This window comes from Polypterus senegalus, chromosome 6, assembly GCF_016835505.1.
Source record: "Polypterus senegalus isolate Bchr_013 chromosome 6, ASM1683550v1, whole genome shotgun sequence".
In the NCBI taxonomy this organism is placed as follows: Eukaryota; Metazoa; Chordata; class Cladistia; order Polypteriformes; family Polypteridae; genus Polypterus; species Polypterus senegalus.
Window position 1 is genome coordinate 175,790,986 of NC_053159.1, and position 64,494 is coordinate 175,855,479.

General features: G+C 41.1%; 1 protein-coding gene across 1 annotated transcript; it reads left to right on the plus strand.

The window, feature by feature from the left end:
- The first annotated feature begins 7,076 nt into the window (after positions 1-7,076).
- On the plus strand, positions 7,077-31,454 carry LOC120530674 (mitogen-activated protein kinase kinase kinase 14-like). The gene is made up of 8 exons (XM_039755095.1): positions 7,077-7,239; positions 7,718-7,849; positions 8,070-8,168; positions 14,029-14,198; positions 21,352-21,502; positions 21,579-21,709; positions 22,540-22,633; positions 31,345-31,454. The coding sequence occupies exons 1-8, from the start codon at positions 7,077-7,079 to the stop codon at positions 31,452-31,454; spliced, it is 1,050 nt and encodes a 349-aa protein (XP_039611029.1).
- The last annotated feature ends 33,040 nt before the right edge of the window (positions 31,455-64,494 follow it).

Here is a 64,494-nt window from a genome sequence, read left to right on the forward strand (position 1 = left end):
CGACAACCGCCAATGCCTCTTAAACATCTTAGACTCACAGGTGACAATTTCAGTAGTGGACACTTTGATGTTTATGAATGTTTAAACTCTCAAAAGCTGGATGTGAAGTTATCGATGAAACCGGTTGTATGCTTACAACGCTTGACAGATGCCGAATGTCACTTCAACACAAGTCCTACAAATACTGTTGTAATTAAAACAAACCATAAAACTCAAACCGATTATGACAGCAGCAATCCAAGCCGTGAGATTTGAGACAAGATTACTGTTCACATGGCCAACTAACTGTACGTTGCATGCTCAAGAGTAAGCTCAGCGCACAGCTTGGTCATATTACAACTGGAGGGCCGAACTCGCAATGTGGTATACAAAGAGATCCTTAACAAATAATTATTGGTATATTTTCCCTCAGTTTAAAAAGGTTTCATTTCCTTCTTAATAAAAATTTGAAGGCAGTACTTCGCCGCTGCGAAGCGCGGGTATTTTGCTATATATATATATATATATATATATATATATATATATATATATATATATATATATATATATATATATATAATGGAACACATGCTATATTGCACAAATTATAATTGAATACTTATTACAACATAAAACTAAAAAAACGACTATTTTAGAATTACACTGAATGCGAATTATAATTGTTTTATTTGCAGACTTCCAGCGTCCTGCTCACCTCAGCCGCTCAGTGTGTACGGTGTCCTGCCTGCGGCTTCTCCATCCGCCTGCTCTCAACGCCTTACGCGCTGCACTTCTACCTAAACGACAACGCCGGGATCTCCGACGAAGAGGTGCCTGTGTTGGATGCCAATTCGAATTCTCTTTGTTGCCAAGACAACTTGGGAGTGACTTATGGTAATGAACAAGAACTGTGTCGCTTCATCCAGTTTTGCAGCGATCTAAAATATGATGAATATAATAAAACGAAAAATGTTCATACAGGCGTGTTACTTAGAAATGTAAGTGTGAATTGCTCATATCATGTTTTTTAGGACAATAAACAGTTTGTTCATTTCTTTTTGGAAAGCGTGCGTATTGCGTTAAATGTGTCAGAGGTTGTATCCAGGTTGTATCAAGTTGCTTGAATGACTCATTTATTAGAAAATTATCATTTTATGATGTGCGTGTATATGTTTTGGCAGATCTACTTTTCGTTCGGCTATTTTTAGCCTTGAAGGGAGTGTGTACGGCGGTGATTCGCATTAAATTGCATAGCCGTATAATTTTATTTTGCAAAAGAGAGGAGGAATTGGAGTTCGCCCAAACTACAATGAATGAAAAGCACGTCACTTTTGGGAAAGAACTCATTTAATCAACTGACGTATCAGATTTACTCATAAGCAGTGCGTTTCGAGTTTTCAGTTAATGAGGTCCGTGCGACGTGAAAATAGGTAAACACCGATGGAAGTAAAACACTACAGTAAAGCACTTCTGTCGAAACTGACATACAATATATTAGCCAAATAACAATCTTTGAGCAGGTAACAATGTACAGAGAAACAACTATAAACCAAATTGAAGATGACCTTCAATTCAGTTTTTCCCAAATCACGTTTTCTATGGTAGGTACCGTAGTATATTTATTTAGGTAACATCATATCGGGAATACACCATGGATAGGACGCTACACCATCCAAGAACACAGCACCAAATAACTTACGCACTCCTATGACATTAGGGTTGCTGTAGGCGACTGTAAGAGCGGAGTTTGAAACAAACGCCAACACAGGCAGAAGTAGAAAGGAGAATCTCCTGGCTCCAGTGCCACCATAACACTTTTTTAAAACTGTTCTTTTCTTTATTATAATATTATTGCCAGCGCAGTAAACGGTCCAAGTAAGAACACAAAATCACTTGAATATAATTCAACATTTTACTGAATTCATTTTATCAGGATTGGGCCGAAGCCTAACCATGTATCATTAGATTGTGAGAAGAAAAGTACATAAGAAGTCAACGTTCATATAAGAAAACAATAAGAATATGCGATATATTTTACTAATGGAAACGCTCAGTTGTTGTGCCTTTAATTGCAATAAAGTTCTGCTTTCTCAGGTAAGTCGTTAAAAACGAACCGACCTTTCAAAACATTTATCCCAATCTTTATCAACGCACATTCCAATAGTCTGACTGAACTCTCTGACATTTACAATACTGCAGTAAGTGAATGGCATGTTAACAGGGTGTGGAACTTCATTTGTTTTTAACAAATCATTGGTAGAAGATTTCTTTTTTAAACTTTACTGTAATAATAATTAGTTTAATGGTTGAACAGCAATGATACTGTTCTTAGTAAAGTTAAGTTTGTGCTGCCCTGTTCATAACTTCTGCAAAACTGAAACCAAATAATTATATATTCATTTATCATACTACATGTGACTTTTGCAAAAGAGCTTCTTCTTCTTTTTTTTTCTACTTCTTCTTCTTCTTGTTCTTCTTCTAGGATCTGATGCAAAAGAACAGTCTATATAGAAAAGGGCAGCAGTGGACCATGGGAGGCAAATTGGGGGCCGGAAAATTTGGGTCTGTCTTTGAAGTGTTTGATTTAAACAGTAATTTCCTATGTGCTGCAAAGCAGGTATGTCCAAATCATAACTGAAAATGTGATAGATAGATAGATAGATAGATAGATAGATAGATAGATAGATAGATAGATAGATGTGAAAGGCACTATATGATAGATAGATAGATAGATAGATAGATAGATAGATAGATAGATAGATAGATAGATAGATAGATAGATAGATATGAATGTGCTATTTAATAGATAGATAGATAGATAGATAGATAGATAGATAGATAGATAGATAGATAGATAGATAGATATGAAAGGCACTATATGATAGATAGATAGATAGATAGATAGATAGATAGATAGATAGATAGATACTTTATTAATATGCAATATACTGTTTACAGCAGTGATCTTCAATAACATCAAAGATATAAGGTTGGCTGACAGCAAAGTGAACAGACTAGGGTTCCAGATTTTAAAACCTTGTAAATGATTTTAGATATTATTATTATTAATAACAATATATTTTATTTAGGGTTAAGGGTTAGGGTGTCAAGCTCAAGGCGCTTATTTAATATAACATAAGATAGTGAAAAGTTATGGTAAATGATCAGCTATAATAAAACTTATGTGTATTCCTTCCCACTAAATTCAGAGTACACAAACTTGCTGAAAACCTGCACTCCCGAAATATTTCCCAAGTAGAACCAATTATGTTACAAAGAGACAGCTATTATAGCCCATTATCAGCGTGACATTGATTGCTGACACATACTGTACTTTAAATTATGCATGATAAAGTGAAGTGTATATGAATTGCATGCACTAAATGAACTATTGTAATTGCTCTGTCTGAACTTAACTTCTGTATTTTACTTTTGTTTATAATCTGTGTTTTATCTGTTGTTTGGTGTCCTTGAGTGTTTAGAAAGGTGCCAACAAATAAATAAAATGTATTTTATTATTATTATTATTATTATTATTATTATTATTAATCTAAACTTAGTGTAGACTTTGGGTGTCAAAGCACAGAATATATGCAGTATATTATATTTTGAGTGTGGATATGAAATATAGGTGTATACAAGTGTATATATTTTTTCAAACATGAGTACAGGTCTAATTAAATATGTACATGCATGAAACAATAATTTATATTATATAAGCCAACTTTAATCAATTAAACAAAATGTGGGATGTAAGGAAGTGGAACATTAATAATATTCCCACAAAGTAATGTTTTCTGTAGCACAGGGAGGATTTCCATTAAATTAATCGCTATGATTGAATTTCCGAGTGATTTGTATTGAATGAATAATGCCTGCTGTATTATGAATTAAAGCCTAAAACTGTGTCTGTAAATGTACTTCTTGTCTGTGTAATAATTTTATTAGGTAAGTATAAAGTGTTTTATTATTCTGTATTTTACATCATAATTTAGAAAAAGAGGAAGGATTAATTTACATTAACTCTTTTAAATATTCATTTTAGCACTAGTCAGGAGCTCATGTAAATATCAAAAAGATAAAATAGACTTCTTATTTTGGAAGGTGAAGTTGAAGAACTTCATGCCTCAGGAGCTGGAAATTTGGCCAAACCTGAGCAGACATTATGTCGTGGAGCTGTTTGGAGCAGTTCTGGAAGATGATCATGTCATATACTTCATGCATCTTGCTAATGGTATAACAAGACATCATTTTACTATATTCAAACAGAATTTTCCATTTTTTTAAAGTCTACGACACCTAAGGTGCACTTTATCTGTTGACACTAGCTTACAAATGTGTACATACTCCGTTTTATTCAGAGATATTCTACTCATTCCAGTTTTACATTAGACTAGTATGTTCAAATATTAAGAAGGTAATTTTTTGAGTTTATGGGAAGTCACAGTCAACAGGTGATATTAGAGAGTGTTTACGACCGAAGTTCTGATAATGAACTTACAAACATTAGTATGTATTTTTCATTTAGAATTTGTCATTCATGTCATCCTCACAGGTGGCGCAGTGGTAGTGCTGCTGCAAGGAGATTGTGGGTTCGCTTCCTGGGTCCTCCCTGTGTGGCGAGCACTTTGAGTAGTGAGAAAAGCGCTATATAAATGTAAAGAATTATTATTATTTTTATATAGGATCCCTTCAGATTTATCAATCATTAACATTTATATACAGTGTCATGAAAAAAGTATTGGACCTATTCTGATGCTTGTTTTTGCTGTGAATGTTATTAAATCATCAACCATAACTCACTATTAGATAAGATACCATTAATATGCACATAACACACAGTTTTCATATTAATCTAAGAAAGTGATTCAATACCAAATACTAGTCTGAAAACAATCTGACTAAATACTAGCCTGAAAAAATCTATCCCCTATCAACTGTAGGTAAATATTTCACATAGTTATTGATCAGTCCCTAATACAGAATCCACTGTACGGAACTACTTCAGATATTTGTGTGTTTTTGAGGCAAGAACTGCTTGTTTCAGGACCCTTTTCACAATCTAAGGATTGTAATCAGGAAATGGAAGGCCACAGGCACAGTTGCTGTTAAACCCAACAGGTCTGACAGGCCAAGAAAAATACAGGAGCAGCATATAGGCAGGATTTTGAGAATGGTTACAGACAACACACAGATCACCTCCAAAGACCTGCAAGAACATCTCACTGCAGATGGTATATCTGTCCATCAGTCTACAATTCAGCACAATTTGCACAAAGAACATCTGTATGGCAGGGTGATGAGAAAGAAGCCCTTTCTGCACTCACGCCACAAACAGAGTCACTTGTTGTATGCCAGTGCTCATTTAGACAAGCCAGATTCATTTTAGAACAAAGTGCTTTGGACTGAAGAGACAGAAATTGAGTTATTTGGTCATAACAAAAAGCATTTTGCATGGAGGGTGGAGGTTCCATCATGCTGTGGGGCTGTGTAGCTAGTTCAAGGACTGGGGCCCTTGTTAAAGTCGAGGGTCAGATAAATTCAACCCAGTATCAACAAACTCTTCAAGATAATGTTCAAGCATCAGTAACAAAGTTGAAGTTATGCAGGAGTTGGATATTCCAACAAGACAATGACCCAAAAAACAGTTCAAAATTTACAAAGACATTCATGCAGAGGGAGAAGTACAATGTTCTGGAATGGCCGTCACAGTCCCCTGACTTGAATATCATCGAAAATCTATGGGATGATTTGAAGCAGGCTGTCCATGCTCAGCAGCCATCAAATTGAACTGAACCGGAGAGATTTTGTATGGAAGAATAGTCAGAAATACCTCCATCCAGAATCCAGACACTCATCAGAGGCTATAGGAGGCGTCTAGAGTTAGATTTAAAAAAGGAGGCTCAACTAAGTATTGATGTCATATCTCTGTTGAGGTGCCTAAATTTATGCACCTGTCTAATTTTGTCATGATGCATATTGCATATTTTCTGTTAACCCATTAAACTTAATGTCACTGCTGAAATCCTACTGTTTCCATAAGGCATGTCAGATAGTACAAGGAAGTTGCTACTTTGAAAGCTCAGCCAACGATAAAAAAAATCCAAAGAATTAAGAGGGGTTCCCAAACTTTTTCATATGACTGTACATGATCAATTTTGCATAGATTTTCCATCTGTCTATTTTAGTTGTTAACAGTTGTTACATTTAGGTAACGTAATGCAAAACTATCTACATCTTTAGCGGCTCAAGGAAATGTTTTTTAAAATTGCTTTAAAAAATTAATATGAAAGGAGGAGAACATGTAGAATTTTATTATGGCATTTTCAAATACTGTAATTAGTGAATTTGTGTCAACCTAATATTTTGATCAGAAGGATATGTTTTTAAATAAAGTAATGCAATTCACTTTAAGAGAGTATTTCTACACCACAGACAATGTTGTGCAGCAGGCAGGTGACGTACCGTGAACCTTTACAGACATGTTAAGTGGACGGGAACCTAAACATCTCATTTACAATACAATACAATACAGTTTATTTTTGTATAGCCCAAAATCACAAAGGAAGTGCCACAATGGGCTTTAACAGGCCCTGCCTTTTGACAGCCCCCCAGCCTTGACTCTCTGAGAAGACAAGGAAAAACTCCCAATAAAAACCTAGTAGGGAAAAATGGAAGGTTCATTTCAAAATAAAGGTGGAGAGAAAATCACATCTCTCAGCCAACCTGATTAAGTTGACACAATGTCAAATGTTGTTATCAATGAATTTATTAAAAAGTTTAAATTACTTTCAATTGTATCTTGAAGTAATTATTATGATTGTGTCAGCTAAACATATTAAGTAATGTTTGTAATTCAGACAGTTTAACAGAAATTGAACTGTTAACATTGCAACCAGACATTTATCTAAGTATTAGCTAAAGGTCCTCTGAATTATTTTTTATACTGTAGAAAATGAACCAATTAGATACTTAGAATTGTATTTGTCCCCAGAGGCATATTTGGTTTTTTTTACAAAAGCTCTTTAAATAAATAAATGCATAAATAGATAAATAAATATTATAGAAGGCATGGAATGGTTGGCCTCCCAGCTAGGATGAATGGTGTCTTTCCTGGCCAGGAGCCCTTGATAATGGAAGGGTGGAATAACTTTGTCTCCAAGGCCATGTGTTTCATCAGCACAATAGGTGGCAACAACTGCTTGGTGGATCTTCCATGTTCACACCGACAGGGCTGCATGGGAGTTGTAGTTCCCATGGGTAGTCCTGCTGGGTTTCATGGAAGATGCCAGAGAGAGCGAGTAAGAGATGCTGTCCACAGTTCATTGAGGATGCAACTGACCTGGATGTGCTTCCTGGATGCACCGTGGTGGCACTGGAAGTACTCCCTGGTCCGGTATAAAGGGGACTGCTCTGTTTTTACACGGGTGAGCTGGTGTTGGGTGTGAAGGAAGGATAAAACTTGCTGGGAGGGCTGGAGGGGAAAAGGTTTAGGAGAAGTTTATTTTAACATGAAGTAATGAAGAAAGAAACCTTGTAAAGGTTCTGTACTGGAAATCATGTCTGTGCAATTGTGCCTGAGGTTTGGGGTACTGCCACCCCCCAATATTGGTCACAATACATACAGTACACACAAACACACAATCATCTTTCTAATTTGTCATTTTTAGTGTTTTTGAGCAAGTCAATATATGATCAAATGATCACTCCTGCCCTGTTTTTCTGAAATTCTCTACAGGTGGCTCTCTGAGTGACCTAATAACAATTGAAGGATTTCTTCCAGAAAAAAAGGCACTCGAATATTTTAAAATGATTTTGGATGCCTTGGAGTATTTACATAAGCAACGCATAATTCATAATGATATCAAAGGTAAGTTTTGATATTAATTTACCATAACCTGAATTAAAGTGTTTACATTTGCATTTGCTTTGCAAGAGCAAAATCATCCCATGTCATTGTAATGTGTTTTAATGGTGTGTCCGGCAAAAGGCACAGAAAACTTGATCTCCTAGTCAATATATGATTTAACTGCACTCATTGGTTCAGTCCAAAGAAATGCTCATTATTCCATTTTATTGTGTTTCTCTAGCCGACAACATCCTTCTTTCTGAGACGACAGAAAGACTTTTCCTTTGTGATTTTTCTTTTGCTGAAAAGGTTCAAATTGGACATGATATAATTTCAAAAGGTAAGCCTGACTTCCACAACACTTCAGAAGAGTAGATTGCATGCACATTCTGACGGCAATTCTAAACAAATAACTAAAGGAAGTTAATATTGCTGATTAATTGGAAACACAGACCTGCCAAGCTAGATTATAGCAGCAGAGTTTTAATACATAGAATGTCCATAGACCCTAAGGCTAATCTAAACTTGACTTGCTGTCATTATAACATATGACAGAAAGACATCACAGCAGACAGAAGCACTACTCAAATCAGCTGAAGTGATCCTTGTGTCTGTGTATTCTGTTGCAGTGGTGGCTACAATTATAAAAATTGTATCGTTAAAGTTACTCTGTGTTACTTAAGAGCAATTTCAGCTTTTATTTTCTCTCAGCGTCAAGTCTTTTGTTCAGTATCTTTTGCTCTCTTACTGAAACCCCGGTGGTTTTAAGTGCACGGACTGGAGGAACTTGGATCTGTGTTTTAGGAAGAAGCTCTGTGGTCATAGTTAATGAGTTGTCCCCTGGTCTGTATTCTCTTTTGATAATCATGGCTGTCCCCGTGAGACTAGGTGTCAGAGGATTGATGGCATTAGACCTTTTTTAAAATGAAATTGCTAGTGCTGGCTAAACAAAAACATGTTGTACAATTTGGAAAAATCAGGTATGTGAACATGATTCAGCACATGATTGGAGCCCAGAATCAATTTTTATTTTAATACAGTGAAGTGCTGGTCAGTTGTTTTACTAAAAGATTTCAGGAAAAGTTTCTGGTTTAGTCCTAAGACTTTACCATATGAAGGAATTTTATATATATATATGACATTGATTAAATATATGTATTAAATAAATCTATTAAATATTATTCATTTGGTCAATATTTATATTTAAAATATCTTATATACATACACACACACTAGGTATAATAATAATAATAATAATAATACATTTTATTTATAGGCGCCTTTCAAACACTCAAGGACACCGTACACTTTACACAACACCCAACACACAATACAGTACAGTGTTTACATAGAGAAGGCAAGTTTAAAAAGATGAGTTTTAACTGAAGACTTAAACAGAGAAAATGAATTAATGTTTCTAATCTCAGGAGGCAGTGCATTCCAAAGTCGGGGGGCAGAACGACTGAAAGCTCTGTTCCCCATTGTGGAAAGACGAGCGGAAGGAACAGTCAATTTAATTGAGGAGGATGATCTAAGAGTACGGGAAGGGGTGACGATGTGGAGAAGGTTAGACAGGTATGGGGGGGCTAAATCATGAATAGCTTTAAAGGTTAGCAGAAGGATTTTAAAATCGATGCGGAACTTGACAGGGAGCCAGTGAAGTTGATGCAGAACAGGAGTGATGTGGTGAGTAGAAGGAGATCTCGTGATAATACGGGCGGCTGAGTTCTGGACTAATTGAAGTTTGTGAAGAGTTTTTTGAGGGAGACCATAAAGAAGAGAGTTACAATAGTCAAGGCGAGAGGTGACAAGGCTATGAACAAGAACTGCAGCAGAGTGAGGGGTGAGAGAGGGCGGAGCGGTTGATATTACGTAGGTGGAAGTAGGCAGATCGTGTAATAGTATTGAGTGTATATATATATATACACTCACCTAAAGGATTATTAGGAACACCATACTAATACGGTGTTTGACCCCCTTTCACCTTCAGAACTGCCTTAATTCTACGTGGCATTGATTCAACAAGGTGCTGAAAGCATTCTTTAGAAATGTTGGCCCATATTGATAGGATAGCATCTTGCAGTTGATGGAGATTTGTGGGATGCACATCCAGGGCACGGCTCCGTTCCACCACATCCCAAAGATGCTCTATTGGGTTGAGATCTGGTGACTGTGTGGGCCATTTTAGCACAGTGAACTCATTGTCATGTTCAAGAAACCAATTTGAAATGATTCGAGCTTTGTGACATGGTGCCTTATCCTGCTGGAAGTAGCCATCAGAGGATGGGTACATGGTGGTCATGAAGGGATGGACATGGTCAGAAACAATGCTCAGGTAGCCTGTGGCATTTAAACAATGCCCAATTGGCACTAAGGGGCCTAAAGTGTGCCAAGAAAACATCCCCCACACCATTACACCATCACCACCAGCCTGCACAGTGGTAACAAGGCATGATGGATCCATGTTCTCATTCTGTTTACACCAAATTCTGACTCCACCATTTGAATGTCTCAACAGAAATCGAGACTCATCAGACCAGGCAACATTTTTCCAGTCTTCAACTGTCCAATTTTGGTGAGCTAGTGCAAATTGTAGCCTCTTTTTCCTATTTGTAGTGGAGATGAGTGGTACCCGGTGGGGTCTTCTGCTGTTGTAGCCCATCCGCCTCAAGGTTGTGCGTGTTGTGGCTTCACAAAAGCTTTGCTGCATACCTCGGTTGTAACAGTGGTTATTTCAGTCAAAGTTGCTCTTCTATCAGCTTGAATTAGTCGGCCCATTCTCCTCTGACCTCTAGCATCAACAAGGCATTTTTCGCCCACAGGACTGCCGCATACTGGATGTTTTTCCTTTTCACACCATTCTTTGTAAACCCTAGAAATGGTTGTGCGTGAAAATCCCAGTAACTGAGCAGATTGTGAAATACTCAGACCGGCCCGTCTGGCACCAACAACCATGCCACGCTCAAAATTGCTTAAATCCCCTTTCTTTCCCATTCTGACATTCAGTTTGGAGTTCAGGAGATTGTCTTGACCAGGACCACACCCCTAAATGCATTGAAGCAACTGCCATGTGATTGGTTGATTAGATAATTGCATTAATGAGAAATTGAACAGGTGTTCCTAATAATCCTTTAGGTGAGTGTATATATATATATATATATATATTGTGACAATTTAGGGCTTTGTCGTCCCCTTGAACCCTCAGACTATACGTCAGACACCAGGTAAAAGTCCAATAATAATATTTATTATTATAAATAAGTGCACAAAGCACGCTCCTCTCCACAATTCTCATAAATAATAAACAAAATAACAATAATCAATAATCCTCCTCTCTCCCAGATGCGTTGCCACCCTACCACCCATCTCAGCTCGTTTGTCTTGGATTTCCCAGAGTCATTTATAGTCCGTGACCCGTAAGTGCTTCTGAACCCTCAGTCCATGTGACTTCTTAGCACCTCCGAGTCAGATCAAAAACTCTTCTTTTTCATCCCAGAAGCACGTCATTCCTTCTGTCCATGTGACTGGGATGTAGTTCTGGGGTGTAGGGAAAATAGATGTCCTTGTGCCTCACTGCAGCAACTCCTGGTGGTCCCCATAGTAGCCAGCAGGGCTGTGCATAAAAACTTTGTTGTCCATAATTCCCTGCTGGCATTTGGGGCACCTCCATGCTGCAAGGAGGGCTTCATCTAGCGGCCTGGGGGTATTGGCCGGGTATATATATATATATATATACAGTGAACCCTCGTTTATCACGGTTAATGCGTTCCAGACTCTATCGTGATAAATGAATTTTCGCAAAGTAGGATTCTTTATTTATAAATCAAATATTTTCGCAGTTATAGAGTATAGAAAACCTGTTTATGACCTTCTAAATACGTTTTTTTAACATTATTAGAGCCCTATAGATATGAAATAACACCCTTTAGTCACCATTACACTCGTATTACCCAATATATTAGACAAAATAAGACATATTAGACGTTACAAATATCATATTATTACTAGGCTCACCTGCCTTTTAAGGCGACCGACATTTATCCTCAATTTGTGTGCGCTCCATGTGTACATCAGGCATGTACAGTAAGTGTAGGGAATGAGAACATCAAAGTGCCCATTCATAACATCTCCCGAAAACGTACGTTTTTATCCCCTCGAGTGCCTGTCCAAAGTTGTACAATGTCAGCCCGAATCTGTACCGCTAAAGATGGAGTTTCTTACACTAAATAAGCTATAGATGAGAATAAGCAAGCACCATCTCCCCTGATATTTACTACGCGGTGAGCTACTTGTACTCCATCAACATTAATTATTTCCAGAGATATAATTTTGTCTATTTTTCCAGCGCATCGCGCACAAAAGCAAGGGGACGATGACAGCACCAGAACTCTGCTAACATCGCGTCACTTCATACTGCAAGCTGCAAGTAGTAAGTCTGTGATAAGCGGAATACCGCTACGCTTTGCACTCACGGGACGGTAGGACAATCCCAACCACTTTTATATAGTAGATTATTGTACTGTACATTTAATTTCACACACACACACACACACTCAGTTCTTACACACAACCACTAACCTATGAAGGCACGACCTCAGTAGGAGAGTCTTCAGGTGGTGCAGTATCTTCAGCAGGTGCGTCGTTGTCTTCTTCCGCTGAAGGAGTACTAAGAGTAGGCAGTAGGTGTCTGGGTGCGCGGCTGAAGAACATCTTGATAGGCAGTTGCTGGCGCTGTCTTTTCATATGCGTGAGGAGGCTTTTGTAGGGTATTGCCATCTTTGATCATATCCAAGAGTTTCATCTTCTCCTGGATAGTAAGCATCTTCCTCTGGCGCTTAGTTTTATTGTCAGAAGGCTTAGAAAAAGCAGCACGTTTAGGAGCCATCGTAGGGGTTAGATAAAAGTTCTCAAAAAGCGCATGCGTAGTGATGTAAGCGTGTATGAGAAAAAAATCGCGATAGAGTGAAGCCGCGAAAGTCGAAGCGTGATATAGCGAGGGATCACTATATATATATATATATATATATATATATATATATATATATATATATATATATATATATATATATATATATATATATATAGGTTGAAATCTAACTAATCAATGTAGACCTCACCATTAATGTTTGCAGTGTAACTTCTGTTGAAACATATTAGGTAATGTATGTAGGAATAACGTGCATTGCTGTTGTCATTCCAACAGATGGCATATTTCAAAAATGTGCAGAATAAAATGCTTTACTACTGTTCTTCTGTTGGAATGACAGAGACATAACAACCAGATGGACACACAGATACACATATACACAGACACTCATCCTTTTACTAAGGTGGATATATATAAATTTATATAATATACATTTCTTTCTTATTTCATGTTTATAAAGTTAATTTTATTTTTAATGGTTAATATATTCACTGAATCATGGTTTGTATGTCTTTTACAAATTCCTATGCTGACTTTTTAAAAGTATTGAAATTTGTTTTTTATACTGGCCGCCTCTTATCTTCAGACATTCTGTTTCAGTTTTTTGCTCAGTCATCAATGGTGTGATGTCTGTTTTCAGCGAGCCTTCTTCAAAATAAATGCCAATGTTTTTATCCCAAAGTCAAGCTTATTAGGTTTAACTGATCACAGTAATTTGGCCCAGTGCGACTCGGTATGCTGTGTAATAAATGGAGATCACTCTGTAGATGAAGCTAGCAAAATGGGCTCTGGTTGCCCCAAATGGACTAAGTTGGTTAAGAAAATGAATAAATAGTTGGGCAATAATGGTTACAAATTCTGATATTTCAACAACCTCCTCTCTTTAATTTTTCGTAATATGCGCTCATTTTGAAAGTTTCAGTGTAACAAAATAACATTCTTAAGTCCACACAATCCATTTTGGAGAAGCTGTAAAACTGAGGTCAAGACAAGTCTCAATGGAGTGCCAGCACATTGCAATGTTCACTCATACAGACACACATGCAAACTCATACAAGAGAAAATCAACTTAAACAGGTGTGTTTGATGGGGGACAAAAACCAGAACCCATGGAGAAAAATTCACACCGGCAAGAAAAGGATATATAAACTTCTCAAAGACAACCGGATTTATTAAGCAGCAGCACTAACAGCTACCATGCATTTTTCGATATTTAGATCATTAAAATATCTTGGTGCTGTTCTTACATGTTGAATATTGTTTTCACTATAAGGAAAGACACAAGGAAGAACACAGACACATATGGCTCCAGAGGTTGCAAGGTGCGCAGGACACAACGAAAAGGCGGACGTGTGGAGTGCGACTTGTACACTGCTACACATGCTCAATGGCAGACATCCATGGAAAAATAAATATTCCAGATGCCCTGTCTTGGATATTGTGGTAAGTAATTTGGATCAACAATCACATCTTGTTTTTGTGTTTCCTAACAAACTTTAAGGGTAAGGTCCTTGCTAGAGTCCTCCCCTGTTGGATCCGTGATTACTTGCTCACCTACCAGCAACTGCAGCAGTCTGGTTTTATGCCTAAGAAGTCTACTGTCGACTGTATCCTGGCACTGAGGGTTCTCATGGAGTGCAAACGTGAATATCGGCAGAGTTTCTTTGCAGCCTTTGTTGATTTTCATAAAGCGTTCAACTCAATTAATCGAGCTTCCCTATGGGAAATTCTGAGACTTCGCAGGATCACTTCAAAGTTGCTGGATATCATGGACGGCTTGTACTCTGGTACTGTGAGTGCTGTGCAGCGTGGAAGCTTAACCACTGCATTTTTTACAGTTGATTCTGGGGTTCCTCAGGAGTATGGTTTTGCTCCTATTCTATTCAATGTTTGCATGGACTGGGTGTTGGGCGAGGTTGTGGGGTCCAGCAGCTGTGGGACATCTGTTGGCGAAGAAAGATTCACTGATCTTGACTTTGCTGACGTGGCTGTGATCTTCATGGAGGCTCTGATCAGGGCTCTTGAGAGACTAAATGAGGAGTCTGAGTGTCTGGGCTTGCGAGTGTCCTGATAAAAATCAAAGATCAGGACTTTAATGACTTCTTGGGCACAGCCATCAGCAGTGTGTGGAGAGAATGTCGACCTCGTCATTGAGAGGTTTACTTACCTCAGCAGTGACATTAACGGAAACCTGGCTAAATAACAAAGATGGGGATGAGTGTAACATAGAGGGATACACATTTTTTAGGAAGGATAGACAGAACAGAAAAGGAGGTGGGGTTGCTGTTTATGCCAAACAGGAATTAAATGTAAGTCATCTTCAGTTGGATGATGAGCCCCATCTTAGTGAGGACATGTGGCTTCGCCTGGAAAATATTAGGGAAAAAGGTCTCATTTTAGGAGTGTGTTATAGACCACCCAATTCAGACAGTAATTTCAACACACATCTTTTTAGTAATATCAAAAGGCAAGTTTACAGGGGGATATTATAGTCATGGGGGACTTTAATTATCCAAATATTAACTGGGATAACCTTACAGATGGAGGAGCACAAGAGCAGGAGTTTTTAGAAGTAATCGGCGACTGTTTTTTAACACAGCATGTTAAAGCACCAACAAGGGGTGAAGCCTGTCTGGATTTAGTATTCTGTAATAATCAGGATAGAATTGAGGGTGTAGAGGTGATTGAACCACTAGGGTCAAGTGACCATAATGTAATACAATTCTCAGTATTTTGTAAGAGTACAGATGCAAAGACTAAAATTGTTAAGTTGAACTTTAGTAGGGCTAATTTTGAGCAGATGCGACAAAGTCTAAGTAGGATAGACTGGGATAAGCTTTTAAATGTGGAGACAGTCGAGGAGCAGTGGAACAGGTTTAAAATGTTTTACATGTAATGCAGGACAGATACATACCTAAATTTGGAAGTAATAGGAAACTAAAAAATCTCCACGATGGATTAATAAAGATTTAAAAAGAAGTTGCAAAGGAAAAACTGCTGTATAAGGCATATAAGACTAATGACTGCAAAGAGAACCGTAGCGTATGAGAACATGAGGGCAACCATTAAGAAGGAGATCAGAGAGGCTAAAAGACAGTTGGAGAGGAATATAGCAGATAAGGGAAAGACCCCAAGAGATTCTTTCAGTATTTTAGTAGTAAAAGAACAGTTAAGGAGGAGGTCAAGTTCATCAGGAATAGTAAAGGGAATTAAAAGATACAGACAATGAAATAGCAGATGCCCTAAACTTACATTTTTCTGAGGTGTTTACAAGTGAGCAAGTGGATAACCTGCCAGAGGTAAACACAACTACTAAGGAGGTACTGAGGGATTTGGAAATTGTAGAGGGAGAAGTGCTGCTCAGATTAAATAAGATGAAATCAAACAAATCACCAGGCCCAGATAATATTTATCCTCGTGTTCTTAAGGAGGCTAGTGAGTACATATATAAACCCTTGACACATATTTTTAGGAAGTCACTGTGCACTGGAGAGATTCCAAAGGACTGGAAAATGGCAAATATCATCCCATTATATAAAAAGGGTGACAGGGCAGATCCAAGCAACTATAGGCCAGTAAGCAACAAGCATCACAGGAAAATTAATGGAAGGAATTATTAAGGATAAGATTGAGCAACACATGACAAGGACAGGAGTTATTCTGAACAGTCAGCATGGGTTCAGAAGGGGAGGTCGTGTTTTACTAACATGTTGGAATTCTATGAGGAGGCAACAAAAGGATACGATCAAAGTGGAGCTTATGATATTATTTATCTGGACTTTCAGAAAGCATTTGATAAGGTGCCACATGAGAGGTTGGGCATCAAGTTAAAAGAAGTGGGAATTCAGGGTGATGTTTTTAGATGGGTGCAGAATTGGCTCAGACACAGGAAGCAGAGGGTGATGGTGCGAGGAACCTCATCAGAACTGGCTGATGTTAAGAGTGGTGTTCCACAGGGGTCAGTGCTAGGGCGCTGCTATTTTTAATATATATAAATGATTTAGATAGGAATATAAGTAACAAGCTGGTTAAGTTTGCAGATGATACCAAGATAGGTGGATTAGCAGATAATTTGGAATCCGTTATATCATTACAGAAGGACTTGGATAGCATACAGGCTTGGGCAGATTTGTGGCAGATGAAATTTAATGTCAGTAAATGTAAAGTATTACACATAGGAAGTAAAAATATTAGGTTTGAATACACAATGGGCGGTCGAAAAATCGAGAGTACACCTTATGAGAAGGATTTAGGAGTCATAGTGGACTCCAAGCTATCAACTTCCAAACAGTGTTCAGAAGCCATTAAGAAGGCTAACAGAATGTTAGGTTATATAGCACGATCTGTGGAGTACAAGTCCAAGGAGGTTATGCTCAACCTTTATAATGCACTGGTGAGGCCTCATCTTGAGTACTGTGTGCAGTTTTGGTCTCCAGGCTACAAAAAGGACATAGCAGCACTAGAAAAGGTCCAGAGAAGAGCGACTAGGCTGATTCCAGGTCTACAGGGGTTGAATTATGAGGAAAGATTAAAAGAGCTGGGCCTTTACAGTTTAAGCAAAAGAAGATTAAGAGGTGACATGATTGAAGTGTTTAAAATTATGAAGGGAATTAGTACAGTGGATCGAGACTTGTATTTTAAAATGAGCTCATCAAGAACACGGGGACACAGTTGGAAACTTGTTAAGGGTAAATTTCGCACAAACATTAGGAAGTTTTTCTTTACACAAAGAACGATAGACACTTGGAATAAGTTACCAAGTAGTGTGGTAGACAGTAAGACGTTAGGGACTTTCAAAACTCGACTTGATGTTTTCTTGGAGGAAACAAGTGGATAGGACTGGCGAGCTTTGTTGGGCTGAATGGCCTGTTCTCGTCTAGATTGTTCTAATTGTTCTAAATTGTTCTAAATTGTTCTAATGTCTCTGGTGACTCTTCCTATGAAGTCAGTAGATGGGTTGGGAGAGCATGGGGGCTCATGAGGCCGCCGGAAAGGGGTGTGTGGCGCTCCCGATATCTATGCAAAAGGAAGAAGGTTCAATTTAGAGACCTGGTGCTTCTTGTTTAGCTATATGGTTGCGAGACATGGAAGCTATCCAGTGACCTGAGACGAAGATTGGACTCCTTCTGTGTCTCTTCAGAGAATCTTTGGGTAGCACTGGATTGAGTTTGTGTCAAATGAACGGTTGCTCATGGAGCCCCGAATGAGGCACATTACCTGCATTGTGAGGGAGCGTCAGTTTATGCACTATGGCCATGTGGCACAATCCCTCGCAAAATCCTCATTATTGAGGACCCGAGTAGCTGAACTAGGCTAAGAGGACGCCAAAATAACACCTGGATGTGGCGGGTATAAAAGGGTAATTTCCGGAGGGTGGGACTGGACCACGTGTCTGCCTTGGGGCTTGCCAAACAGGATCCCGAGCTGTTTTGCCATGTGGTGGGTGAGGCAACATGCTGTAGCAGTCTATGCTCCCTGACCTGATTTTGAATGGTGCTAACCTTGAATGATGAAAGTCAAATTTTTAACTCTAGCAAAAAGATGAAAAGGACCATACAGTGGTGCAGTGGTAAGCACTGCTACCTCATGTCTCGAGGAGTTTGAGCTTCAATCTGAAATTATCTTAATGTGAATGACTGCAGGTATGCGTGTATGAGTCCTCTGTTATGAACTTGCCCCTTGTGTGAGATGTTGCCAACGATGGCTTCATCTCCTTCCCTCCTTACATAGGAATGAGTTGGCTTAAGAAAATGGATGAATTGTAGATGAAAATGCAATATTAGTGCCACAAGTAAAGCATGTTGACAAAAACATGCTTGACAAGTGCATGCAGAAAAAATGCAGATAAATGAAAATGAATCTTGGACCGTCACTGTCAAGAATTGCATAGTTATTAAATTTAGCAGACACTTACAAAAATAACCAAAAGGTTCTTTTGAATGATAAAATGTTATTAGGTTTAAATTTTGTGCCTTGTAATGAATCTGTCCAAATCAAGATAGGATAAGCTTAATCGACACCTGAAACAGTTAAATATAAGTAAAATTGCAAGCTGCTTGGATATCTGTTTTGTTTTGTTTGTCTGTTGTCCAATCATACAAAAAAATGGTTAATTCAATTTTCACAAAATTTTACATGTGCATTGATTTTGGTCCAACTTAAAATATACGAGGTGTGGCAGAAAAGTAATGAGACTGGCAACCCTGCAAGTGATCTGGCAACGCTGCGCTGTTGTCCTTGATAGAGCCCGTGTACCAGTACCCTCCCATAGCTCAGTGCGAGTTTCAACTCCTTCCGTTAACTACGTGATTTTTGTGACTGCTATTGGCGAAGTTGTGTTTTTGGTTGTGCGTCACGCAAAATGGAACAGCGGAATTTGGAGCAACGTTGTGCCATTAAACGGCAAGTGTGACGTTTGAAAAGTTAAAACAGGCCTATGGGGAACATTCTTTATCCCGAGCTCAAGTTTTTCGCTGGCACAAATCATTTTTGGAAGACAGAAAACACGTTGAAGATGAACACCGTTCAGGGAGGCCTTCAACTTCGAAAACCAATGAAAACATCGAACGTGTGAACACTCTTGTGAGATCAGACCGTCGTCTAACATTAAGAATGTTGAGTGGACAATTAAATTCGAACAGATTTACTGTTCATCAGATTTTGACTGAACATTTGCACATGCGAAAGGTCTGTGCCAAAATGGTGCTGAAAAACTGCCCTCTCCATAACAGAATTTTTGACCTCAAAAGGCATTCCTGTGGTTCCCCAGCCCCCTTGTTCACCTGACCTCAGTCCGTGTGAATTTTTCCTTTTTCCTAAACTGAAAAATGTCCTCAAAGGACGTCATTTCGGGACTTTAGAAAACATCCAAAAGAGTGTAACGGACATGCTGAAGACCATACTGGTTGAAGACTTCCAGCGCTGCTACCAACAGTGGGAACAACGTCTCCATCGGTGTGTAGCTGCCCAAGGGAACTACTTTGAAGGGGATAACATTGATGTTTGAAAAATATTAAAAACTTTGGTAAATAAAAAATCAGTCTCATTACTTTTCTGCCACCCCTCGTATGCTATATGGATTGTAAGGCAGAAGTGTTGTAATTTGAGAAGGGCCACCCAGAACCAGAGCAGACTTGCAGTGGAGGCCACAATTCCCATCAAGCAGCAGGAGTGTGCTGGGGCTGATAGGAGGACACCTTCACTGCACATAAAGTTTTGTAGAGACCAAACACAGTATCACCTATGACCATAGGCACAGTTTTGACATCTCAACTAATTTGGATAAAAGTTTCACTCTTGCAGCTTTGGTCTAAGATTTTTTGTTAGGGAATGCACATATTGTGGCACCATAAATTGTACATTGCAGTTCCTCTTTTAATGTAGTGGTGTTTTCTCTCCATTTGTGTATAGTATCTTTCCTCTATTTGTATGTTTTGTTTTAACACATCATCTTTTTTCATTTTTGTAACTATTATAAAAAAAAAATCTTTCCAGCAAATGAAACTTAAACAAGAATACAACCTTTACAGGCGCACCTCAGTGACTATGAAGATTCTTTTTGACTGAATAATTTCTTTTGTTTTATATTATGTAACATTGCTATGAATTGTACTTGTATATTTCATAAAAACCTCTCACTAGGGCACTCTGTGAAAGTTACTATATACAGTGGAACCTCGGTTTGCAAGCATAATTCGTTCCGGAAACGTGCTCGCAATCCAAAACACTCGTATATCAAAGCGAATTTCCCCATAAGAAATAATGGAAATTCAGATGATTCGTTCCACAACCCAAAACTATTCATATAAAAAGGGTTAATACAAAATATAAAGTAAAATACATAATACAAATTAACCTGCAATATACCTTTAAAAAAAATCATGGCTGGTGTGAGTTTCTAAACTCATGTGGAATTCCACCCAACGGGACGACACGCTGAAGAGTGTCCCAAAGCAATCGCAGTCTCCCAGCGCTGTAGCAGTTCGCCGTATAAGCGCATCCAAAAAGATCAAGGAACATTATAAAGATCCCGCTGCAATAAATAACAGCGCTGTTGCTGTTTCATACTGAATAAACTGGTGTTTATTCAGCTGGTGTTAAAGTATGTACTGAGACTCAGCTTCGTGTTTTGGGGAGCAAGATGAGGACTCGCACTTCACAGCGCACACACACAGTCACAATGCTGTAGTAAACAGAGAGAGGCTGGGCGAGCGAGATAAGAAGAGAGAGAGAAGCGCTGTAAATAGAGAGAAACGCTGGGCGAGCAAGATAAGGAGAGAGAGAGAAAAAGACGCACTGGGCGCGGCGAGATAAGGAGAGAGAGAAAAAGACGCGATGAGCGAGCGAGCGAGATAAGGAGAGAGAGAGAGAGAGAGAGAGAGAGAACCACCATCAGCTCAGTTGTGATCACATGACGCTCAGCAGACAAAGTGTATCCATACTACTCGTATTGCAAGACATCGCTCGTTTATCAAGTCAAAATTTATTAAAAATTTTTGCTCGTCTTGCAAAACACTCGTAAACCAAGTTACTCGTAAACCGAGGTTCCACTGTACTTTAAATCAAGAACTGACTGATTGATTGTCTTAATTTCTAGGTTGCTAACTGCAGCCCACCACTCTTTGAAATCCCTGAAGACTGCCACAAGGATACAAAAAGAATTATTAAATTGGGCTTAATAGTCGATCCTTCCCAACGACCAACAGCCGGACTTTTACGGGATGAAGTTGATGAAATGTTATCTAAATGTAAGGAATTCTTCCAACCATAATTGCTGAAGGTTGCTTTATGGTATAAATTATGAATATATCCTTTTTGTTGCAGCTGGGCACATGCTTTCTGTATTTACAGAAACTAACCAAGTATCTAATTCACCACCGAGGGCTCAAGAACATCTGTTAGAGTCGGTTGATGACCAATTGCCTCTGCTACTGGAAAACATTGACAATATGGAGGTAAATCTTAAATGTTTCAGAAATGTCTTATCTCCTTTGTAAGAACTGCCTAATTCTCTTTCATTTTCAGGGTGCTAGTATTTTCAAGTATGAACAAACAACCTTTATTATGTATAGTTTCTTTCTGTGCCAAGCACCTTCTCAAGGCCCTTCACATATGCAGATAAAGAGAAAGGCTATTTAGATACTGTATATACTTGTTATATATTTGTTTTCTTTCATAGTTGCAGTACAGACTGGTTAAGTGACTTGCTCAGTGTCCCATATGGGCTTAGAGATACAGTAAGAACTGAACCAGTAACCTTATGGTTTAAGGTCTCTCATTAGGCCGCACACTACACTGTAGCAGAATGTTGAGGGTCAATGGAGTGTGACGGACATTCACTGTTGAGTTTGAAAACACAAATGGTAGGGCCATTTTGTATAAACTAAATGAACAAGGGTCAGAATTAACAAAACTACTGTAAATTAAGCCAGAGCTTTATTTAATGTCACGAATTAGCCTATGATGAGAAGCCAACTTGCAACTGTTGCTATGAAATCCTTTTGCACTGACAACATCAAACAAGTGCAGATATTACACTCACAACATGAAAAACATCTAAATCAGGGCTTCTTATACATGCCATGATCCTGGCTTGCCCTTTTTAGTGTCTTCAAGACCCATTCCTTGTTGAATGCCTGGACGATCTTCAGTTCCAGGAGGAGGAGTAAGGTCTGTAAGACTTTGTTTTAAAACAATTATTAACTTGGTAATGCTGAATTTTTTTACAAACTGGTAGCAATGCATGTCATTAAAATGACATTTTTTTTCTTACTGTTTCCGATAGGCAAAAGAAGATTTTACACAGAAAGACAGGTCTGATGTGACAATTCAGGAAAGAACCAAGGAAAATGAAGATGACCGATGGAATGTTATCAAAAGTAAATATATCTACTATTCTTCATTTTAAATAACATATTCCAGTGTGGATAGTGCGGCAGTTAGTGCGGCTGCTTCACAACTCTAGAATCCCTTCCCAGTCACTCTCTTTATGGACCTAGTGTATTCTCAGTATGCTTATGTGGAATTCCTGTCAAGACACTCTGGTTTTCCCACCAGGTCCTAACAAAATGCATGTTAGGTTAACTGACAAGTCAAAAGTAATATTTATGAATAAGCATGGCCTAAGGTTAGGTCTTAACCTCAATGCTCTCGGGATAGACTAAAGATCTTAACATCTTTAGCTGGATATAGCAGGTTTGAAAACTGATGTAGTGTACAGAGGCACTTTTGATTATTAGTAAAATCAGAAAAACATTCATTTTATCTGGCGATAGATAGATAGATAGATAGATAGATAGATAGATAGATAGATAGATAGATAGATAGATAGATAGATAGATAGATAGATAGATAGATAGAACTGAAAGGCACTATATGATAGATAGATAGATAGATAGATAGAGAGTGTGGCAGATGGCCGGGACTCATGCCCGGTCGGGATGCCCCTTTGATACTGGATCCGGGGGAGTAGCCATGGGATGCACACTACATCCCACAGGAACACTTGGTGGCAGCCCCCCTGGATTGCATCAGGGCCAATATTTTGGAACACCGGAGTTCATTCCTGTTGGGCTCCGTGGCCACCGCCAGGGGGAGCTGCACGGCCTAACAAACCCGTCTAGGCAGGAACGCAGCCACACCGGGAGGTGCAGCCAGAAGTAGGCTAGGATCTTTAGGTGAATTCAAGATGTCGTTTTCTCGTCTTTCCTGTCGCAACAAAGAGAGAGTGGTTAGTACACTGCCGTTGTCCCATGACATGTGGTTTTGAGCTGCTCGATAGATAGATAGATAGATAGATAGATACAGGGCCCTGAACCTTAGCCTTGGTCTTAATCGAGACCTTATGGTGTGAAACACGTAACTCAGCCGAAGAAATGGAGGTGCAGAATACCTTGCAAAGATAATTGGGATTTAGGTCCTTTTCACAACAAGTGGAATGGCTGACATGAAAGGAACAGTGGCACTAACAGTGAAGCACATTGCAAAGGTCAGCTGATCACTTTTGCTGCAATTGCAAATCATACACTCAGAGCGCAAAAAAAAAAGTTATACACAACCATACAATTGGAGGTGTAGGCTACTTCCATCATGTAATTGGGCTTCAGGTCCTTCACCCGGCAGGGAGTAATCTGGGGTACTGTTTTTCTTAAGGAGTGCATGAACCACTTTTCACTAAGGTCTAAGTGTCTCCCAAGTATATATTCACTTTACTTAAAAAGGTCTTCATAAAGACATGCTAATACAGCCATTTGTCAATTCTAAACTGGATCATTATGAAGGTACAGAATGTTGTGTATGACAATGCCATACAATAAACTGATACTCACTCCAGAGGTGTTTTTTCCCCTGAAAGTACAGGAAAAGACAAATGGACAAGCAAAACTGAGCAATTATCACAACTATATTTTATACATACTGTATCTGTTTTCAAAAATAATAATATAAACTAGATGATTTTGAAAGTAAGCTCATACATTCATTTGCATAAGTATTCTGATACAGTGCTTCTTTAACTGTGGATTGGGTCGCAAGACATCTCTAATTGGTCAGACTGAGTCGTGATTTACAACTGTAAGAATGAGAAAGGGTCGCAAATTGTTTGCGGAAGGCCTTGCGGTGGGTTGTCAGTTGCATAGCTGAAGCAAACCTCTTCAAGGAGAAAGGAGGAAATTTGGTGATGATTCTCTAAGGGGGGAATTATGGGATGACATTGGGGGAACGGCAAGATGATTGTTCGCTCTTCCACAGTAACTACAGGTTGCGGATACATGCAAAGGGCAAAATTGGGTCACAAGGAAAACAAGGCTTAGAACATCTGTTTTAATTTTTTTTTTTTTTTTTTACAACAAATGTTATGTATTCACAGGTTAAATAGTCTCATACCTGTTATTTTACCAGGGTTTGAACTTTGTGATAGAAGGGAGCCATCCACTCCCAGAATAACCTGAATAATTCAAAGAGAGGAACATTTATTGACAAAATTAAACCAAATATATGCCATTTCTGTTTATTGATATATCCTGTCAATTAGTCTTTATTTAATAAAAAAAGTTAATCACAAAGGAAAAAAATTAAACCAAACATAGTGTTTTAGTACACAAAACAGTGTACTATTGTGCTAATTTAAATACATTTCAAATCCGGTCCTGTCTCAACGGTGTTCTGGTGATGAGGATCACTTTGAAACTCAACTTAGTGTCAGTTCTGGCCAACCACATGTATCATCTCCAGAGTTGTGACAGCCGTATGTAAATCAATATACATTAGACGTGAACTCCCAGTAGCAACTCCTGCTATCCTTGCATGCCCAATCTCTATAAGGAGTAATACTATGCTGCCTCTTAGCATTTGGGAAGGGGAATTCTTGCTGCTGTGCCAGTCACTCTCAGTCTTCCCCTGCAATAGACAAACTAGCCTCAGCTACCTCAGCTAGGTAATTAACAGCAATTATCCTGGTACTAAAGAATGTAAAAGTGACCTGTCTTACTGATTATTAACCAGTGGCACTGCTTTGACACGCTAGTCCATGAAAAATAATTATTAAAATAATATTTCAGATAGTCTGACTCACATATAGTTTGCTTATACCCAAAACATAGGATGCAGTATTCCTCAAAGTTCATGCCCTCTTCACACAGCAGGACAGGTCAGGTAAGGCCTGGTCAGGTCAGGTTGGGGAGCATGCACTGGTACAGAGTGCTGCCACACACACCACATGACAAAACAGCTCAGAATCCTGGTTGGCAACCCCCAAGGGAAATATGCAGTCTAGTCACACCCTCCAGAAATGACCATCTATCTGCCACATCCAGGTATTATGTGGGTATCCCCTTGGCCTGGTCCAGCCACTCAAGTCCTCAACAATGAGGATCCTGCGAGCCGAACACATGGCCGTAGTGCCATAACTGATGCTCTCTCACAATGCAGGTAATGTGTCTCAATTGGGACTCCTTGAGCAATTGCTCATTTGATACAAAGTCAAACCAGCGGTACCCAAGGATTCTCCGACGAGACAGTACCAAAGAAGTCAAGCCTTCATCTCAGGTCACTGCATAGCATCCATGTCTCACAAAACAAAAAACACCAGGACTCTAAAGACTTGGACATTCATCCTTTTGCATAGATATCAGGAATGCCACACACCCCTTTCCAGCGACCTCATAAACAAAAATGCTCCCCCCCCTCACAATGCTCTCCCAATCTGTCTGCTGACGTCTTAGGAAGAGTCACCAGAGACAGAAATGACAGAATACTTTTAGACTGCATGTCAGTATTTATCAATATTTCTCCATGAGGACTAACAACCAAGTTTTCTGGGACCAAAGCCTGGACCATCAAATTGGCAAACCCCACAATGTTGATCCTCAAGATACACATCCCGAAGGGTATTTTGTTGAGCCCATTGCTGTATTTCTTGCTCATATATGACTGACACAGCTTTAGTTTCACCTATAACTTTAATGTTGACCACACCTCAAAGGCCCAATGTCCAACAATAATGAGATCGCTCACAGAGATGAGACATGCTTTCTGAGAAAATGGTAGCACATCAATAATCTCTCTTAATATCAGCAAAACTAAAGAGCTGGTCATAGAATTCAGGAAGCAGGAGGCACGCTGTATACTCTTCAGCACTGGTGGGGATGCTGCGGAGACAACTAGCAGCTTTAAATTTCCTGAAGTCCCTATAAATGATAGCTTTAAGTAAACATAAAATGTATCGGCCATCATTAAGAAGGCTCACTAAAAGCTTTACTTACTCAGAAACTGAAAGAACGTCTGTATGTTTATATCTATGCTTACCAACTTCAAAGTGAACAGAAGAATCAGTTTTCACTGACTGCATAACATTCTGGCATGGCATGTGTCGCTTCAGGACCAGAAATGAGGGTGGTGAATTCCAGAATATTAATGTCACACAGCACTATTTTGTTCAGGACATATATAACAAAACTTACTTTAACAAGTGTAACAAGGTGCTATATAGGTGCCTGACCCGATACAGATGGGCACAGAGACGCATATAAAACTAATAAAGACTTTTATTTTCTTCACCCGTGGGCGCACGTCTTCCCCGTGACCCACAGGCAATACACAGTCCATAAAGCACTACAAACCCCAACAAAACACTCTTCTCGCTATTACCACTACTCCTCCTCAAGCTTAGTCCTCCTCCTCCCGACTCTGGCTTCTTGAGTGGTGGCGGCTGGCCCTTTTTATAGCCCACCCGGAAGCGTTCCAGGTGCTTGACCACCTGGTCCTAATTGCACTTCCGGGTGGGGCTGAAGATTCGTCCAGCCGGGCTGCTGACTCCATGCAGCTCCCCCTAGCGGCCATCCGAGCCCCCAACCAGGCTGTGGAGGACTCCATCTCCCATGGAGCCATGCGACAGGCTGAGGAATCACCGTCCGCCAGGGAGGCTGCCACCAAGCGTCCCGGGGGAGGTATTGAGCTGCCCATGGTTGCTCCCCCGGAACAGATGCAGCAGGGGCGTTCCTGCTGGGCATGGGACCCGGCTGTCCACCACACAAAGTAAGCTATATTATTCAGAACCACTTGTATAGTCACTTTTATCCCACCTCCATTCTGGCAATCGGTTTAAGACCATTAGCCCTCATACTTATATGTTCAGAAATAGTTTTTACCCACTGGTGATAAAGCTACACAACAGCTGCTTGCACTGATAATGTATTTTATATTACTTGACTAAACAAACTATACAGATTAATTGTCCAATGGAGAATTTAATTCATAATGTTGTACTCATTGTCTGTTTTCTCTAATCTGTGGGAGACATACAAGTAAGAATCTCATAGTACTGTGTACACATGACAATAAACTTGAACTTGAAAGGGAGCATTGTATTGTATAAACAAAACAAATGCAAATAACTAATTCTCACATATCTAAATAGCACACAGGCTGGTAATCTTTTGAGTACTGGCTTGATATCTTCATGTCAGGAAGTATGGTGGAAAGGCACAAGCCTTTAAATCCCAAATGTGATGTAACTGTGAAAGAACAGAGGTAAGCAGAAGGTTAGTCACGCAAGTAATAATTTCAAAGGATTCTGTACACGTTGTCAGGGATGCCAGGGGCCATGACCCGGCCGGGACATCATGAGGGACCGGATGTGGGTCTGTGCCCACCCTGGATCACGTGGGGGTCGCCTTCCTGGTTGTTTTGGGGCCCACGGGTACGGGGCATGGAAGCTCCACCCTGTAGGGGCCCGTGGTCACTGCGAGGAAGTGCTGGGGGGAAGAATTAGGACGGCGCCCAGAGAGCTGCCGGGAGGACAACCGGCACTTCCGCCACGCTGGGACGTGGCCAGAAGAGGAATGCCGGGAACACCTGGGGCTCATCCGGGGACTCTATAAAAGGGGCCGTCTCCCATCATTCGAGGCTGGAGTCGGGAGGTGGAAGGACGAAGCTCAGGAGAGCTGTGGAGGCGGCCCGAAGAAAAGGCATTGTGGCCAGGACTGTGTGTAATTGGAGTAATTGTGCACGTGACTGGGGTCTGAGTGACCAATGGACTGGGGTCTTTGTGACCATATCATTATTGTATATATTGAAAATAAACGTGTGGTGGTTTGATAACAACATGTCCGCCTGTCTGTGTCCGGGCCGGGTTCACAACGTGTAAATATGAATACATTCAGTGGCCCCAAAATGAGGCAAGTGCAAAATCAGAGGTGTGGCAGCATTGTTGGGTGATGCTCATAAAATAAGAATGATGGCAGTGTTAACAGGTGGCACACGCAAAATCAAAGATGGGACAGTAGTAATAGACACATACAATGTATTGTATTGTTACATCATCAATTTCACTCGGAAGAGATTGACATTTCTTTCCATCAACCAGTATTCTATTTTTGTTTTAAACTTGTACCTACCTTTTCGATATGCTCAACTCCATTTTTGTGTGTGCTGCCTGTCAATACTGCCACTGATGTGGTTTTTGTGTGTATCGATTCTAATTGTGCGCTCGCTGCTTGTTTTAATTTTCTGCCACTTGCACCATAAATACAACTACAACAACCTCTACTACTAAAACTATAGAAAGGCAGAGTATAAAAACAAATGTTGCTTATTTGATGCAGGCAGAAATAATTTGGCACCGTGGCCTTGATGATGTGTTGACAGGTCTACATACACAACAGGATTCTACACAGAGTTGGTTCCACAATAAGACATGTCATGGAATCAAAGCTGATTCAGTTTCCTAACTTGGTGCTAGTGGACATGTGATAAAAAACAATTTGGAATAATCAGGATTAACTCAAGAATGCAGAATGAACTAATTCTACTCTGTACTATAGTTGAAGGGTGTGTATAAAGTAATTGTACTGTGAAAGAATTTGGCTTCCCGGGCACAGCCACTTTACACTTTTTAAGCCCAGAATGGACAAATTACTTTACACATAGCTACAGCAACAACAAGCTTCAGCCAATTATTATTATATATTATTATATCCTCATGAGACAAAACTTACATTGAATGCCCAGACAACAGTGGGCAATTTTTCCTCTAAGATGTTCTACCATAAAATTTTTAATGCTTCAGTCCATAATGTTTTCAAGCAGTACCCAAAGAAACAAGTCAAGAATTCTGTCCCACCAACTACCTGCCAAAACTTTATAAAGGAATGATAGCACAATGTCCCCTCTTACAAACTGTTAGACACAGACAACTCTGGCTTTCCATTCTGATATCAATGCAGAGTTGTGATTTGTAGAAATTCTAAATCATCTTTTCAATGATTTCTTAATAATTTAGCTGTATGTAATACACTAAAAAGGTGCTGGGTCAAGTTGCCCACGCAATTTTTTGAAACATCCAGTCGTGAGCAACATACATCATATCTGTTCACCTTCACGAATGAATAAAATAATTCGGTGCATGTACTTGAAGAGTTTAAATAAAAATTCCATCAATAATAAATAATCTCCCTGTCTAAATTATGGTTTGTTAGTAATTTCGATTGAACTTCGATCAGAATTTTGTTAGTTGAACAAGGTATGGATTGATATGTTCATAATGAGTGAACAAATTATAATCTAAATTATAATTGCCCCTGATCCTCTTCTGAGGCGTATATTCTTCAATAAAGGGTGTGAACTTGGCCCGGACACAGACAGGCGGACATGTTGTTCTTTAACCACCACACGTTTATTTACACTATATACAATTATAATTATGGTCACAAAGACCCCAGTTCATAGGTCACACAGACCCAGTCACGTGCACAAACCCCCAAACACAGTCCTGGCCACAATGCCTTGTCTTCGGGCCGCCTCCACAGCTCCTCTTGCCTCGTCCTCCTTCCACCCGACTCTAGCCTCGAATGAATGGAGACGGCCCCTTTTATAGAGGACCCGGATGAGCCCCAGGTGTTCCCGGCATTCCTCCGTTGGCCACGCCCCAGCGTGGCGGAAGTGCTAGCTGTCCTTCTGGCTGCTCTCCGGGCACCGTCATAAATCTTCCCCCCAGCACTTCCTGGTGTGGTGGAAGTGCTGGGGCAACAAGTCTCCAAGAAATCGGGGCGCCTCCTGGCGGTGACCACGGGCGCCTACAGGGAAAGGCTTCCATGCCCTTGACCCGTGGCCCCCAAAGCAACCCGGAAGGCAAACCCCACGTGATCCAGGCAGGGCTCTCACCCTCTTCCGGTACCTCCTGGCGTCCCGGCCGGGTCATGGCCCCTGGCATCCCTGACAAGGGATATTGGCTAGTTGAATTCCTAGAGAGGACTAGCCGACTTAAGGGAGGACAGAAAAGTTTCTCATTAGCCCCTTATTTTTATGCAGTGATGTTGGGAGGGGTTCTGGCACTCCAAGATCTTGATGCAGGCTAAGGCAGGTTCAGAAAATGTATGAATGTTTTACATGGAATAAATGTAAAGTGAAGACATACAGGATATGAATCCAGGGCTTTGCAACTGTGATATAGAAGCATTAACCACAATGCCGTCATGCCATATTGTAACAAAAATATTTTATTTTAAGCTAATGCTTTATTTACTATACTGTACATAGTGTTATTCTCTCAGGTGGCACGGTGGCGCAGTGGGTAGCGCTGCTGCCTCGCAGTTAGGAGACCCGGGTTCGCTTCCCGGGTCCTCCCTGCGTGGAGTTTGCATGTTCTCCCCGTGTCTGTGTGGGTTTCCTCCCACTGTCCAAAGACATGCAGGTTAGGTACATTGGCGATTCTAAATTGTCCCGTGTGTGTGTGCATGCCCTGCGGTGGGCTGGCGCTCTGCCTGGAGTTTGTTTCCTGCCTTGCGCCCTGTGTTGGCTGGGATTGGCTCCAGCAGACCCCCGTGACCCTGTAAGTTAGGATATAGCGGGTTGGATAATGGATGGATGTTATTCTCTCTATTAACAGATTAAGAAAAAGTAATACAAGTGAAAACATTTCTTTTGGACATGACATTTTCTCCATATTTTCTGGCAGCTAGTGAAATCTTTTTACAACTTTATAAAGGATTTCTGGATAATATTATAGTTTACTAAGACCTCTGCTACTTTTTACCATTTACTGTACAGTATGTCAGGAATATTTTGTCTTTCAAATGTGCTTTCTTTTGAACAGCTTTTCGCATGGACAGGTTATCAACATGTAATTCTACAGAAGACATAGAGGAATGGTTAACTCTGACTTCTGACACCTGGATAGCTGATGATATTTTTTGGTCAGTGTAAGACAATTATCATTTTAAATTGTCAGAAGGTGATAAGAAATTTTTTTTTTTAAATGTATACTCATTAGAAATACTTATTTATTTTGATATTAATAACTACAATGATTCAGTGGTGTTCGTACTAATATTCTGAGTATGTTGTTCAAGTTACAATTATATTTGTTAAATACTATATATAAGTTTTATTTGTTATGTTTATATGAGGGTTATTGAAATTGGCAGTATAAATATATGCTCCCAGATACTAAGCATTCAACAATATTAATTAAATCATATACACTAGGATAAATAATATGTTACAGCTTCAGGGGGACTGGTTACAGGTAGAAATATTGCAACTCTCATGCACCCTGCTTTAAGTACTGTACTATTCCCACAAAAGCCAGAAACATGTTGGAAAAATGGTCATATATTCATATTTTCGTATTTCAGCCACCTGCATACTGATTTAAAAGAAATACAGTAATCCCTCGCTATATTGCGCTTCGACTTTTGCGGCTTCACTCTATCGCGGATTTTAAATGTAAGCACATCTAAATATATATCACGGATTTTTCGCTGGTTCGCGGATTTCTGCGGACAATGGGTCTTTTAATTTAAAGTACACGCTTCCTCAGTTTGTTTGCCCAGTTGATTTCATACAAGGGACGCTATTGGCGGATGGCTGAGAAGCTACCCAATCAGAGCATGTATTACATATTAACTAAAACTCCTCAATGATATACGATGTGCTTCCCCGAGCGGATTGTTTGCTTTTCTCGGTCTTTCTCTGACATTCTCTGTGCCTGACGGAGGGGGTGTGAGCAGAGGGGCTGTTTGCACAGAGGATATGGACGCTCCTCTAAGAAATGAAAGCACGTATTGATTTTTTGATTGTTTGCTTTAATCTCGCGCGCTCTCTCTCTCTGACGTTCTCTGACGGAGGGGGTGTGAGCAGAGGGGCTGTTTATTTAGAAGATACGGAGGCTACTCTAAAAAATGCTGAAAGACTTACCTTCACATTGCTCCCTTCTTTGCGGCTGCTTTATCGCGGTGCTCATACTTAAAAGCCCAACAGCACGTATTGATTTTTTGATTGTTTGTTTTTCTGTCACTCTCTCTCTATCTCTCTGACATTATCTGCTCTTCACGGTGCTCCTTTGAAGATAAGATATGTTTCCATTCTTTTAATTGTGAGAAAGAACTGTCATCTCATTCTTGTCATGGACCACAGTTTAAACTTTTGACTAAAGGGTGCTATTTCATGTCTAGAGGGCTCTAATAATGTTAACAGTGTGGGTGAGTTTATAAGGGCTTAAAATATATACAAATAACTATATAAACATGTGGTTTCTACTTCGCAGATTTTCATCTATCGCGGGGTTTCTGGAACGCAACCCCCGCAATCGAGGAGGGATTACTGTAGTATTTATTGGATGCTAGCTCCCATTTGCATTGTTACTGTATATTTAATGATAAATGATAATAAATGATGGACCTCTACTCTAGTTTAAAATAGCTGGTGATGTACAAAACTGCACCTTTACGTTTTGGACATATAGATGAAGCTGAAGGAATACTGAAACTATTATGAGAAAATTGGCAACCACTGAGAACAGGTTTGCAAGTTTCCTGAAAAAATGTATAACCCCAATGACCGCCTAAAAATAGTGAATTTGCCCAAAAAAATAGCCTGATGCCAGAGGTAGACAAAATGAAACACTGGAGATTTATGGGGGGTGAGCAGTGTCAGAGTGAGTGGATTAGGTGCATACCATCAAAGCCAGAGTAGGTGGCAGGGAGATCTTGGAAATTCTTCCAAGATATGCTGGTGATGTGCTGGAAGTACTCCTGGGTCCTTCTCAGCCAGGTGAGACAGAGTTAGGAGTAGAGTAGGACAAAGCAATGGGTCCTCATTTATACAATTGCATGAATTCGGTGTGAAAATATGCATATTCCAAAAACAGGAACATCTGTTACCATCTGGCATACACACATTTCAGTGCAGCTTACCCTTTATAAATCGCAATCACTTTGTAAATATGCATACAGGAATGCATGTCAAATGCTGCCCTGAAACATCCATATATGCAGTGGATGCAAATCAACTTCATACATATGCAGTCACATAGCCCCAGAACTTCATTGGCTGGTAGAGCTGCCTTGCTTTTGACGTGTTGAGACTCTGCCACCTGCATTTAAGAGCATCAAGCTGTGCTTCACAACTGAGAGCACAAGATCATATGCGGCATTATATTGCTTCTGTTCTGTGGTCAGTGGGTAAGATTAAAGCATAAGGCACCAGCACTCTGAGTGAGTAGTGTGGACGACAAATGTTTTCTTTGTTCCCTTGTACTAATTCATTGTCTGAAAAGTCAGTTTCACAACACCTTGTAAAAGCATGCTTTGTTTTAGCTAACAGAAAAATATTTGTGCAAAGGACTCAAGGTCTGAGCATTCCACACATGAGTCTGCCTTATCACGTTTTCTCTTAGCTTACATCTGAACGCCATAACAAAAGGGGCCAAGAAATCAAGTTGCATAAGGGGCGTTGAAGGGCTCAAGGATTGTGTATAATAAAGTGTTGACTGTTACATTTTATAATGATATTAAATTACGCATTCTAGGGGTATAAAACTGGACCCCACCCAACAGACGGTGTTCAGAAGAGCCCTGACGCTGTCATGTATATTTGATTGTCTGCTTTTCTGAAACTCTTCTCACTGTGCACCTAACTAATAAATAATAAAGTGCTTTATTGTTTCACCTGCTGTCTGGTCTGAAAACTTCGTCCACAGTTTTGGCGCCCAAATGTGGGGCAGGAGACGGCAGACGGCTCCTCGTGCAGGATCGTCCAGAGGACCGTGGTGGAGCCGATTCCGGCCGGATCGGGTCCAGCTTCGGTAAATATAGGATTGGCCTGCCTTGGGCGTTTCCTGCGTGGGGAGTCCCTGACCTCCTCCTAGCTGAGACGAGGCACGACTTGACGGGCATTTCCAGGCAGGTGGACGGCGTCGCGGTGAGTATATCTGGGGATTCCTTTTAGTTGAGTGTGACTGGTGTGCTGGAAATAATACGAAAGGAATAAAAAAGCATATGCAAAATAAAAAAAAAGAAAGCATACTGTATGGAAAATACATAGGAGGGTTCTAGGGGCTCACGGAAAGTGGCTTTGGGACCCTACGGAAAACGGCACAGTGTGAATGTTAGCTAGTCACCCCTGTGGAAAGGATTAGAAAAGGGCGAGTGGCACGCTCCTATAATAATTTGAGGAACGGGGGTGAAAGGGCGTATTTAGAGAATGTGTGTCTAAATAAACAGGAGGTCGAGTTTTTCATCTGCTGTCTGGTCATACTCTTGTTTCAATGGGTTGTTAAGGTGACGGAGACAATACCCTGGCAGATTGACGCATACAAACCGTCTGATGAAGGGATCGGGGTAAAAACCTCCATATCCCGGACTCCACGGGGCGTATTGATGTAGGATTCTGCTGATGTGAAATAACGGACACGAAGTCACCTGAAGCTGTAATCCGGGAATAGGAGCGGACGGCGGGTGGAACGGGGTTTATCGAGGGCTGAGTCACTTTCTGCTGAGATCCTGCCACTCACTATGGGAAAAACAATCAGCAAGCCAGTCAAACAGTCCCCCCATGGTCCTAAAACCCTAACAATAGAAGGATTATTTTCGGAGGAACGCCGGGTTCCTAGTGCGCTGTCGGGATCGAAAGGCGGGTCCCCTAGAAGGCTCATTGAAAAGAAGACAGGATTAGATTTTAAAAAGGCATGTAGGAAGTGGAATAAAGACAGTGGAGGCAGATGGCCAGTGGAAGGAACTGGAGATATGAGTGAGATACAATAAATTAGAAAAATTCTGTGCAGAAATACACAGGGTTGTTGTAATGGAGGTCCTTATCGGATGGATATTTATGACAGATGGGAATTGGTTATTAAAGACCGTACGTTGGAAGCGGCACAGAAACGGAATGAGCTTTTAGTTGCTGAACTTAAGAATAGAAAGGAAAAAGAAGAGCTGCTTGTAGCCTTACAAAAAGTGCAGGCTGATTTGGGACCCCAGTCTGATGGAAGGAAGAAGAGGAGTGATAAAAAAGACCCTTCATATCCCATGCTCTCTTCCCCAACACTTTACCCACAACCCCTTCCACTGTCTCATTCACTCATTGCCCCAACGGCTCCTGTGATTACCGATGCCCCAGCTACTGATGATTTCTTTGATGAACAAAATCAGTGCAACCCCTCCTCGCTTACAGATCCTGATGATGAGACTGACGACCACTTGTTAGGGGCTATGGGAGGCTCTTCTAACTCACACAAAAAGCCTTCCATTTCACAACGTACTAGAAGCAAGACCTTCCGAGATAAGTCCCCTGAAAACCTTACCCCATTTAGGTCCCCTAAACCTTTAGCACCCACATTTTCATGCCCTTTAATTGAGGTCCCTAACCCCCGACACGATCCCACACAACCCCCAGGAAATGATAACCCCACTACTGTAATGATACATCGTAACTGGGATATTCAAGAGCTGAAAGACGTAGTGTCCGAATTGCCTGATCCTAAGGTAATCGGTGGGTCAAAGTTTGTGGAGCAGGTGCAGGAGCTAGATAATATGTACAAACCCAGTGCAGCCGAGTGGACCCAAGTGCTACGCAGAAAGTTGGGCACTACTTGGGCTACTGTCAATCATGGGCAGCATAATGGAGTACAGTGGCAGTGGAATGAGGCATTGCCTCGTGGACAGAATAATGAGGGTCCTTTCCTTGCCCAATGGGAACACGTGAAAACTGCAATAGCTGCAAAATATAAAAAGGGCACCGACTGGTCCCTTATTTCAGCTGCAAAACAAAAGAAAGATGAGACAGTAGATGAATGGGCACACCGCATTCAGGATTTGATGACAAACCATTCTGGTTTAGAAAGCCCAGATGACCGTGTCAAGGCAGCAGTTCCTCCTTTTGTGTCAGGACTCAGAAGTGATATTCAAAATAAGGTACGCATCTCCTGTATTGGATGGGAAAATGCCACCTTTGATGAAGTTAAAAGACACGCTGAACATGCTGAACGACAAACTAAGCAAAAAGAGTCAGATGCTCAGACTAAGTTAATGGCACAAATGAATTATTATGCAGGTGGAGCCGCCTCAGGCAGGGGCCGAGGACGTGGAGGACGTGGACTTTTCCGAGGACAGGGGCGAGGCCAGGGGAGAGGTCGTGGATTTTTCCTTCCTAATCCGAATTCTTCGTCGGCTCAGCCGCCTTTCCCCTTAGATCAAGCACCGACACCTTATGCTTGTTACAGGTGCGGTGAGACAGGACACATCCGCAATTGCCCACATCAGCTTCCTCCCCCGCCTCCTTTACCTGCACCTGAGGATATTTCTTGGTCCTAAGAATTCGCAGGGACCCCCAGCCACTCTCTTCAGTTGCCTTTGCTCACTCGCCATGCGGACACAGATCCTTTATTGACTTTGTTGGTTAATGGCACTGAAACTGCTTTCCTCGTTGATACTGGAGCTACACGTTCCACTCTTTCGCTGAGGGGGGTCCCTGCCTCGAACGATACATTGACTGTTCTTACTGCTTCAGGACAACCACATGTTTTGCTGGTGTCTAAAACTCTTCGGGTTCAGCTCCATTCCAGTGGGTCCACTTTGATGCACCGGTTTTTGTTAAATCAGCTCTGCCCTGTTAATCTGTTAGGAAGGGATCTGATGACTAAGCTCTCCCTCTCTATTTCTCTAACTGAACAAGGGTTTTACTGTTCTATTCCTAAACTCCTGTGCCACACCTTCCCCCACACTAAGCCCTCTTTTGCAGCCTGGACCCTGAACATCTCCTCACACGCCATTCTCCTTAAAGCCCTACACTCTTTTCTTTCCTGTCTTTCTCCCCACTTGCAAGTCCCCAACACCTTTCACTGCACTGCCCAGTATTTCCCTGCTGAATTGGACACACCCTGGTTAGAATCTTTTCTCTCTTCAAGCACTAGCTCAGAGACTCTTCATATCCCTTGCATGTTTTTCACATCCACCCAAGCCGCTTCTCCGGTGCACCTCACATATTCACAAAGCATTTTCTATTTAGGAGGTTCGGTTCCCCATGTTTCTTTAGCCAAATGTAGCACCATTCGCTGGGTCGAGGTTGGAGAATGGGTGGGACAATGTCTCAATAGGACGGACTGGCTGCCTGTTGGTCCGGGTATTTTTGATACTTCGGATCATTTGATAACTAAGGTTTTACTCCAAGATGACCTGCCGGTTGTCCGTTCGTTATGCCGTCCCAACCTTTCCGCATTTTCATTACAGACTTCATACCCCTTTTGGCTTTCCTCACTTCCCGATGCACTGTGGTCCCAGGGGAAAAATGATTATGAAAGGATAGCGCACTGTGAGCCACTGGTGATTTACCCAAAATCCTCCTTCTGCCCGCATCGCTCCCAGTATCTTCTGTCTCCAGCAGCAGAGGCTGGCATCTCCGCCGTACATTCCGAAATGAAATGTGGAGCAGTCATTCAAATTAAACACTCTCCAGTCAACTCCCCCGTTTTACCTGTTTAAAAGGCTGACGGTTCATGGGGTTTTTGTTCAAGAACTTCGACACGTTAATTCTGCAGTTTTTCCTACGGCACCTATTGTTACTAATCCTTCCACTATTTTTTCTACGATACCCTCGTCCGCCTGTTATTTCTCTGTTATTGACTTTGCTTACGCTTATAGTTGTATTCCTTTGCACCCCGACTCTCAATTCTGGTTTGCCTTTACTTTCCAAAACCGCCGTTGGACATGGACCGTTATGCCTCAGGAATATATTGTAGCCCTTGTGTATTTGGACAAGCTCTTGCTCAAAATTTAAAAGGCTTTTGGCCGGAAAAAGACAGTGTATTGATACAGTATGTGGAATGTTGTGTTCTATCTATCTATCTATCTATCTATCTATCTATCTATCTATCTAGTACTAAGAAAGCAGATTGTGCACGGGATACTCAGCAATTGTTATTATTTAGCTGAAAATGGCCACAAAGTTTCTAAAACAAAACTGCAGTTAATTCAAACAACTGTGAAATATTCAGGTCATGACATTTCTTGTGAAACAAGAGCTCTCTCTCTCTCTAGCGACCGTATAAACACCATTCAAAATCTTCCTAGACCAAGACCTGTTACAAAGCAACAGGTTGTGTCTGTATTAGGCATTATAGCAGTGGTGGCGAACCTATGGCACGCGTGCCAAAGGGGGCACTCAGAGCCCTCTCAGTGGGCACGCTGGCGCGCGTCGCCGAGCACAGAGTTCGTTACTATAAAGCCAGAGGAATGCGGGGCCGGGCTGCTCCCCTCACCGCTCCCCCTCTTCACGCCCGAGGACGCGTTCACATCACCCGCCTCTGCCCAGCAGCCCAATGGGAGCGCTTCCTTCCTCTCCTGTCTTGGGTAAGGCGGGCGGCACACATACTGCTTGAGGGTGCGTCACGGACTGCAGCCTTTTGAGTCTGTGATTCTCGTGGTGGGGTTGGAGGGATGTGGTATAGCGGGTCCACAGCTCAAAATTGAAAAGGCCAGTTTTAACAGATAATTGCCGCACTCACGGCTTAAAGGGGGTTATGGTAGAGTGGCCGGAGCGGTTTCGGGAGCTTTGTGATGCGGGCAGTCCTCGCTAAGCGCACAGGTGAGGAGTCGTCCGCATCTGTAATTATTGCCGGAGTTGCTAATCGCCACACCTGATCCACGCACCCGTAATATATAATGGAAGCTTTGGGGGCGGAGCTTAATAGGGGAAGACCTCGTGAAACACTTGAGAGGATCAAGGGATGACAAAGGACAGCACAGTTAGTTATGAAAATGAAATCCTTAAAGTGTGGAATTCTCTGCCAAATAATCTTAAGTTAATGAAGGCACTTGAGATTGCTTTCCTTACTTTGTTTGGAACATCTTATGCTTGTAAGCAGCTGTTTTCAGCTTTGAATTAAATCAAATCTGACACCAGAAACAGACTAACAGATGACCTGAGTGCTGCATGTGTTGCTCTCAAACTTACAAAGTATGAGCCAAGGTTAGACAAATTATCAGCATGCATACAACAGCAAAAAGCACATTAATTGTTCAAAAGCATACCAATGCAAACTTTACCTTTCAAAAAAAGTTGTTTGTATCATTGAAAGCTCTGCTATTATGTTTTTCTTTAAGACAAAAAGATGTTAATGTATGAGTGGCTTTTCTAAACTAAAAGCTCAGTAGATAGACAGACAGAGCATCAGTATTGGCAGTTCAGTCCAATTTATCATCCAGCAGCACTCCCAGGTATTTATAGGTCTGTACCCTCTGCACACACTCACCTCTGATGATCACGGGGTCCATGAGGGGCCTGGGCCTCCTAAAATCCACCACCAGCTCCTTGGTTATGCTGGTGTTCAGTTTTAGGTGGTATTCAGGTTAAATTGCCATGTTGGCACTTTGCGATAAATAAGTGGGTTTTGGATTGCAGTTTGGGCACTTGGTTTCTAAATGGTTCGCCATCACTGCATTATAGGATACTGCCGGCAATGGATTTTAAACTTCAATGAAAGAGCACAGCTTTTGCAAACTTTAGCGGTCACCCCTGATCTCCCCCTTTCTGGTCAGGTGGCATGGAATGATCAAGCTGGGAAGGCTCTATGTGACTTAAAAAAAAAAAAACAATGCCCTACTGTTTGCGCATGCGTTGGGACTGTTGACTATCTCGTCCACTCACTCTGTTGTGGACGAAAAGGGGGGATATATGAATGCATTTTTTACACAACTCCATGGAGAAAAAACAAAGGCTTAGCCTATTTTTTGAAAAAATTGGATCCAGTGGCTGCGGGACTTCCAACCTGTCTCAGAGCTGTAGCAGCCACAACAGAGGCCGTGCTAGCTAATACAGATATGTGCTCATGAGCCCCCTAGTGATAAAAGTGCCTCACGCCGTACACTCCATTTTAGTACAGGCTAAAACCTCACATCTCACTACTGCTAGGGCAATACACTACCAAAATGTATTCTGTACTTTGTCAAACGTTACCATAGAAAGGTGCTCCACCTTAAATCCAGCTACGTTACTTCCAACTAAATATCAAGGGGAGCCCCACAATTGTCATGACGAAATAACTAAGGTTATAAAACCTAGACCAGACCTGCAGGAAACACCCTTAGGAACAGGGGAGATAATTTTTGTGGATGGATGTTCTTTACGATTGGAGAATGGAACACCTTCAACCAGCTATGCAGTGGTCAAAGGTGACCACCTGCTGGAAGCAAACCGAATTTCTTCAAGTTTAAGTGCACAGGCAGCTGAATTAATAGCTCTCACCCGAGCTTGTCAGTTGTCAGAGGGAAAAATTGTAACTATCTATACTGACTCTAGATATGCTTTTGGAGTCTGTCATGATCATGGGGCATTATGGAAACTCAGGGGATTCAAGACCAGTACTGGCAAGCCCATTCAGCATAAAAAACTAATAGAATCCCTCTTAGAAGCTATAACAAAGCCATCAAAATTGGCTATAGTTAAATGCCAAGCCCATACTGAAAAACAAGATCCCATTAGTAAAGGAAATAAACTGGCTGATCACTTTGCAAAACAAGCTGCTTACACTAATACCCAAATCTCTTTATTCTACAGACAGATGACAGAGATTCCGGTAATTTAGTCACTTCATTACAGAGTTCAGCTTCAGAAAAAGAAAGACGAACCTGGTCCAAGGACGGATCATTGGTCAACGAGATCTGGACCCATAAACAAACTAATAAACCTTTCCTTCCTAAAGCTTCTTTTCCAGGTATGGCAAAACTTGCACATGGCCTGGATCACGCTGGAAAGGATGCAATGGTTCAAGAAGTTGAGAGACATTGGGAAGCAGTAGGCTTCTCTACATACGCAGAGCAATTCCGTAAGCGCTGTGCTGTATGTCAGAAATTTAATGTAGGGAAGGGCACCCAGGTAAGTCCGCCGTTACACCTAACCCAATGGGTCCATTCGAACACCTTCAAATGGACTTCATTGAATTAACACCATCAAAGGGGTACCGATACTGTTTAGTAATTGTTGATGTGTTCTCCCGATGGGTGGAAGCTTTCCCTTCCAAACATGCAGATGCCAAACCTGTGGCAAAAGCTTTGATAAAGGAAATCATTCCTAGATGGGGAATACCACAGAAATTACAAACTGATAATGGCACCCACTAAATTCCATTATAAATGAATTAACCACCTGGCTCCAGATAAATGTGCATCATTATTGCAAATACCACCCCCAGAGTGGAGGTATTGTGGAACGATGCAATGGTACCTTGCAATCTAAATTGGCTAAAATCTGTGAGCAAACAAATTTAACTTGGCCTGATGCTCTGCCTCTGGCCTTGATAGGATTAAGGGGAAGAACACATTGGCAGTTAGGGCTGTCGCCATTCGAATTTCTGACCGGACGGCCCATGCCAGTCGGCATGGTCATAGGTAATGTTACACTGCATACTGTGGACAATGATCTTCTTCCAGTCTTACAGGTCTCCGAGCTTCTCTGAAGGAAGTCCACGAGCAGGTGAATCAGGCCTGGAGAACTAGTCCTCCATCAAAGGACTCCCCGATTCCATTAGGAACCTGGATTCTGGCTAGAGATACTCAAGGAAACATTGGCATCACCCTCGTGGAGAGGACCATTCCAAGTTCTGCTGTCGACACCACACGCTGTTAAAGTTGAGGGACTGCCTGCTTGGATTCACATCTCACATTGCAAAAGATGGCACCCTTGATTGTGGTCCTACTATGTCTTTCCATCCCTTGTCGACTGCTCTGGTCACCTTGACTTTCCTTTCGGAATCACCACATCAGTTCAGGTGGATTTCTGTTCTATTATTGACTGTGGGACTGATCGACAAATCCAGTGGAACTGGTCTGACAAATGTGTGTGTAACTGTTACAAACTCTGGATTCGGAAGTAACTGTGACATGTGGGACTGGGTTTTGGCTAATACTGGAACTGATGACTGGGGTTTATCAACCCTATAAGGCCCAGAAGTATGGTCTGAAATATCGTTTTTCTATTATAAAAGGACATGCCCCTCATGAATGTGCCAAATACCATTGTAACACTTTGATCATTACTCTGAAGAACCCTTCTTTACATGATTCAGGAACCTATATTTTAGGGGCATGTGTATCTGGAATAGATCCTCTAGGGAGATTTCAAATTAAGGTTGAGAACCCTGTTACTAACACCTCCCATTTCCCCACACACACACCCCTCTCTCCTACCCCTGGTCCAAACCCGCCCCCTGTCAAGGTCATGAATATTTCCACCTCTTCTTCCACTTTTTCTATTGAAATTGGGTATGGGGATCAGAACCGTTGGCTGCAATGGGTATTATATTCGGCTAGACAAGTGAATCAATCTGATTGCTATGCATGTGCTATAGCTAGGCCACATTTGGCCACTGTCCCTTTTCCTCTTTCTAACATATCTGATCCTACTGGCCTTCCTTGCCTACTTGCCCTTTTTATCTCTTCCTCTATTCCAATCGACTCTAATTACATTACACTTTCCCTTCTTTTCCCCTACTCTTCCCATGACTCCGATATTCCAGCCTGATGAAGGTATTTATACCTGTTTTTTTTAGAAACCTCACTTCCTCTCGTGGCACAAATGTTGGTAATATCCCATCCTCTTTTGTTTCCAAACTTTTCCGATTAATTCTTCCTCTTTAGCTTCCAAATTATCAATTTTTCTGATTACTCAGAATACTGATATTTGGTGGATGTGCCATAGGTCTAAATTGCTTGACATCCTTCCACCTGACTGGACTGGCACTTCTGCTTTAATACAATTTGTTATGCCTTTCCGACTTTTCCCTTTAACTGCCTTCCATGTGTCGACCATGTTTGGCCGACATCGTCAACCCTATTCTGTGGACCCTTCCCAGTTTTCCCTACATGGCCCTGGGGTGTATTTTGATTCCATTCGAGTCCCTCGTGGAGTCCCTGATAAGTTCAAGGCAAGGGACCAAGTTGCTGCCGAATTTGAGTCTATTTTTCCTCAGGTTACTATAAACAAAATGTAGATTGGATTAATTATCTCTATTACAATCAACAAAGATTCTTAAATTTTACTAAAGAAGCTGTTGAAGGTATCCATGAGCAACTTGATAAAACATCCCTCATGACCTGGCAAAATCGATTGGCTTTAGATATGCTCTTGGCTGAGAAAGGAGGCGTTTGTGCTATGTGTTGATGGTGATAATAATACAGCTCCTGATGGATCAATCACCCGTGCTTTAGCTGATTTGACATGAACTAGCTACTAATTCTGACATTTCTAATCCTTGGGACAAATGGTTTATGTCCACTTTTGGGTCCTGGGGCCAATGGCTTAAATCAGTTTTCATCTCTTACGGTTGCTTTAATCGTTCTCCTGCTTGTAGCTTGCTGTATTGTTCCCTTGATAAGATACATTGTATCCAAGTATTTTACTGCCTCTATGGCAAAGGCTTACTTTTTACACGAAGAAAAAATGTTTCAGCTCAACACAACCTCCCCACTCCACTCCAACCCCCTCTCCTACATTTTCCCACTCCACTCTTCCCTGATCACATATTTTTGTTTGCTAAAAAAGGGGGGAATGTGGACGACGAATGTTTTCTTTGTTCCCTTGTACTAATTCATGTCTGAAAAGTCAGTTTCACAACACCTTGTAAAAGCCTGCTTTGTTTTAGCTAACAAATAAATATTTGTGCAAAGGACTCAAGGTCTGAGCATTCCACACATGAGTCTGCCTTATCACGTTTTCTCTTAGCTTACATCTGAACGCCATAACAAAAGGGCCAAGAAATCGAGTTGCATAAGGGACATTGAAGGGGCTCAAGGATTGTGTATAATAAAGTGTTGACTGTTATATTTTATAATGATATTAAATTACGCATTCTAGGGGTATAAAACTGGACCCCACCCAACAGACAGGGTTCAGAAGAGCCCTGACGCTGTCATGTATATTTGATTGTCTGCTTTTCTGAAACTCTTCTCACCGTGACTCTGAAAATAAAGCTGCTTTATAACCGTACCTGCTGTCGGGTCTGAGTTTCGTCCACAGTAGCCACTATAGCCTGGCACATGCAATGACGTGATTGCTGATACAATCCCAGTCCCAGTCATATAAAAAACTAATGGTTCACATCTGTCTAAGCTACTTTGCACAAATGCACTTTTCATGGGCTGACCAAGGCCACAGGAACACAGTGTTTCTCAGCCACCCCATGGTATCATAGATGACTTGGGCATTAATGGAATGTAACAGTTTATGTTTAAGAAAAGCAGTTTTATTTGTGCTAGGTTCCCTTATTGCAATATGGGTGCAGTATAATGCTCCAATTACATTAGGAGAACCAGACACTACTGCAAATGTCCAGTTTATATTAATAAAAACATGTTATGTTTTATTTATGTGCACCTACAGCATTCAAAAACTGAATGTAGTTCCTCACTGGTCGGTTAATGGCTTTTAGCACAGTAGGCATGATGGAGTGAGGTTTGGCCGAAATATAGTCAATATAATCTGGAACAAAACAATAAAAAAAGTTCTTCAGTATGTAGCATCGATCCCTTTAAAAAGGGAACTAAAATACAGTCAGTCCATTGTATTCGTCATTACTGAGGTGCGATATATTTGCCATGTTAATAATATGATAATAAAAGCTTGGTGATATGGTTTACTGTGCTTGCAAATCATCATTTAGCTGGTTTGGCTGCATTTCCCTACTTGGTTAAGGGTGTTGTTATTTCCCAGTTTCTGTAAAATGTTGCGTACGCATGGATCAGAGATGCCGTAAATATACAAATGTTTCCCCATTAAGTTTTCTTCTATAAATCCCAACGTTTGCCTGGGAAGTTGCATACGCACATTTTGAGCCTCTTTTTGTGCATGCGCAAACTTTATAAATGAGGCTTCTGATGTGGAGGAAGAAAGAAAATGTAGTGAATTGTATTAAACAGAATTATACTTGAGTAAAGAAATCTGAGATGCGCCCCCTGTAGGCCACACTTGAAAAGCAGATGTCTGAAACTGTTTAAATATCACATATTCCTCATGTATGACCAGAGATATAGAGCTTGAAAGTTTGTGAACCCTTTAGAATTTTCTGTATTTCTGCATAAATATGACCTAAAACATCATCCGATTTTCCGACTTTCCCAAAAGTAGATGAAGAGAAACCAGTTAAACAAATGAGACAAAAATATTATACTTCATTTATACGTCATTTATTTATTGAGGAAAATGATCGAATATTACATATTTGTGAGTGGCAAAAGTATGTGAACCTCTAGGATTAGCAGTTAGTTTGAAGGTGAAATTCGAGTTTCAATCAATGGGATGCCAATGATGTGTGAGTGGGCACCCTGTGTTATTTAAGGAACAGGATCTATCAAAGTCTGCCCTTCACAACACATGCTTGTGGAAGTGTATCATGGCACGAACAAAGGAAATTTCTGAGGACTTCAGAAAAAGAGTTGTCGATGCTCATCAGGCTGGAAAAGGTTACAAAACCATCTCTAAAGAGTTTGGACTCCACCAATCCACAGTCAGACAGATTGTGTACAAATGGAGGAAATTCAAGACCATTGTTACCCTCCCCAGGAGTGGTCGACCAACAAAGATCACTCCATGAGCAAGGCGTGTAATAGTCGTCGAGGTCACAAAGGACCCCAGGGTAACTTCTAAGCAACTGAAGGCCTCTCTCAAATTGGCTAATCTTCATGTTCATGAGTCCACCATCAGGAGAACACTGAACAACAATCTTGTGCATGGCAGAGTTGCAAGGAGAAAGCCACTGCTCTCCAAAAAAAAACATTGCTACTCGTCTGCAGTTTGCTAAAGATCACGTGGACAAAACAGAAGGCTATTGGAAGAATGTTTTGTGGATGGATGAGACCAAAACAGAACGTTTTGGTTTAAATGAAAAGCGTTATGTTTGGAGAAAGGAAAACACTGCATTCCAGCATAAGAACCTTATCCCATCTGTGAAACATGGTGGTGGTAGTATCATGTTTTCGGCCTGTTTTGCTGCATCTGGGCCAGGATGGCTTGCCTTCATTGATGGAACAATTAATTCTGAATTATATCAGAGAATTCTAAAGGAAAATCGTAGTTGAGGAACTCCAGGCACTTGATGAACAGATTCAGAAACTCCTGTCCTGACGGAGATACCTGAGAAATCTGAAGGCCCGGCTGTTGGATATACCGTCCTTGCCATCTGGAACCGGCGAAACATCAACCCAGCGTTGTGCCGACCTCACCCCAGCGTCTCGTAGAGCGGCGCGCTGCTGACCTCGGTGGATTTCAGCTATGCAGGCGGGGGTTCAAGGCCAGAGCACCTCCATCGGCACAGGCGAACATTTTATCTCAGAACCGGTTTGACCCTCTCCGCGTCCCCATTTCGCCTTCAGCACCTGGTGATGTAATAGTGGTAGGTGATTCTATCGTTAGAAACCTTAATGTCGCATGCCCTAATGCAAAATCGTTTGTTTCTTGTTTTCCCGGTGCTCGTGTCCGAGATGTAATGAAAGCGTCGCCAGCAGTCTAGAAACACAAGGAGAGGGCAGTTGGATCAATCGTCTTGCATGCCGGCGTAAACGATATAAGGCACCGACAATCAGAAATCCTGAAGGCTGACTTTGCAGCTTTGATTAAAGACACGAAGGAGAGGACCCCATCGGCAAAGATCTTCGTTTGGTCCACTACCTCTCGCTCAGACGATCCAACGAGTACTACAGTCGTCTGCTAGGGTTGAACAACTGGCTACAGGGTTTCTGCAAGAAGAAGGATGTCGGTTTCATCAACAATTGGAATCTCTTTTTGGAAAGGCCGCGTCTCTTCAAGCGTGATGGCCTGCATCCGAACAGTTTCGGCGCCCGGGTCCTCTCCGAAAACATATCAAAGGTGATTAATTTTTCTTGACTATCTATCTCTGCTCTTAACCCCTTCCGAAATAATACTGTTGTGCCAGGACATGATGAATGTTTAATAGAGTCTTCCGTTAAAGTGCACACCATTAATACTGTAATAAGCAATCTCAATGCACGTAGAAAACCTAGGAAATACGGCATAAACTCCAATAATCTAATTAAAATCACTATTTTAGAGGAACAATGTATTAAAACTATAAAACAGATCACAGATTAAACAAAAATACACACAGAGCGCTAATAATAATAATTTAGTTCCTATTCCAAATATCAATAACGCACATAGTACTCATCTCTGCACCTCGAAACATTAAATATGGCACTATTAAATGTTAGAGCTTTAACTAACAAAACGTTTTTATCAACGATCTTATTAGTGATAAAAATAGATCTTATTGCACTAAATGAAACATGGCTTAATTCAGATGCGCGCAGTTTTAATCGAATCTGCCTCCGGATTACAGTTTTACTCATGCAAACCGCCAGGGAAAAGGGGCGGATTGGCTAACATTTACTCGAGCGATTAAAATGTAAAGATGTCAGTTTTGGTAAGTTCAAGTCCTTTGAGTATCTCGCCGTTGTTATTCATGGAGATTCTCAAGTTCTAGTACTATCCGTGTATAGACCTCCTAAATATAACGCTCGCTTTTTGAGGAATTCTCTGACTTAATGTCAATTTTAATTACTAACTATGACACACTCCTAATAGTTGGCGACTTTAATTTTCATATAGATAATCAGTGTGATCTAAAAGTAAAAGAATTTATGAACCTCCTGGATTCTTTTGATTTGAGACAACTCATAAATCAGCCTACACATAAAGCAGGTCATACATTAGACTTAGTGATTACTAAAGGACTGAAAGTTGATATAAAACAGATCATTGATATTGGTCTATCAGACCATTTTCTTCTACTTTTAATATAGAAATAATGATAAAAACACTCATGAGAAGCATATTGTTAAAAACGCTTCTTTGATTCGCAGCAGCTTTAAAACTTACAAACATTTTAAGCAATCAGTCCGTTTATAGTGCCAGCTATAATAGCGAGGATAATGTAAATAGTAAGGTGGAAAGATTTAATTCTAAAGTGAGAGCTGCTGTTGACATAGTTGCACCTGAAAAGACAGTGAAAAAATCTTCTAGCATTGTATACCATGGAAGACCCAAAGAGTGTCTGATTTAAAGAGAACATGCTGAGAGCTGAGCGTCAATGGAGGAAGACTAAACTTACTATCCACCACGAAATATTAAAAGTCAAAATAACAGAATACAATAACACTGTCCGTCTTGAGAGACGCTGCTATTTCTCAAGATTATAAATAACAATGCTAGTAATCCCAGAGTCTTATTTTCAACAATTGATCGCCTACTAAACCCAGGTAGCTCAAAGGAATGCCTCCTAAGTGCTTCCAGTGAAACCTGTGAGGCTGTCGCTGTATTTTCAATCAAAAATTAATGATATTAGAAATAACATAGTATATCTCCCCAACACTAAGGATCCCCTAAACCCCAGCATCCTGTTATAAACAAATTAAACTCTTTCACTAGGATAGATTTACCTGATTTAAAAAAATAATATCTCAATTAAAACCCTCCACCTGCGTCCTTGACCCGATACCAACAAGGTTTTTCAAAGAAGTATCAGGCGTGCTAATTGATAATGTTCTTGACATAGTAAATTGTCACTAGATACTGGGGTCTTCCCAGACTGTCTTAAGACTGCTGTAGTTAAACCCCTACTTAAGAAACATAATCTTGACCCTCGCTCTTGAAAATTTTAGACCCATCTCTAACCTGCCTTCTTAAGTAAAGTTCTGAGAAGGCAGTCATTATGCAGTTAAATGACCACCTAAATAAACATGCTATTCTTGATAAATTTCAGTCAGGTTTTAGAACAAATCACAGCACAGAAACTGCACTCGTTAAAGTAGTAAATGACTTGCGGGTAAATGCAGACAGAGGCCATTTATCTGTTCTCATCCTCTTAGATCTGAGTGCTGCATTTGACACCATTGATCACAACATTCTTAGAAATCGCCTTAGTCAATGGGTGGGCCTCTCTGGCAGTGTCTTAAATTGGTTTGAATCCTACCTGACAGGGAGAAAATTTTTGTTAGTTGTGGGAATTACAACTCAAGACACATGATATCCAATATGGTGTTCCACAAGGCTCTATCCTGGGTCCGCTGTTATTCTCAATCTACATGCTTCCGTTAGGTCAGATTATCTCAGGGCACAACGTGAGCTACCACAGCTATGCTGATGACACACAGCTGTACTTATCAATAGCACCTGATGACCCTGATTCTATTGATTCACTAACACAATGTCTGACTGTATCTCAGAATGGATGAATAGTAATTTTCTCAAGTTAAATAAAGAGAAAACTGAAATTTTAGTGATCAGCAATAATGGATACAATGAGGCTATTAGAAATAAACTGGATACATTAGGATTAAAAGTCAAGACGGAGGTAAAAAGCTTAGGGGTGATTGTTGACTGTAATCTGAATTTTAAATCACATATTAATCAGATCATTAGGACAGCATTTTTCACTTAAGAAACATAAGTAAAGTTAGACCTCTTATATCACTGAAAGATGCTGAGAAATTAGTTCACGCGTTTGTTTTCAGTCGACTAGATTACTGTAAGCACTCCTCTCAGGACTACCCAAAAAGATATAAATCGTTTGCAACTAGTGCAGAATGCAGCTGCTAGAATCCTAACTAGGAAAAGAAAATCAGAACACATTTCTCCAGTTTTGATGTCACTACACTGGTTACCTGTGTCATTCAGAATTGACTTTAAAATTCTGCTTATGGTTTATAAAGCCTTAAATAATCTCGCCCCATCTTATATATCGGAATGTCTGACACCTTATATTCCAAATCGTAACCTCAGATCCTCAAATGAGTGTCTCCTTAGAATTCCAAGAACAAAACTTAAAAGAAGTGGTGAGGCGGCCTTCTGCTGCTATGCACCTAAAATCTGGAATAGCCTGCCAATAGGAATTCGCCAGGCTGATACAGTAGAGCACTTTAAAACACTGCTGAAAACACATTACTTTAACATGGCCTTTTATAACTTCATTTTAATTAATTTAACTTAATCCTGATACTCTGTATGTTCAATTCATCATAATAACTATTCATGGTGGCTCTAAAATCGGTACTGACCCCTACTCTCTTTTCTGTTTCTTTTTCCGGCCTGCGCCACCTCCACCTACTCAAAGCTTCATGATGCTCCAACAATGATGGACGGATTAAAAGGCAGAAGTCTACGTGACCATCATCATCAAGCCCTTCCGTGAGAACCCTAAATCCAAAGAGGACTGTTTCATTTATGTTAGGTAGAATGACCAGAGGGGACTGGGCGGTCTCATGGTCTGGAATCCCTACAGATTTTATTTTTCTCCAGCCGTCTGGAGTTTTTGTTTTTTCTGTCCCCCCTGGCCATTGAACCTTACTCTTATTCGATGTTAATGTTGATTTATTTTGTTTTATAATTGTGTCTTTCATTTTTCTATTCTTTAATATGTAAAGCACTTTGAGCTACTGTTTGTATGAAAATGTGCTATATAAATAAATGTTGTTGTTGTTGTTGTTGAAAATGTCAGGACATCTGTCCATGAACTGTATCTCAAGAGAAGGTGGGTCATGCAGCAAAACAACGACCCTAAGCGCACAAGTAGTTCTACCAAAGAATGGTTAAAGAAGAATAAAGTTAATGTTTTGGAATGGCCAAGTCAAAGTCCTGACCTTAATCCAATCGAAATGTTGTGGAAGGACCTGAAGCGAGCAGTTCATGTGAGGAAACCCACCAACATCCCAGAGTTGAAGCTGTTCTGTACGGAGGAATGGGCTAAAATTCCTCCAAGCCGGTGTGCAGGAATGATCAAAAGTTACCGGAAACTTTTAGTTGCAGTTATCACTGTAAAGGGGGAATCACACCAGATACTGAAAGCAAAGGTTCACATACTTTTGCCACTCACAAATATGTAATATTTGATCATTTTCCTTAATAAATAAATGACCAAGTATAATATTTTTGTCTCATTTGTTTAACTGGTTTCTCTTTATCTTCTTTTAGGACTTGAGTGAAAATCTGATGATGTTTTAGGTCATATTTATGCAGAAATATAGAAAATTCTAAAGGGTTCACAAAATTTTTAAGCACAACTGTATAAGACCCCAAATGAGCAAGCTATAATTGCCAGATGATTTCATCCTAGGCTAAGAAATGTACTGTACAATTTTAATCAATCAAAATTCTAACCAATCATACTAAAGAAATATTTATTTTACATTCTGCAGATATAAGAACATGGATAATACCAGCAGAAAATTTGCCAACTTTCAGTGTTTATAAGAAGATTAACAAGGAGTACAGTCACATGATATACTCAACTGGTGTAGAAGTTAAATAAAAAGCTACAAAAATGAAGGCCTTTTTTGATTATTGTTACACTATATATTGAATGTCAGTCAGTTATGATGTTATTTTACACAACTCCCCCGACCACACCTGCGCTACGCGCCAGCAACTTCACGTCTCTGTCGCTTGCGTATGTGGATGTCATATTCATCAAACAACAAATTTTTTAATTCTCGTGAATAGGCCTCTTCATTGGGAAAAAACATTACTTTTCCCTTCTGGCAACATGAATTGCAAGATCTACGAGTCTCTGACTTAAAGTTTAAAGCCAAATAATATCTACATACTTCTGTCATATCACCTATGTCCATATATTCGATCTGTTTTCGCTTTAACCTTTTCATCAATATTGCATTGAATTTTGATTCTGTGTTTGGAATTACATCGTGACAACGCAACATATAACTGCCTGTGAGTGAATATCGTTTCTTTCACTCCAGAAGAAATGTGTCTGACAATAGCATTCACACAAATGAGAAATGATTGAACTGTGTGCATGGTTATGTGGGCAGGGCTTTTCCAAATCTCTTTGCATAAGCTCCTGTCTAGCGGGGCTTGAAATTTTCTCTTGTGGGATTTCACTTTCACCAAACAACAAATCTTTTAATTCTCGCTGATACGTCTCTTCCTTAGGAAGAAACACTACTTTTTTTTTCCCTGATGGCAACACAAATTAGATGATCTGCAAGTCTCTGACTTAGTTTAAATCCAAACAATATATTTGATCTCTTTTCGCTGCTCCGTTATTTCACCAAGTAATAATTTGCGTTTGTTTGCACAAATGCGATCTTTACTATCCTTTTTTTTTGAGACTTTCAAATTTTCGTACTTTCATTATCTCTAACCTGCTCTGCATGTGTACCGCCCCAGCGTTTTTTAATTCTTTACAACGTTCTACTTTGTCATCTACTCTTTGTCTTTTATTTCCGGCCCCAGGTGTGGTTAAATCTCTTGGCACAAAGACTTGTCTTGCACGACGTGAAAGTGTCTCTCTGAGAAAATCACGTCTCGTCTCCTTCCAAGATTTTTTTTTTATAATAGAGAGATAATGCTATACCTATTCTGTCAGTATTAGTAATTGGTAAGAACTAGGAAAAGGAACAGACTAGGAAATGAGGAGAGATACATACATAGCCAGAAATGGAAAAAAACAATCGTCAAAAACACAGATGAAAGATGCTTGCAAAGATTTCTAATTACTTAAATGATTCACTCATTACACATCAAGATTCACAACTATACCCACAAACTTGAATAATCCAGACTTTCACAATGCAGACCTTTATACAACTGGGTGATGACATCACGCATTGCAACCTCTGGTTATCACAAGATAGCAAGCGGGAGAATAGTTAATAATGATAGACTCTTCTGAATATGAAAATGTTGGGATGGAAAACAATATATACTGAGGAAAAAAAACACATTTGTAAAATGAAATCCAAAGCATCAAACAAGAACAGAAATTAATTTTGCATGTTACGAAACCTTAAAATCATGACAAAACCTATTAATCAGATTTACAAGTGAATGAATGATGAAAACATTTTTTAAACATTCAGCCCAACTTTACTATTACTTATTCACCTAATGTGCTGGGAAAGGGATTGAGGATACAGAGATTCTACTGGGCATGCTACTTCCAGGTAGTGTACACTACTAAATGCAGTTGTGTTCAATCAACAGTTCTCTGTGTGAAGAAATATGTTCTACAATTTGTACAAAGCGTACTTTTAATCATGGTGCCCCCATAAACTAGCTGAAGATTTTATTCTTGAGCACTACCAAATTCTGATTTTGTCCATTCTTCATAGATTTGCAGCCCTTGACTGTACATCATTAAACAAAAAAATTACATACTGTTTCCTTTGAAATGATCCATTATGAAGGTTTAGTGTTTAAATATGCACCAAAGAATATTCATGAGCCCAAAGTAGAAATGTGAGCTAATGTGGAGTGAAAAAAACGTCAGCGCTAAATATGTCATCCAGGGTGTGCAGGAGTGGTGCAGATATGCTGGCATGTAAGTGACAGTCACTGACAACTCAAGTAATATTGATGAGCATCACATTTGACATAAGAATGTCAGAGGAACTGTACTATAACAAGTTATGCATTTTGAACCACTGTTAATAATTTTTATTTATATTTCTTTTACCCTAGACCTAGTTTTAGCTTATGCTCACAATACTGTCAGGCTTTCCTACTTAAAAAAAAGTCAATGAAATATGCCAAGAGTTCTCCACAGTTATCCCTCCTTTTCTTTCCCATGAAACCCTTTTTAAAGCCTCAGAGCTTACCAATTATTTTACAATTTCTAAGCTAAATACAACATCAAAATTGTCCTCAACAATACTTAATTTTGCCGCCATCTCTAATGTTAAAGCCTGTGTATCAAAATAGGATCTCCAGTTCTAGAGTTACTGGAAATGTCAGTTGCCACACAACTTTAAATTTTCCTTTTCAAACATAATCTTTATGATCCATTTCACTCTGGTTTCTGTACACTTTACTCTTCTGAGAGTCATAAATGCTAATAGTGGTGTGCTGAACATTTTCTTACTTCTTCTTAGTACTACTTTTGATACTGTAAATCATAATATTCTTCCCTCTAGCCTCTCTTCAGTTGGCATTGTTGGCACTGTATTTTCATGCTTTACATCTTTGGCTGATGACAAACTATACTATTTTAAGCCACAGAGCATGTCAAAGTTATTGACTTTAATTGTTGGATTTTGTCACCTTGAGGATGTTAGATTACATGATTAGGGATTACGGAGGACAATAGAATGCAGGACTATCTCAGGACATTTCAGAACAGTTTAAAATTGGCAAAGTATTGCAAGAATACTTAATTCACTACCTGACCACACTGGTGGCTGTACAAATACTTTGCAACCTTGGCCCATCTTTTTCCATTTTCCATTCTGTCATGTCATGACAAATACAAGACTCAGACAGCTATATCTCTCTTCTGTTTGTGCAGTCTAAACCGGTTTTGTTTCTTTTGTCTCTTTTAATTTCCTGTTTGGTTTTGCTTTTTTTGGGGGGTGGAGAATCATAGACTCCTACACCTGAGTCACTGGGGATGTCAAACTACATGACTAGTAGTCATGGGAGCACAGTGTCATTGGGTCCAGAACCCCACTTGAGCTGTTGGCATACAGAACAGACTGCCTGAGAGAGACAGAAACAGAGAGAGACTTCATTTTACCAAAGACATTTCACTCAGCCATAGGCCAAAAGACACCAATGTACCAACCTAATTTCTAAATCAAGACAAGCTGCCTGGAAGGCAAGCTCCCCCTCCATCTCTTACTTTTCTCTATCTCTCACATATTCATCAGTTGCCATATCATTATGGAGTATTGTTTAAGTTTTTTGATTTTGTGTACTTAGGACTTTACATCCAGACTTTGCTATTTTTCATTATTATTTATTTAAATTATATTTTTCCTTCCATTATTCATATTACTGTTATTATTCTGTTTTAATGAATATTGCTATGCTTTAAATTTCAATGCTTTGTCTGCTCATCTTCAATGATTGAAGCAAATAAAGTAATTTCAGGGCACGTTGTGTTGGGTATATTGCCACTTCTTTCCCTACAGGATGCCTCCAATAGTGAGCAGCATGGAAAGGATTAATGCACCATTGGCAAGTGACAAAAACTAAACCAAAGCTAGCGAGTCCATCTGTGGAGCAATGAGGAGTGAAAGGCTATGCAGAAGTCATTCATAATCAGTGCTTAAGTTAATAGAGTATATGCATGTGTGTCTTTCTGCGCTGTGTTTTTTACACTTAGGGTGTATAAGAGTAAGCCACACTAAATATAATTAATCTACTGTGCCACATTCACCCCACGTTAATACAATGTTTCATGTGTTAAAGTTCCTTTTCAAGTTTTGATGTACACTGTGTTTTCTGAGCATAACCAATGAACAATCTGTACCTAAACTTCTGCACTAAAACAATTTTACACATTAGAAAAATTGGCTAGTCAATTTTTATTACCTGTTTGCTCCATATAATCTTTTAAGTGCATGATATTCACTTGTGTCTACATGCCACTAAATTAAATTATACTCAATGGTAAAAAATAAATTAAAGTAAACTGAATCTGATTAAGATAAATTCTCAGGGAAGTTCATTGCCATCACAAATATCCCATTGCAGTCATGAAATAGGAAGAGCTGTGATTTTCCTTTGACTCAGGCAGAACTAACATTGCACATGCCAAGGTTCTGGTTTGAGGTCCACTTTGAAATACAGTACAAAATTAAAAAATGTGTAGCTGTGCTGATAAACTGGGTTCTTATTGTGTTGTCATGTACTTATTAGAACTCCCTGTTGTACCTTCCTACATTCATGTGGAATTAGAATTATTAGAAAAACAATTTTAAAACTGTAATATCTCTCTATTATATATAAAAAAATACTGGAACGAGATGAGACTTTTTAACCTGGGATGAGACGTGACTTTTTCGGAGAGATACTTTCATGTCCTGCGAGAAGAGACTTTGTGCCAACAGATTTAACCACACCCAGGGACGGAAATAAAAGACAAAGAGTAGATGACAAAGCTAAGCGTCGTAAAGAGTTTCAAAATGTTGGCGAGATACACATGCAGAGCAGGTTAAAGATAATGAAAGTACTAAAATTCAAAAGTCTCAAAAAAATTATAGTAAAGATCGCATTACTATTATTACTCAGTGAAATAACGGAACAGTGAAAAGAGATCAAATATATTGTTTGGATGTAAACTTTCAATTTTCATAAAAAATATTATACCTATGCATTACTTTCCCGTCCCATTCCTTCATATAAACCAGTCTTAGTACTTTTTCTACCAGCTAAGGAGTTAAAATAAGCTTTGGCCTGAGGATGATATGGTTTCTTGAAGGTCACTAATTGGGCATTCATATGCTCATCTGAATTTCTAAGTTTCCTTATCAAGTTGAAATTACAATTGCATTCGCATAGAGTTAGAATTATTAGAAACAGAAGTCTGGGGATAATTCAGAGTCGAATGAACCAGAATCCAGAAAGTGTCTAGTAATCTATATAAATGAAAAATGGTAATGGCATGCAAATCATATCACACAGCAAACATGTCGGACTTATCAGAACAAAAAAGCTTAAAACCCTAACATTTCACTTCTTGTGATCTTAGCTGATCTTTTTGTTTGAGTCCTTTCAAAGGGTTTCAATGCAACTTTCAAAGAAAAATGGAAGCTATTCTTAGTCTCAAACTTCAATTACATGTTCTCCCAACATTAAAACCCCAACTAGCCTATTAATCTCTCTTTATTTTCTGCCTGTCAAATAAGCAAAAAAAAGTAATCAAATGAAAAGGTTAAAGTCTTGTAGAAATTTGGATAATTATAAAAGTATCAAGTTATAAATAGACATTTTTCATTAAACACAGGAGCCTTCTTGGATGTATTTGCCCAGTTTAGATATTTCAGAGAAAATGAATTACAATGAATCAAATTAAGTTTGTTTTTATTTAGACAAGTAACATTTATTAAAGTAGAGAAATCAGTTAGTAAAATATTTCATTTATTGTGGCTAACAAGCAATTTACTTTACACATTTAAACAGTACCCTTAAGGTCTTATGTTTGAAATCCTTTTTAACATGTAACAGTGTTTGACATCATATTTTTAGGGAAATATTTGTTAGTATATACAACATTAAATTTATATTATGCTGCTGTTGTAATTTACAAAAACATTTTAAGTGTCCTTTTTCACCAGTAGGTAATGATATTCTGTAAAATATTATATGGTCAAAATTTACACCACATAACAGGAATAGCAGCACACCATTCATGTTAACTTTCTGTTAATGATCAGTTAGAATTGCTAAAACCATATTTTAGTATTTTTGCTCCGGACACAAGTTTAAAAGCACTAAGCAGATTTTAATATTCACCACACCACATCCTCCAAATACACCACAAATCAACATAATAAATTTCCTCCTCTCCTCCCAGCAGCTCTGTCACACTCCCTGCCAACTCCACCTCGCTTGTTGGGTCTCCACCAGTCATTTATATAGTCCTTGACCCAGAAGTGCTTCTCCTCTTCTGTTCATGTGACTTGTCAGCACTTCCGGGTCAGATGGAGAATAACATTTTTCTTCAGCCCGGAAGTACTTCTGTTCTTCCGTCCCCGTGACTTGGGAGTACTTCCAGGCTATATGGGACACCAAAATCCCTGCGTCTCCCTGTAGTGACACCCATGGTACCCAGCAGGGTTGTGAAGCCAAACTCCATCTCCCATAATGCCCTGCGGGAACCTGGGGCACCTATAGACTGCAGAGAAGTCGTTATCTATCATCCTGGGTGTGTCAGCCAGGTTTGCTCATACAGTATATATATATATTAATACTCATACGGTATATATATATATATATATATATATATATATATATATATATATATATATACACTCACCTAAAGGATTATTAGGAACACCTGTTCAATTTCTCAATAATGCAATTATCTAATCAACCAATCACATGGCAGTTGCTTCAATGCATTTAGGGGTGTGGTCCTGGTCAAGACAATTTCCTGAACTCCAAACTGAATGTCAGAATGGGAAAGAAAGGTGATTTAAGCAATTTTGAGCGTGGCATGTTTGTTGGTGCCAGACGGGCCGGTCTGAGTATTTCACAATCTGCTCAGTTACTGGGATTTTCACGCACAACCATTTCTAGGGTTTACAAAGAATGGTGTGAAAAGGAAAAACATCCAGTATGCGGCAGTCCTGTGGGCTTAAAATGCCTTGTTGATGCTAGAGGTCATAGGAGAATGGGCCGACTGATTCAAGCTGATAGAAGAGCAACTTTGACTGAAATAACCACTCGTTACAACCGAGGTATGCAGCAAAGCATTTGTGAAGCCACAACACCCACAACCTTGAGGCGGATGGGCGACAACAGCAGCAGACCCCACCGGGTACCACTCATCTCCACTACAAATAGGAAAAAAGAGGCTACAATTTGCACGAGCTCACCAAAATTGGACAGTTGAAGACTGGAAAAATGTTGCCTGGTCTGATGAGTCTCGATTTCTGTTGAGAAATTCAAATGGTAGAGTCAGAATTTGGCGTAAACAGAATGAGAACATGGATCCATCATGCCTTGTTACCACTGTGCAGGCTGGTGGTGATGGTGGTGTAATGGTGTGGGGGATGTTTTCTTGGCACACTTTAGGCCCCTTAGTGCCAATTGGGCATCGTTAAAATGCCACAGGCTACCTGAGCATTGTTTCTGACCATGTTCATCCCTTCATGACCACCATGTACCCATCCTCTGATGGCTACTTCCAGCAGGATAATGCACCATGTCACAAAGCTCGAATCATTTCAAATTGGTTTCTTGAACATGACAATGAGTTCACTGTACTAAAATGGCCCCCACAATCACCAGATCTCAACCCAATAGAGCATCTTTGGGATGTGGTGGAACGGGAGCTTCGTGCCCTGGATGTACATCCCACAAATCTCCATCAACTGCGAGATGCTATCCTATCAATTTGGGCCAACATTTCTAAAGAATGCTTTCAGCACTTTGTTAAATCAATGCCACGTAGAATTAAGGCAGTTCTGAAGGCGAAAGGAGGTCAAACACCGTATTAGTATGGTGTTCCTAATAATCCTTTAGGTGAGTGTATATATACACTCATACAGCATATATATATATATATATATATATATATATACATATATATATATATATATATATATATATATATACTCATGCAGTGTATATATACACTATATATATATAAACTCATACAGTATATATACACTCATACAGTTCAACAAACCTCCGATGAAGAGCAAAAACTTTGGACAACGTTTTCCCTTGCCCGGACGCGGGTCACCGGGGCCCCCCTCTGGAGCCAGGCCTGGAGGTGGGGCTCGATGGTGAGCGCCTGGTGGCCGGGCCTGCACCCATGGGCTGCCGGGCACAGCCCAAAGAGGTAACGTGGGTCCTCCTCCCCATGGGCTCACCACCTATGGGAGGGGCCAAGGAGGTTGGGTGCAGTGTGAGTTGGGTGTTGGCCGGAGGCGGGGACCTTGGCGGTCTGATCCTCAGCTACAGAAACTGGCTCTTGGGACGTGGAATGTCACTCTCTGAAGGGGAAGGAGCCTGAGCTAGTGTGCGAGGTTGAGAGGTTCCAGCAAGATATAGTCGGACTCACCTCGACGCACAGCTTGGACTCTGGAACCAATCTCCTTGAGAGGGGCTGGACTCTCTACCACTCTGGAGTTGCCCCGTGAGAGCGCCGAGCAGGTGTGGGCATACTTATTGCCCCCACTGGAGCCTGTGCATTGGGGTTTACCCCGTGGACGAGAGGGTGGCCTCCTCCGCCTTCGGGTGGGGAAGGGTCCTGACTGTTGTTTGTGCATATGCCAACAGCAGTTTGGAGTATCCACCCTTTTGGAGTCTCTGAGGGGTTGCTAGAGGGCATACCTTCTGGGATTCCCTCGCTTTGCTGGGAGACTTCAATGCTCACGGGCAATGACAGTGAGACCTGGAAGGGCGTGATTGGGAGGAATGGCCCCGATCTGAACCCGAGCGGTGTTTTGTTATTGACTTCTGTGCTCGCCATGGATTGTCCATAACAACACCATGTTCAAGCATAAGGGTGTTCATATGTGCACTTGGCACCAGGACACCCTAGGCCTCAGGTCGATGATCGACTTTGTGGTCGTGGTCGCCGGACTTGCGCCATATGTCTTGGACACTCGGGTGAAGAGAGGGGCGGAGCTGTCAACTGATCACCACCTGGTGGTGAGTTGGCTTCGATGGTGGGGAAGATGCGGTCAGACCTGGTAGGCCCAAACGTGTTGTGAGGGTCTGCTGGGAACGGCTGGCAGAGTCCCCTGTCAGAAGTAGCTTCAACTCCCACCTCCGCAGAACTTCAACCACGCCCCGAGGGAGGTGGGGACATTGAGTCCGAATGGGCCATGTTCCGTGCCTCTATTGTTGAGGCGGCTGACCGGAGCTGTGGCCGCAAGGTGGTCGGTGCCTGTCGTGGCGGCAATCCCCAACCCGCTGGTGGACACGGCGTGAGGGATGCCGTCAAGCTGAAGAAGGAGTCCTATAGGACTTTTTGTCCTGTGGGTCTCTGGAGGCAGCTGATAGGTACCGCAGGCCAAGCGAACGCTGCTTCGTTGTTGCTGAGGCAAAACTCGGGCATGGGAGGAGTTTGGAGAGGCCATGGAGAACGACTTTCGGACGGCTTCGAGGAGATTCTGGTCCACCGTCCGCGCCTCAGGAGGGGAAGCAGTGCAGTGTCAACACCATATGGTGGGGATGGTGCGCTGCTGACCTCACTGACGTTAGGGTCGGTGGGAGGAGTACTTCAAGACCTCCTCAATCCCACTAACATGCCTTCCATGAGGAAGCAGAGCCTGGGGACTCTGAGGTGGGCTCTCCCATCTCTGGGACTGAAGTCACCGAGGTGGTCAAAAAACTCCTTGGTGGCAGGGCCCCGGGTGGATGAGATACCGAGTTCCTTAAGGCTCTGGATGTTGTAGGACTGTCTTGGTTGACACGCCTCTGCAACATCGCATGGACATCGGGACAGTGCCTCTGGATTGGCAGACCGGGTGGTGGTCCCCTCTTTAAAAAGGGGGACCGGAGGGTGTGTTCCAACTATAGAGGGATCACACTCCTCAGCCTCCCTGGAAAAGTCTATTCGGGGTTCTGGAGAGGAGGGTCCGCCGGATAGTGAACCTCGGATTCAGGAGGAACAGTGTGGTTTTCGGCCCTGGTCGCTGAACAGTGGACCAGCTCTTCACCCTTAGCAGAGTCCTGAGGGTGCATGGGAGTTTGCCCGACCGGTCTACATGTGTTTTGTGGACTTGGAAAAGGCATTCGACCGTGTCCCTCGGGAATCCTGTGGGGGTGCTCGGGAGTATGGGGTACCGGACCCCTGATAAGAGCTGTTCGGTCTCTGTACAACCGTGTCAGAGCTTGGTCCGCATTGCCGCAGTAAGTCGAGCCCGCTTCCAGTGAGAGTTGGACTCCGCCAGGGCTGCCCTTTGTCACCGATTCTGTTCATAACTTTTATGGACAGAATTTCTAGGCGCAGCCAGGGTGTTGAAGGGGTCCGGTTTGGTGGACTCAGGATTGGGTCACTGCTTTTGCAGATGATGTTGTCCTGTTTGCTTCATCAGGCCGTGATCTTCAGCTCTCTCTGGATCGGTTTGCAGCTGAGTGTGAAGCGGCTGGGATGAGAATCAGCACCTCCAAATCCGAGAGCATGGTCCTCAGCCGGAAAAGGGTGGAGTGCCCTCTCAGGGTTGGGGGAGAGATCCTGCCCCAAGTGGAGGAGTTCAAGTATCTCGGGTCTTGTTCACGAGTGAGGGAAGAATGGAGCGTGAGATCGACAGGCGGATCGGTGCGGCGTCCGCAGTGATGCGGGCTCTGCATCGGTCTGTCGTGGTGAAAAAGGAGCTGAGCCGTAAGGCAAAGCTCTCAATTTACCAGTCGATCTACGCTCCTACCCTCACCTATGGTCATGAGCTATGGGTAGTGACCGAAAGAACGAGATCGCAATACAAGCGCTGAAATGAGTTTCCTCCGCAGGGTGTCTGGGCTTTCCCTTAAAGATAGGGTGAGAAGCTCAGTCATCCGGGAGGGGCTCAGAGTAGAGCCGCTGCTCCTCCGCATCGAGAGGAGTCAGATGAGGTGGCTCGGCATCTGATCAGGATGCCTCCTGGACGCCTCCCTGGTGAGGTGTTCCGGGCACGTCCAACCGGGAGGAGGCCCCGGGAAGACCCAGGACACGCTGGAGGGACTATGTCTCCCGGTGTTTTGTTATGGGAAAATGGTTCAAGGGATTAGAACATAAGTAGGCAAAGAATCAGAGAGAAGAGGTCCAATACTTCTATTTTGTTTACTTAATCAATTATAACATTTAAATACATATGAATGGGTTATAGAAATAAAGAGACAAACTTATACTTACAATAACATACATACATACATACAGTAACATACATCAAAAGACCCAGAGCCATCATCCCAGACCAGTAGACTGAGGGGGCCCGCTTGTCAGTCTTGTCAAAGGATCAACCCTTTTAGCCTTTCATTTACCGGGCGGTGCGCGCTGTCCCCACGGTTGAGCCTCCAAAGAAACTGAGGGCGGAACCTTCCCTTATATACTAATTGAGCGTCCTTGCCCAAAGCGGCTTACGTGTAAGCAGTGTATACAGAAGTGATTAGTTTCAGCACACACACCTTCCACGGACGCCGGTGTTGTTTTGCACTTGGTCCTGATGATGACGACACCTGGTACCAGGAGGCACACAAAAATAAGAATTGCGTAGTGAAGCCACTTGAAGTGAAAAACAAGTCAGCATGACCCTCTGGCCATATTCCCAGTACTTTTCCTTCTTGAAGCTGGTTTTTGCGCTGAGCGACCAACGCATCTGCTCTCTTGATCCCCCTCTTTAGAAAAATCCTTCCATTACACCCGGCTGGCCTGGGAACGCCTTTGGGATTCTCCCGGAAGAGCTGGAAGAAGTGGCCGGGGAGAGGGAAGTCTGGGCCTCTCTGCTTAAGCTGCTGCCCCCGCGACCAGACCTCGGATAAGCGGAAGAGGATGGATGGATGGATATATATACTGTATACTCAGCAAAAAAAAGAAACGTCCCTTTTTCAGGACTGTGTATTTCAAAAATAATGTTTTAAAAATCCAAATAACTTTACAGATCTTCATTGTAAAGGGTTTAAACAATGTTTTTCATGCATGTTCAATTAACCATAATCAATTAATTAACATGCACCTGTGGAATGGTCGTTAAGACCTTAACAGCTTACAGAAAGTAGGCATTTAAGGTCACAGTTCTAAAACGCAGGACACTAAAGAGACTTGTCTACCGACTGTGAAAAACACCCAAAGAAAGATGCCCAGGGTCCCTGCTCATCTGCGTGAACGTGCATTAGGCATGCTGCAGGGAGGCATGAGGACTGCTGATGTGGCTAGGGCAATAAATTGCCATGTCCGCACTGTGAGACGCCTAAGACAGCGCTACAGGGAGACAGGAAGGACAGCTGATCATCCTCGCAGTGGAAGACCACGTGTAACAATACCTGCACAGAATCGGTACATCCGAATATCACACCTGCGTGACAGGTACAGGATGGCCACAACAACTGCCCGAGTCACACCAGGAACACACAATCCCTCCATCAGTGCTCAGACTGTCCGCAATAGGCTGAGAGAGGCTGGACTGAGGGCTTGTAGGCCTGTTGTAAGGCAGGTCCTTACCAGACATCACCAGCAACAATGCTGCCTATTGGCACAAACCCACCATCGCTGGACCAGACAGGAGAGGCAAAAAGTGCTCTTCACTGATGAGTCACGGTTTTGTTTGACCAGGGGTGATGGACGGATTTGTGTTTATCGTCGAAGGAACTGAGCACGTCTGGGACCTGTTGGATCGCAGGGTGAGGGTTAGGGTCATTCCTCCCAGAAATGTCCTGGAACTTGCAGGTGCCTTGGTGGAAGAGTGGGGTAACATCTCACAGCAAGAACTGACAAATCTGGTCCAGTCCATGAGGAGGAGATGCACTGCAGTACTTCAAGCAGCTGGTGGCCACACCAGATACTGACTGGTAC

What these genes read in the sequence shown, in the direction of transcription:
- LOC120530674 (XM_039755095.1), top strand. Translation starts at nt 7,077, where the DNA reads ATGAATGGTGTCTTTCCTGGCCAGGAGCCCTTGATAATGGAAGGGTGG. An exon ending in AATTCATAATGATATCAAAG is followed by an intron (nt 7,850 to 8,069) that starts GTAAGTTTTGAT and finishes GTGTTTCTCTAG; the next exon opens with CCGACAACATCCTTCTTTCT. An exon ending in CCGATGGAATGTTATCAAAA is followed by an intron (nt 22,634 to 31,344) that starts GTAAATATATCT and finishes TCTTTTGAACAG; the next exon opens with CTTTTCGCATGGACAGGTTA.